The sequence below is a fragment of the Triticum urartu genome, chromosome 6 (assembly GCF_003073215.2).
Source record: "Triticum urartu cultivar G1812 chromosome 6, Tu2.1, whole genome shotgun sequence".
Classification (NCBI taxonomy): Eukaryota; Viridiplantae; Streptophyta; class Magnoliopsida; order Poales; family Poaceae; genus Triticum; species Triticum urartu.
Window position 1 is genome coordinate 471,571,805 of NC_053027.1, and position 72,089 is coordinate 471,643,893.

A 72,089-nucleotide genomic window follows, 5' to 3' on the forward strand; every position below is an offset into this window, starting at 1 on the left:
GATATTAGTTTTGGCCTATTAAGGGCCCGTTTAACATTTCGGCCCTATATTAATTTCGGCCTGTTAAAAGCCCGTCATATAGTTGGGCCTAACTACGACCCGGTTTGCATCCGGCCTGCTCGCAGCCGATATCTGATTGGGCCAAACAAGGACCCAGACAATTTTGGCATGTTAGAAGCCCGTGATTTGATTCGCACAATCATGGACCGGGGTTCATTTCGGGCTGCTGCGTAACTAGTAGGAATTAAGAACAAACCTACTCTATACAGTAAAGAAATTACGACATAGTAACTAAGAATAAACCTACACTACACAATAAAGGATTTAAGGTATATTACATCCACTGGGCATCAAAGTTCGTCACTAGTGATCATAAAGCGCAACGAAGAAGCATATTACAAAAACTGGGCACCATTGCAGCGTAACAAAATAATACTGAACCGAGACCACTTCCAAGACAGTTCAAGAAAGGTTAGCCTTGCGGGGGAACTGCTGCACAAGCTGCTGAGCAAGGCTGTGAGATCGGCCTAGCATGTCGGTCATAGCTTCCAGGTGTAGCTGTTTAGCGATGAGGTTCTCATTGGTGTTCTCCGCAATCTTTCTTAGAGATAGGACTTCAAGTCTAAGTTGAGTTGCAGAATGCCTTTCTGCTAGAACTTGGGACTGAAAAAGTCGAACTGATTCAGACAACGAATTCTGTGAGCTTGTCTGACTGTTAGTCTCAAGTAACTTGAACATTGCATCAAGACAAGACTTTGGGGTTGTCTCGCTATCTTCAAGATGTTTTGCCTTCTTTGCTGCAATATATGTTGGGTTTATCTCACAGCCTTCAGCAGACTTGTGCATGTCATCAGGCATATCACCCTGAAACAAAGCAGAGAGATGACAGGTTTTGCACGTGTATAAACAAAGATGATAACTGTTCTGTCAATTCTATCCAATTTCAAATTAGAAAATAAAGAGTATGTTCAAAATATCAATAGCACAATTTGGCATTGTTCATAATGCGGGGAGCTTCACCACACTACTGGATTACCATGTCAACATAACAAGCATAGATGAAGGGCAAAGAAAATCATTGTATCCATTTTGGATAATGTACATGACATGTTGTTCATATCACCAGCCACATCAGTAAGATAAAACAGGAGATGACAAGGTGCAAACGTGGGCTGCTTCACCACACACTGGATTATAGATCCACAAAAACAAGCATACATATAGGGAGTATTAAGTAATGTGCATGGTATGAATAAGGAATTTGGTTTTACAAGTAAAACTTAGAACTTACGGTTCTCACGAACATGCATTTTGGTAGAAACAACAAACTAAACAGCAGTAAACGATATGGAGTATGAGCAAATTAAACAGCAGTTGAGGATAAAGGCTTTAGAAGGACTGACTTACATTAATAGTTAACACTGGCTTTATAATGCCCTTCTCCATGGCAAGGGAAGGATAACTCAAGAATTTCAGCACAAAATCTTCTTCATAAGCATTGCCTGTACTCTACATTTTGTAGAGAGTAATTATAGATATGATAATACTGGAAGGGATAGAGGATAATGAAGATAAGATGCAGATTGATGCTACATAATCAACTACCAATCCCTGGAAGTACAAGCTTTATAGGACAAAATGTACTGACAAGAGCAATGGGCTACACTTCTGCACTGGCATTGTCTGTGTATTCTACTTGTTGGTAATATTAAATATAGATCTGATCTTTTTTAGTAAATGGTGGGCGAGGGAGATAAGATGCAGAATGCTGCAAAATGAACCAATCCCTCTTCCCATAATACAAGAGTGTTTTGAACACTGGTGTACTGTACAAAACGTTCTTATATTATGGGATGGAGGGAGTAGCTGTTAATGTAAGTACAGTGATAGACCACGTTCAGTCCTTACAAGAGGACTGCAGAGCTAAACCTCTTCAAAAGCATTGGGTTGATTCTAAATTTATGTAAGATTCCATACGGATCTTATAATGTCCACCAAATGGACGATTACGAGGCTAACATGTGCACTGATGCTACATAATCAAACAGCTATGAAAGTAAGTATGGTCATACAGGGCAAGAGGTACTCACAAGAGCAATGTAGTGTGCAGTATAGTTGTGAGATTCTGTGGTCCCTTGAGAACGAATGTTCTTCTGCTAACAGTTTTCATACAAGTGAGACATTAAGGCAAATGCAGAAATGTAGTTCAAATTGTGATGTGATATCATAGACAGTACCTTACGCTGCAGCCGAGACCAATGTGTAACAACATTATTCCAGTCACCGTCGGATAAATGTAGCACCGGAGACTATACAGAAATTTCGTTCAGAGGCTTGCCATCGAAGTGCGCTTGCCTCAGGTAGGAATGATACTTCATCAACGAGTGCTTGAAAAGCGCAACCAACCCTTGCTCGTCATCACAATCCAGTTTGCGCCTCGCCTATTTAAAAGAATGAAATCTTGTGTCTTCTGTCAGCAGAAACATATGCAGTAATGACCATGAATAACATTAGTACATTACTTACGCGTAAGTTGCAGAGCAAGACTGGAAATTGTTCTGTGTCTATGGTATAATCTTTCCATGAAGGAAAGATGCGCACAAAGTTCTTGACAACAACATAAGCTTCGTCTTCTAAACTGGGAAGAAATGGAACAGGGGTCCTATTTGCTGCAATTGGGGCTCTCTCTGGTTCAAAAAGGGATTTGGCAACTGGATTTGGTGTACTCTTTGCTGGAATGGGGGTTTTGCGTCATACAGCTGGTGCTATGTCAACTGGCATAATTTTACTGTTTGCTGTAGTTGGGGTCTGCTGAGTTGGGGCATCAGAAATGACCAGTGTAGTAGGGCTAGAGTCTGCTAGAGTTGGGGTATTTTGTGGGTCAGGTGATATTGCAACTACACCTAATGGGCTATTTGATTTATCAGGTGCCACTACCTTTTCCAAATACTTTGCTTGTGCTCCTCCACGATCAGCAATCGCCCTCTTCCTTTTGAACGTCTGACACGCAAGAACAACATTTGAATGGATAAATATGGTATGATGACAGATGGAATATGTACTGAAAATGGATAGTCAGGGCGTATTCACATACACGATGTGTAAACTAAGCTAATGGCAGTTCAACAAAGTAGAAGCAATGCAAAGCATCAGTTGCAAGATATGTGCGAGCAATGTAACCTTGGAAAGTTAGAGCAAGTACCTTGATGTGTGAATAAGATAGGGCATCTTCCTCTGACTCCTCCACTAGGGAGCTACATTGACTTAGGTCTCCCTCTAGCTCTGAATCACTGTTAGGATCATATTCTGAGCATGAATCTGTAGGTGGAGAGTGTTTGCATTGCATTGCATCCAGACTTGATTTCAGTCCCTTAATGCCAAGTTTGACAGCCATGGCATTGTTTTGCTTTATTCTTTTCATGCGCGCAAGCTCATAATCATTATGATGCTGTTCAGAATCCGAGATTCATGAAAACATAAAAAGTAGTCAGATTATCTATGGAATGCATTGCGGTTTCAACTCGGAGAGTGTCTCCCTATAAACCCCTGCATATGCAAAGTTCACCTCCCCAACCGTGCTGACCAGACCACACACAGAGATACACACCCGAGCGGCGGACATGCATTTTCGAAACTAATTTAGGAACATTTAGCTGACCAATTAAACAACTCTGTTTTAATAATATCAGATTAGTATTTGAACAACTAAGCTTGTTTAGCTTGATGGGTGGAGCAGTGTTATTATGACATGAAGCATGTATTCTGATCGTATAGTGATCATAAAAGGGGGAAACTCTAAGCATATATTTTTTAGCAAAAGAGGGTTTCCCCTCTGATTTCTATTAAAGAAACCACCACAGAACCAACATGATCAATTAAACCCTAAGCATGATCAATTAAACCGTATTATGGCTGTGGCATGGCAGATTTGAAGCTGCAAACCGGAGAAATGATATTTAGCATCCATTGTTTGCTTCGAACTAAGAACTAAATTCTAAGAGCTGAAAAGAAAGTAGAGTAACCAAGTTAAGATCTATTTTCTAGTTGAGATCAAAAATTTGAGGAGATATGAAGTACCACCTCTTTTGCGGCGCTGTGTAGGCATCGGGGGTGCAATGGCTGTCGGTGGCGTTGAAGCAGATCTGCGACAGTAGACGGGTGCATTGGGGGATAAGTCCCGTTGCGGTGGAAGAGAAGGTCGTGTGAACGGCCCTGACAAAGAGGACGACGACGCCGATGAAGCGAGAGGACGCGATGCAAGGCTATTGGTCCGTCACCATGGATGAGAAACGTCCATCTCTAGCAGTGGATGATGCAGTCTTGGTAGGCGCTCCGGCATGGTGGAGGACGGTGGCGATGGATGTGGTGGAGGACGGCGGCGATGGATGGGGTGGCGGACGGAGGCTGGTGTGGGAATGGGGTGTTCTAGCACGGACGGTGTATGAATGGGAAAATGGAGGGAGAGGTACAGGGAACCATGTTTTCGGGACGCGGCTGTCTGAAATATGGGAAAGTTACGAACTTATCCCCCGTTTCAAATTTGGACGTCTCGTCGGTTGGGGATAGGACGGTAATCTCGCATCTCCCAAATATTTGCCGGTAACTATTTCGGGTGAGGAGAGGGTGTTTTCCCGCCCACGGTTGGCGCCCACGGTGTATGAACGGGGCTGACAGGTAGGGCGGTCGTGTCATGTCTGATGGAAGTTACACATCTGCCCCTATTTAAAATATTAGCCTACATCTATTTTGGACGAGGAGAGGGTGTTTCGCCGCCCACCGTGTATGAATGGGGAATGGAGGGAGAAACAGAGGTCTTTCGGACGAGCTTGAATCAAATGAGTTTTGCCGCCCATGTTTGACGCCCACCGTGTCGGAATGGGCTCAGAGGCGGTCGTGTCACGTCTAATTGAAGTTACTAACCTACCCATATTTAGAGCAGTGGAAATCGGGCCGATGGATTGTCCGTGTAATGGGTAGACAGTAATTTCCATCTCCCAAACACTTGGCTTCGGGCAGTCGATGTGGGAGTGGACATTTTGCTGTTTCTTTTGAATTTTGGGACAATAAGCATCCACGTTTACCCTGGCAACTAAATTCGAATCCATTTTGTATTCCTATATGAATCTTTATAAATCATTCTATGTGTTTTTATATATCTTCAAAAGGACGACAAAGATGTATTCCACTGTCATATATGAATATGGTTTACAAATGCCGATACTCAAATTCAGAAACTAGAATCCAGTTTAAGGTGAATTCGAATATTTGGAACACTTCATGTCCAACTCAAATGTCACACGCATCATAATGTGTACTCCCATTTAGATATATACACAAGCGATGTATCAAGATTCAAATACCGAGTCAATCATCCAAGAATGTACGGAACTAACAGACATATAAACACTTATAGAGTATATGGATCAATAATACAACTAACATACATAAGCCACTCTGTTGTACTTTTTTTTGGCTACAACAGCATCCTTTTTTTATCCAGCATCTTGGCCCTTTCCGATGCGTGCCACTTATGGTCCATCTATACTACTATTGCTGAATGCACATTCAGCCCGATTGGCATATTTGTAGGTCTGGCACAGCAATCCAAATGAAATGTCTCCGAGTCTTATCAATTAATACAGACTTGTGCTCAAATAAAATTGCAAACAAAAAAAACAATTATTACATGATTTCTAAAACAAATGGTTTGATTGATTACATGAATAGACAACACAAAGGTTATTCAACTATGGAAAAAACATTTCACCTATGATTTACCAAGTAGGAATTTAATTTCCTTTTTTCCTTCAGGACCTTAACAATCTGGCCGTCTCAGCTTGCTTCGTTTTGAAATCCACCAAATATTTAATGGTTTTCTTGAGTACTGCTTGTGATTGTGCTGTTTGCTTCCTCAACATGCCAACTTCATCTCTAAGTGTAGAAGCCGAATCTCTTTCTACCACTAGTTTAGCCTCTAGAGCATCAGCAGTTGGCAATTCATAATGCACGATTGGGCCGGTGCCACTGTTGTGGGATGATGCAACGTCCATGGGGACCTCACTCTTTGATCTTAGGCTAACCTGTTTTGCCATTAAAGTTCTGATTGGATTCAGAAAAGTTGAAGTTAGCAAAACATCTCAACTGGGAGTTATTACAGCAAACCAGTTAAAGAAACAAGGAATTAAAGAGTTTCAATTGGATGCTGAAAAGTAGTTATTAACATCATTGTAACCCGCTGTTGCAGCATCAAAGCAGTTAAACAAACAAGTAGATATTTAAGTTAAGGCAAACAGGTAATTCTTAACAGTAAGTATCAAACACATAGATAGGCGCAGTCTACAATATGATTAACAGGCTATGCCATTATGTAATCAGTAGCAAACTAAATTAAGCCAAGCAACGTAATTGAACAATTTTGCAATAAGTGGCTAACTAAAATTCCAAGAAGCAGGTAACTGAACTGACGCTAGTTCTTTGTACAGGCACACTGCAACTTCTTTTTCGCTTACAAGGTTGTACGAAGGAGTCCATGGCATCAATTGCTTGGATACGCAGTCCCAATACTTCTTTCTTCCCACACTGCATGGATAAGTCGAATGGTTAATCTGGTAAGATGGTGCATCCTTGATATGTTATATGAGGACGTGTACTCAGACTAGTTGTAGCCAAACACATCACACTGGCTTTTACTGTATATTTCATGCGATTACTTTTGGCATATCGAGATCTAAGCAATCTACAATAGGATGAAAAGACTGGCATCCTTCACATTATTGGCGAACTCAGTTCATAGAAACAAGCAATTCAACCATTCTGTGGGTAAATCAAAACCGCCACTGGAATATTTTTCACTATCCAATCATACACGCAAAAAGGGGCGACGCCACCATAGGGGCTGGTATGGGCGGCCGCCTCAGGTGGCTGGAAAGTGTGCACCTAGTTTGAGTCGTCCAGGTTGGCCCATGCTAGTTTTGTTCGTCCCAACGCACGAGCAGGCAATGTAAAAAATGAAGAAAAATGTTTCAATTTGGATGGGCCAATAACATAAGTGCAAGGCAGGCCCTATAGCAGGCTCGCGGCCCAGACGAGCACCTCCCATATTGATCGACAGCAGGAAAAATCCCAATTCATTCGCTCCAGCCTCCAGTCTGGTTCGCTCCTAACCTAGCCGCCGCTGGACAGACCGACATAGCACTTCCTCGCGCCCTCGTTGGAGGGCGGTCGCCGGGCTTCAAGCGAACGGAAGGACAAGAAGATGAAGATCCAACCCTGGGTGTAGCCTGCGTGGGAGGCAGCGGCGGCAGCACGGGCATGGCATCGAGCTTGCACAAAGGGACAGTCGCAGCTTGCAAGAGTAGCATGCGCAACGAGCAGGTACATCACATCCCTGATTATATCTAATTCAACTCTTCAATTTCTGGCCAATAGTTAAACCTAATGGTGTTGTAAAACTGCTTGTATGTAGGGAATCTATGAGAAAATGAAACCAATTTCTACTTATTTTATAACTCCCCCAATCAATACTGAACTGACTGAATCTGATGTATCTAATCAAGTTTCCGGTGCAAACGTACAAGCTCATGTTGTTCTTGAGCCTACAGTGTCTAATGAACAGACTGCTAATGAAGGATTTGATGCAAACATTTTACATGCTCCTGGTGATGAACATATAGTGTCTAATGAGGGATCTAATGCAAGCATTTTGCAAGCTCATTGAAGGATTTAGTGTCTAATGATGATCTACTATGTTGAGTGAGACAGAGATTTGCAGGCACTGATGACAAGCAAATTATAGTGCATTTTCATAGCTTGAGGAAACATCGAGGACATGTACCAGAAAGTCCCCGTATCATGACAACATAGCATAAATACTTTTCTAATCTGTTGTTTGAAACTATTGGCATACTTGTGCAGGATAGATATATTGATATGCAGTTTGCGCACTGGTTATACGTGCAATTACACTTCGATATTTTCAGCCAGAGAACGAATAATTCAAGCAGGAACAGACCATGTTTGTAGTCCTTGTACACCATGTTGCATTTTGTGTTTTTTGGTGCTTGCATCATTTAGTGTTTATAATCTGAACTACTTTGGATCATTAGCTGGTTTTCAAAGTGCATGTAGCTTCACATTTCTCAAGTTATGTTGATTTCCGGAGTGCAAGTGCCTTCGTATTTTTTAAGTTAAATGTTCGCCCCTGGTAACTTGAATTCGTGGATCAACCACTACACACAAATCATACACGAATGCCAGTACGAATTAAATGAAATGCAGGGACTTACGCTAGCTCGTTGTACAGGCTCACTGTAGCTCTGCTTGCGCTTGGGATGTTCCATGTACAAGTCCATGTTACCACTTGCTTGGATGTGCAGGCCTTGTGCTCCTTGCATCCCCCTCTGCATTTTTGACACGGCGAATGTTTGGTCAAATAAGAGGAATCGACCTTGATGTTGTACCGGAGGACAAATACTTACAAGGTTATACGGGTGTGCAGGATGTGTACCTGATCCCGTAGCTCCATCATGCTTCGCTAAAATATGGATTTGCTTGTTTCAGATGATATCTCCAGAAGAAATAAGAGTTAAGGTCAGAGTTGCATAGGCGTGTAAGCTAAGAGAGCAGTGAAAGGATATCCAAACATCATCGGAACAGTGCACAAGGGAGTGATGTGTGGATACCTAGTTCGGGCCGAAGTTTGGGCCGGCGTTTGGGCATGCTCGCCTAGCTAGAGTGCGGGTCACTTCAGAGCCGTTGAGGGTGATGCGCTGGCGTTGGCTGGCCACGCATGGATGCAGATCTTGAGTGGCAGCGGAGCGCTACGATGCGGTGGATGAGACCGTTGGTGAAGCCCCAACGGCCTCGGGGGGGGGGGGGGGGATGTGCGATGATGTGCTCGGTGAAGTAGCCCCGGTGAGCTGGGAGACGGTGTCAGTGAAGCGCACCTGATGCGGTGGAACTCGGTGTCTGTGAGGCACGTCGGTTGCGGCGGCCGACGTTGTCGGTGGACCACCCGGTGCGGTGGACGAGGGCGTAGATGAGGTAGCTCCGGTGCGATGGTGAAGCACGACCATCGTCTTCGTCATCGCCGTCCAGCACAGAGGTGGGGAACGGTGGGGAAAGAGACGAGACGAGGGGCGATTCGAGGGTTGGCGGCGAATTAGGGATTTGAGCAATCTGGGCGCGGAAGGGGACGGTGGAGAAGAGAGGATTTTCAGGGCTAGAATTGGGGCCGCCAGATATTTCAATCCGAAACATGGAAGCGTGAACTTATATTGTCGTCGTCCTTTTGGGGGGGGGGGCGGAGGGGGGATGGGTGACTGGGTGCTACGCGTTCGTCCGACACACACGACCACCCCGACAGGACTATGCTTCGGTGCCTTAAGGCACCTGCCTTTGTGTCCATGACATATGGGCCCAACAGGTGGCTGGCCCACATGTCAGTGACCCAAAGGCAGTTGCCTTTAAGGCACCGAAGCAGCGTCCACCCCGACATGACCCTGGTTTGCCTGGTGTGCCTACATTTGAGAATGCAAACGGATCTTCTTTCATTTGCAAACGAATCTGTATGTATTACCATGCCCATGTTTTCCTTGCAATAATTAGTCATTCGAAACGAAATACTCCATCCGTTCACTTTTGTAAGTCGTTTCAGACAACTTAAAACAAACTGTTTTGCACATTGTCTGAAATGTCTTCAAGGTCTTATAAAAGTGAATAGAGGGAGTACTATAAATTAATTAATGAGGAGTTATTTGAAAAAGAATCGAAACGGTACCCACGCTAATGTGGATTAAAGTGTGTGTCACATAATTAGTTATTTGAATTAGAGTGTGTGTCATGTAGTTAGTTATTTGAATTAGAGTGTGTGTCACTGTAAGTGCATCTAGTGCCACCCCTAGTTGGTTTTGGAGTATTGACGACAAACCTGGTTGAGGGACTAATGTGTTTGTGAGAATTGCAGGATAACACAGGTAGAAGTCCCTCATTGATTCGGTTTTCCTACCAGAGATGACCCCTAAAAATGTATGAAGACATTGAAGTCAAAGGTGGTATGTGAAGACATTCACATTGAAGACTATGACAAGGGAGGACATCGTGTGAAGACTATGGAGCGCGAAGACTTAGCAGTTTCGTCGTTCTGTGTTTTTCTTTGTTGAGTCATAGGAACCACCGTACTGTTAAGTGGGGTCCAAGAGAACCAGTCAGAATGACTGAAGTGATGCTTAACCAAAATCCTATGTCTTCGAGTGAAGACAACGAGAGCAAATCTTATCCAGAGTTGGATAAGTCAGCTTTGCTTGTCGCCCAAGTAAAGTTGCCGTGTGTGTTTGAAATCTGACTGTTGGAACACGTGTCAGTTCCTTAGTGACCAAGGGTCATTTCGGACAAATCAGGTCGGGTTGCCTAGTGGCTATAAATAGCCCACCCTCTACAACCATAAACGGTTGGCTGCTTAGAGTTAGTGTACGGCTTTTCTCGTTTGAGAGCAACCCACCTCGAAGCCTTTGAGAGAGAATTCCTTGCGAGGATAAAGCCCTAACCACCCAGAGCCAAAGAGTGTTAGGCATCACTGAAGTCTTCCTATCTATGTGATCTGAAGACTTATTACACTTGAGGACTGTGAATCCTCCAGCCGGTTAGGCGTCGCGTTCTGAGCATCCAAGAGTCATTGTGGATCGCCGGTGAACGAAGTCTGTGAAGGTTTGGGAGTCTACCTTGAAGACTTACCAGAGTGATTGGGCGAGGACTGGGTGTCCTTAGCTCAAGGGGAATAAGGTGAAGACGCAGTCTTCTGAGTTGAATCTCAGCCTCCCTAACCAGACGTATAGTTGTCACAGCAACTGGAACTAGTCCAACAAATCATTGTCTTCAACGAGTCACTGGTTTCATCCTTCCCTCTCCTTTACTTACGGTTGGCCCTGGTGAAGTCATTGTATGATTGCATTATCTTTTGTCTTCACTGAGTGACTGCTTGTTCTGATTGGCTTCACACTATCTTCCTATCTGATCTAAACTGCCTAGCTGCTATTAGTCATTGTGCTTTCACTTCATTGAATATTTGACTATGGCTTGCTTAGTGTAGTCTACCTTCTGCTGCATGGTAATAGGTTTATTTCTATCGTTTGTCTTCGAAACTTCCATGTTTTGAAGACTTTCATAAAAATCGCCTATTCACCCCCCCTCTAGTCGATCACTAGCACTTTCAATTGGTATCAGAGCAAGGTACTCCCTTGTTCTGTGTGACTCGGTTTAACCACCTGGAGTTTTAGCTATGTCGACTGCAGGGATAATCAAAGTCTCCGCTGCGTGCCCAGTCTTCGATGGAACTGAATATCCCTACTGGAAGAATAAGATGCGCATGCATCTTGAAGCCATTGATGTCGACCTATGGTATGTCGTCAAGAATGGTGTTCCCAAGGCTGGTGAAGGTGTCACCGCTGCTGATGTCAAGAAGTTCGTTCAACTGGACTCCACTGCCAAGAACATCATCTGTGGTCATCTGACCAAAGGACAGTATGGCCGTGTGAGTGCTTTGGAAACATCTAAGCTAGTCTGGGACTGGCTCTCCAAGGTCAACGAAGGCGTCTCAACCCAGAGAGATCAGAGAATCAATGTCCTTCGCAACCTCTTCAACCGTTTCAAGAGAAATGACAATGAGAATGTCCAGCTCACGTTTGATCAACTCACTGACATCACCAATGAGCTTCAAGCCCTCGGCGCTACTAAGATCACCAAGCATGAAGTCGTCAAGACACTCCTGAGATCACTTGACAGCTCGTTTGACACCCTAGCCCTGATGATTCAAGAACGTCCTGACTTCAAGACACTCGATCCGTCTGACATACTTGAGAGGCTCAACACACATGAGTTTCAGCTTTCTGAGAAAAGAGACATCTACGGTCCCAACTATGGGCGAACTCGTGCCTTGAAGGCAAAAGCTGTCTCCTCATCCGAAGAAGAATCTGATAGCAGTTCTGATGATCCTGAAGACATTGGAAAGGAGCTTGCTATGCTTGTGAAGAAGTTCCAAAAATTCACCAAGAAGAAAGGCTTCAGAAAGTCCTCACGATCAAGCTCAAGGAATGATGAAGCTTCTGCTCATGACTACAAGAAGAGAACATTCCACAAGTGCAAGAAACCTGGCCACTACATCTCTGAGTGTCCGCGGTGGGACAATGAGAACAAGAAGAAAAAGAAGAGCAAGGAGTATGATTCTGATGACAAGAAGAAGAAGAAATACTCAAAGTCTTCTTCCAAGTCTTCTTCAAAGTCTTCATCACACAAGAAGAACTCATCTGGCAAGGCTCGTGCGTTTGTTGGCAAGGAAATGGATTCAGAGGAGGAGTCCGCTTCTGAGGAGGCGGAGGTGGAGTCTGAGGAGGAGTCTGATTCTGGCGTGGCAAGTCTGGCTACAGCCTACGTTGCCAAGTCCATCTTCAACACTGAAGACAATGACTACGTCACCAACGCCGATGCTAATGACAAGGACAACTCCACTCCCACCTACTGCTTCATGGCACGTGGTGCCAAGGTAAACTCACGCGCCACTCACTATCAAACATCAAGTGAAGATGACTCTGATTGTGGTTCCAAACCCAGCTACAAAACACTTGCTAAAATTGCAACTGAACAACAGAAAGCTATGGAACATATTCAAAAACTATTAGACAAAAGCGATGACCTGTTAGACGCTGAAATGACTCGATCTCAGTACTTAATTGAAGACATAAAAAATCTTCATGTTAAGTATGAGGAACTTGAAAGTCGTCATGAAACGCTCTCAACAACTCATGAAAAGCTTTCCTATGATTATCTTCAAAGGAAGCAAGATCTTGAGAAATTGAGAGCGGCTCATGGAGATCTTCAAAAGGAAAATGAGTCACTTCGCGCCAAACAGATCAGTTCCGCTCAGGAAGGATTTGAACCACCATGTCTTAAATGCCTTGAGCATGATAACTCTACTTCTGTTGCTGAATGTTCTATTGCTGCTACTGTTGCAATATCTTCAAATGCTGATGTGGTAACTAACCCCTCTGCTGAGGATGCCACTGCTATTGCTGATGAGAATGCTAGGTTGAAGACATTGCTTGAAACAGGGATGTTCAAAAGTCTCAAAGGGCATCAGACATTATGTGATGTTCTCAAAAGACTGATCCTGAACCGAAACCCTAGGAAAGAGGGTGTTGGGCTCGAAAGGAAAATGAATGCTGATGGCTCTTACTGGAAACCTGAGCAGTACCCCAAAACCACATGGGTTGCTGCAAAGGAACCTTCAGCGGATCCATCCACCCTATCTGGCTTCACTTGTGCTAATCCCATTGTTATTGATGAATCCTTTGATGCAAACTATAAACTGTTTAAGAATCAGAATGGTGAAGTGTTTGCCAGGTATATTGGTACTAACTGCAGGAATGGGCCGCCTATGAAGAAATTCTGGGTGCCGAAGAGATGTTTGGAGAATCTTCCTGTGAATGTCGTCATGACACCACACATGAAGAAGACAAACCCCAAACCACAGGCTTCATACGGTCCAAAGGCTTCATACAGACAGAGGACTCACCTGAGTCGCACTAACGCAAATGTTTTGTAGGGAAACCTCACTCAGGCCTATGAATATGAGCGCGTTTCATCAAACCGCCATGTTCATAAGACCAAGAACTACTCTGCTTATTCTTATGAGTACTATTGTCCACCTGCAAGACTTTTTGCTAGGGCTCCAAAGCCAAAGTTCTCAGATGCTGCACTTAGACTCATTGCTTCGAAGCCACCCTTGAAGATGTGGGTGGCTAAGAAATCTTAACTCTCTTTTTGCAGGGAAAGGTCTCCAGCCGAAAACCAAAACCGTCTGAAGCTATTGCTGGTGACCTTAAACATCTTGCAGGGCGCAAGATCAAATGCCCAAATGGTCTTATTATGTATTTTGTTCCTGAGTCACTTGCTACTTTCCCTATCAGTCCTAACCTTGATCTAAGCTTTCATAATCCACTTGCTCGTCAAATGTTTTTTCTTCACAATTCTCTTCGTGAAGCCTATCCCCCTAACTGCACTGTAGGGTACGACACCAGCTGCTTCAGAATGGATTATTGATAGTGGGTGTACTAATCACATGACTGGCAAGCGAAGTCTTCTTATGGACTCAACCTTACGTCCATCTGACAAAAGTCACATCACATTTGCTGACACTGGTAAAAGCAAGGTATTGGGTCTAGGTAGAGTTGCAATCTCAAGGGATCAACACATGGATAAAGTCATGCTTGTTGAATCCCTTGGTTTCAACTTAATGTCTGTCTCAATGCTTTGCGATTTAAACATGATTGTGATGTTTGGAAAATATCGTTGCCTTGTTCTAATGGAATCTGACAAGTCTCTAGTTTTTGAAGGGTATCGGAAAGATGATTTGTACATGGTAGATTTCTCAGCAAGACCACAACTTGCCGTATGTCTTTTAGCAAAAGCTTCAGAATGCTGGCTCTGGCATCGAAGGCTAGGGCATGCTGGCATGAGGAACCTGCACACTCTTGCAAGAAAGAAGCATGTCATAGGCATCGAGGGCGTCAAGTTCAAGAAGGATCACTTATGCGGTGCCTGTGAAGCAGGAAAGATGACGAGGGCCAAGCATCCCTCGAAGACAATCATGACAATGACTCAACCCTTCGAACTGCTCCAGATGGACCTTTTCGGTCCCACTCATTACTCAACTCTTACTACTACTGCTTGTCTCTATGGTTTTGTCATTGTTGATGATTATTCAAGATATACTTGGGTGCATATAATCCTCTACAAGACTGAAGTGCAGGATGTCTTCAGACGCTTCGCCAATCGAGCCATGAACAACTATGGCGTCAAGATAAAGCACATCAGAAGTGACAACGGCACTGAATTCAAGAACACTGGGCTAGATACATATCTTGATACTTTGGGCATCACTCATGAATTCTCAGCTCCGTACACGCCACAGCAGAATGGCGTCGTCGAACGCAAGAACATAACACTTATTGAGATGGCCCGGACGATGCTTGATGAATACAAGACTCCAAGAAAATTCTGGCCTGAAGCCATTGATACTGCATGCCATATCATCAACCGTGTTTATCTTCATAAGCTTCTCAACAAGACATCCTATGAGCTCCTTACCGGCAAGAAGCCAAATGTCAGTTACTTCAGAGTATTTGGTGCCAGGTGCTGGATCAAGGATCCGCATCACACTTCAAAATTTGCACCGAAAGCACATGAAGGTTTTATGCTTAGATATGGAAAGGATTCACACTCCTACAGAGTCTTCAACCTCTTTCACTATAAAGTGGTTGAAACTGTGGATGTGTGGTTCGATGAGACTAACGGCTCGCAAAGAGAGCACCTGCCAAATGTGCTAGATGAAGTTCCATCCAGTGAATCAATCAAACTTATGGGAACTGGAGAAATCATACCATCTGAAGCTCAGCCTGAAGAGGAACTTATCATCTCCGCACCTGATCAACCTGAAGACAATGCTCAGCCTGAAGACAATCCTTCTAACGATAACAATGATCAGCAAGAGCAAAATCTTCGTCCTGTACATCCTCGTGTTGCAAATGAAGTGCAGATTGAGAGAATAATTGATAGCATCAATGCACCAGGTCCACTCACTCGTTCAAGGGCAACACAGCTAGCAAATTTCTGTGGGCACTTCGCATTCGTCTCAATATCTGAACCCAAGAAAGTTGATGAAGCCTTCATGGAACCTGAATGGATTCAAGCTATGCAAGAAGAGCTTCAACAGTTTGAGCTGAATAATGTATGGGAACTGGTTAAGCGTCCTAATCCTAGTAAGCACAATATAATAGGAACTAAATGGATATATCACAACAAACAAGATGAGCATGGTCAAGTTGTTAGAAACAAAGCTCGTCTCGTTGCTCAAGGATACACTCAAGTTGAAGGGATTGACTTCGATGAAACATTTGCTCCTGTGGCTAGGCTTGAAGCCATACGCATACTGCTGGCCTATGCAAATCATCATAACATTCTTCTGCATCAAATGGATGTGAAGAGCGCTTTTCTCAATGGCAAGATTGAAGAAGTGTATGTTGCACAACCACCTGGCTTTGAAGATCCAAAACATCCTGACATGGTGTACAAGCTCAACAAGGCACTGTATGGCCTCAAACAAGCCCCTCGGGCTTGGTATGACACACTCAAAGACTTCCTGAAGACCAAAGGCTTCAAAGCTGGTTCCCTCGACCCCACTCTCTTCACGAAGACATATGATGGTGAACTGTTTGTGTGCCAAATATATGTGGATGACATTATGTTCGGCTGCACCAATCAGAAATACACTGACGAGTTTGGATACATGATGCAAGAGCAATATCAGATGTCCATGATGGGTGAGCTGAAGTTCTTCATTGGTCTTCAAATACGTCAGCAACACAACGGCATCTTTATATCTCAAGAGAAATACCTCAAAGATTGCCTGAAGAAATTTGGGATGCAAGATTGTAAAGGCTTCACGACGCCAATGCCAGCCAAACATCATCTAGGTCCCGACGACAATGGTAAAGAGTTCGATCAAAAGGTATACCGCTCCATGATTGGTTCTTTGCTTTATTTATGTGCATCTAGGCCAGATATCATGCTTAGTGTTTGCATGTGTGCCCGGTTCCAAGCGGCACCAAAGGAATCGCATCACTTAGCTGTGAAGCGAATTCTCAGATATCTGGCTCACACCCCAACACTAGGATTATGGTATCCAAAGGGCTCAGAGTTTGATCTAGTTGGATTCTCGGATGCTGATTATGCTGGTGACAAGGTGGATCGCAAGTCTACATCAGGCACATGTCATTTTATGGGACGATCACTTGTATGTTGGTCTTCAAAGAAGCAGAACTGTGTATCGCTCTCCACTGCTGAATCTGAATACATTGCTGCTGGATCATGCTGCGCCCAGCTTCTATGGATGAAGCAAACACTCAAAGACTATGGCATTCATCTGATGCAAGTGCCACTCTACTGCGACAACGAAAGCGCCATCAAGATTGCCAACAATCTAGTTCAGCACTCGAAGACAAAGCACATTGAAATTCGTCATCACTTTCTCAGAGATCATGTAATGAAGGAAGATATTGATATCATACACGTCAACACTGAAGAGCAATTGGCAGATATCTTCACCAAGCCCTTGGATGAGAAGAGGTTTTGCAAGTTACAGTGTGAGCTAAATATCTTGGAACCCTCAAATGTCCTGTGATCAGGCACACATCCTAACAGTTAAGCATGTTGATGACATAGATGTGCAACACACGAAGTAAAGTATATCTTCAATCAATGAAGACTTACATTCTGAGTGTGAATACATTAACGTGGAACTTGACTTCAGAGCGGCACGATAATTGTGCGCCATGTCTAGGTTTAATACTTCCTATACGGTGGGTAACGCCACCAGCAAATTCTTCTGTTTGAAGTGTTTTACTCATGGCGTTACATCTGCTATGTCTTCACATTTGGATTGTCTTCAATTTCAACTTGTCTTCATGATTATCTTCACTATGCTGATTTGATTGTCTTCTGATATATACATATTTGTGTTATGTCCTCTATAGCATTCACTTATAGCTATGTCTTCCTTGTTGAATTTTTTTGAACTAAGTGAATGTGATCGGACCCTAATCTCTCTATGCTCTCTATCTCAACCTCTATCTGTCCAAGTCATATGCATTCTAGTGAAACTGTCGAATGTCTTCTCTGCATCCTTGTCAGCAGAAGACACAGAGACAAACATTAATCCATTTTCAATGCTAAATCCTTTCACCTGAAACCCGGAGAAGTGGGAACAACCACTCGACAATCCAGGCATGCATGGGAACGTGGAACAACCTCCGATGTGTTGCATGATAGCCACGTGTCCTTCAGATGTGAATCGCCAGGGGCACCTGTGTAATAACACTGTGCCGTCCCTATCCCTATAAATACATGCCTCACCACAGTCATTATCCTTTCTTCCACTCTCGCACAAAACCCTAGCACCACCGCTAGCTCTCGATGACGCCGGCGACGAAGCGCTTAGCTGCCGCGACTTCACCGACGCCGTCCTCACGCCGGCCGCGGTCTTCGTCCTCTCCGCCGCCGCCGTAGGAGTCCTCCGTTGCCAAGTTAGGGCACGATGGATTGAAATGTTCGGTCTCCTACTCTTCCCATCTAGCAGTTCATCGTGTGGTAAATAAAACTCTCTTTTTACCATCTTGTTGATCCTAAGAGATTCATCCTGTTCACCGAAAGTGGTTTCTGCCTACTCAATGTTAGATCTATCCTGTCTGTATCTCATATAATGCCTAGTATATTCACTTAAGCTTCATAACGAGTTAGATTCCTCACTTGTACCTATTCTTGGATTCGTACAAATCTGGAACCAACCCCAAACACATAAGTGATTGTCTTCGCACTATGAGGTCAATGTCTTCAAACTGATTTACCTTCAAAATCTTCTGAGAATGCATATGACCTCTCCCCTTCCCTCGCATCTCTAGTGCTGTCACAGGTACATGTCCGTGGGAGAATCCCTTGGTTCTCATAGTCTGCATTCGTTTGCAGAATTCTTACAACATCACATTAACTCTCCCGAAGCCAGTTCCTGTTTGACCAGCAAGCGGAAGCCTTTGAAGCCTTTGAACGTGTTGACACCATTCAATTTGAAGTTCATGGCTACAGAGAAATCAGCAAGGAAGGGTGGCAGACAACGTCGAGGGGGAACATCAAGAGATCTGCCTGATGACCTCTCAGAGCTGTACAAGACAGATCTAGAAGAGGATTACAATCAGCGCAAGACACGAATCCAATGGATTCGAAGATATTGGGCCGAACAATGGTTTAAATACAAGTTTGTGACCCAGGAGTATGCTGAGAAGAATGCCATCAAGAGTCCTTGGGGTGACATTCTCTTCCGAAATCTTCAACCCAAGACCAGAGCTGAAGCCGTTGCTCAGGTTTTCTATCCCTGTATGGTTCGTGGACCACAGCCTGACAATGCCGACCCATCATCACTGCTCTGGTGTCGTGACGATTATCTCTTCAAGCGCAACTTCCAGCATGCAAAGGCATCGGCCAAGGACAACAAGAAGTCATTGGGACTAGACTTCAACCCTGGTCCTTCTGCTCCACGGGCTGACGGCACACGCGATGTTGAACCCAATATCATCGGACCTTTCACCTTCATGGTCTTATCACTCACATTTCTGTTCAAGGTGCCAAAGTAGATCATTCTGATGATGATGCCGGCATTGATGAAGCCCCAGCTCCTGCTCCAAAGCCGCAGAAGCCAAAGAAGGCTAGAGCTTCAAAGTCAACTGCTCCTCCAAAAGCTTCACATGTGAAGCCACTGGCTACTGCACCTCCTGAAGACAGTGTGCAGTCTGAAGATCTATCACGTATCTCCAAGAAGACGGAGATGAAAAAGAATACTGATCAGGCATTGACTCCTGCTGCCATTTTGCGAGACGAACACATTGACCTGTCCAGTGATGAAGATCTTGTAGATGACGCTCTTGAGCAACTGATTAAGAGCAAGGAAGAAGCAGAAATCTTCAATTATTTGCCTCTCTTTGACGTGGCAATCATCCACAACTTCATTGATGAGTGGTTTGAAACCCCCAATCTCAGCTTTGACGATCTGCAACTTCCAATTGGCCTCAGCGTCTCTTTCACTGGCGCCATTGCTTCTGAGCTAGCTCTAGCTCAGCGCATCGTTGAACTGAAGCAAAAGATCGACTATGAGAAAGCTCAGTTCAAGAAGCACATGGCAAAGCTTAGCGTGCAAGATGTCAAAAACTTCAAGGTTATGCTGCACGAGCTCAAGGAAGCCTTTCTCAAGAAACAAGAAGAATCCAAAGGTTCTCGTGAGCGCATGAAGAGTCTGGATGACAAGTGCGTGCAAGCCTACAATGAAGCTGAGAAGCGCAAGGCTCTTGGGCGTCCTGGCATCGACCCCAGAATGGCTGCAAAGAAGAAGAAGAAGAAGAAGAAGCCATCGACTGACAAATCTACACCTTCAAGGCAGGAAGGACCCCGCATTGTCTTCCCAAGCAGCATGTCCGGCTCGAAGCCAAAGGTCACGTACACTGCTTCAGACCTGAAGAAGACAAGGGCTGCCGAGGCTGAAGCCAGAAAGAGGAAAAATCCTGACGCTTCTGATGTCGCTCCCTCCAAGAAGAAGCGCAAAACCAAGAAAGATCGGGCTGCTCCCACAGAGCCCCTTGTTGTCGAGCCCATCTCGGTTGCTCGCCCTAACTCTTCATATCAAGAATGATGGATGATAGTTCATGAGCCTGCTTCCACAGAGGCTCCTGAAGCTGAAGACTTTCCAGCAGTTGACCCCACCGCTGTTGAAGACATTGATCACCATGACAATGTTGAAGATGATGTAGTTCTTCCTCAGATCGAGCACAACTTGGTATCATCGCCTGTTCTCACGAATAGCGAACTCATCAGCATTGGTCGTCCTCTTACGCCAATTGCTCAGGATGCATCATGGGCTGATCACCCACAACAACAAGAAACCCCTAGTACTCCCCAACAACAAGTCACCCCACCAGTGCAAGAAGAAGAGGATGACTTTGAGGCCCAGCCAACTCCATCTTCACAGGCGTCGCCAGCGTTACGCAGGCTTCGCAAAGGACCAAGGCCCCAAGTCCCTCTTTCGAGCGTTTCAGAAGGAGAAGTGCACCACCAATCTGTTGCATGTCAGGTGTTCCCCGAAGCCACTCCTACTGTGAACGTCCCCGAGTCTGAAGCTAAAGTTGCTGAAGACAATCCGGCTGCATCAGCCGAAGAGAAACAAGCAGAAGAACGTGTCCCTACTTCCCCCATCACTGAAGAAGCTGTTCCTAAAGTGAATGTGTCAGTGCCCGACCCTCCAGCTCCTCAAGTGGAGGTTGAGAATCCTGAGGCTGCCACCACTAACACCACTGAAGTCAATGACGTGGTCATGGCTGAAGACAGTGTGGAGCCTGCACCTAACACTGTGCCAGAAGCCAATAAAGCCAATGATGCACCTGCAACAGATGTGCATCCTGATGCCTCTATTGATGCCACTACTCCTATTCCGCCACCAAGGCCACATACTATTGAGCAAGCATACAACTATGGTCAGCTCATCACTGTCAAATGGCCTCTTCTTGTTCCTCCACCTGCTGCTGGTCCCCAATTTGACTATCACGTCGAGCGCAGTCCTCAGGTTCAGAAGCCAATGCCAAGGCTGCAGGCTTCCAGGCATTGCATCTGCACCCGGATCATTCAATATCAATGGCTTCAAAGCACACAACACCTTCTTCAATAGCGCCAAGAACCCCTACTCTAAGGCAAGAATATCTTCTGATCAGTTCTGGAGCTATCAGCAGCGCATTTATTACTCATGCATCTTGTACAATCAAGGTCGCATTTTCCCCATATGCGTCTTGACACTGAAGCCATAACTGCTCTGCCCTGTTTGGAAGAAGCGCTGGATTGCTTCAGAGAATCTGGCTTGTTGCAGTTCGTCACTGACAAGGAGCACTGGAACGAAGAATTGTTGCTCCAATTCTATGCCATTCTTCATATTCATGGCTACAATAGGGATCCAAAGACTTGGGTCCTTGAGTGGATGACAGGCAATGTTCATCACGAAGCCAAAGCCTTTGATATCATTGAGCTCACTGGCCTGCCCACTCCAGGAGATCTTTATGAACCTGGTTGTCAGCTTCACAGTGCTGCTATGGAAAGCATTTTTCACAAGCCTGAACCCAACATGAGTCAGATGCTTAGCATGATGAAGCCTTTACCTCCAGATGCTAAATATCCTAAGGAGTTCTTTGTTGAAGACCTTGAGTATCTGCCATGCACTATCTGTCACATCATAAGGCGAACTCTCTAGCCCAACAAAGGACATTCTCCACATGCAAAGCTGGAAGGTGCAATGAAGACTTTGGTCTTCCATATTCTTCACGACAAAAGCTTCAATGCACAAGACTTCTTCATCCGCCAACTTGCTGCATCAGGATCTGATCTCTTTGGCTTGAAGTTTTATGCTTCATGGATTATGCGTCTCATCAAACTACACTCATCTGTCACCTATCAGCCCTCTGCTCGCAATCATCGGATTTTTCTGCCTGACGTCGATATGTCAGTTGAAGCCATCTATCCATAGCCTGCCAAGGAGCCCCTTAGTCTTCAGAATGCTGATAAGCAAAGTTTCTCTCAACACATTGAAGGCGACCTAGCAGTCACTCATGTTTATCCTCTGGCTGGTACTACCCGTGCACCTCATCGTGCCCTCACTGAAGCCACTGAAAGCACCATTGCACAACAGCCCAAGAAGCGATCTCATGTTCTCAATGACCAAGAGCTTCTGGTTGCCCTTCATCAGAAACAGGATAAGCATCATGACTGGCTGAAGCGCCAAATGCAAAGCCTCTTGGTGGACGTAAATAGGATTCACAACCTTGCCACCAAGAATGCCTTTGTCGCCCATGAAACTTGTCGGCGTACATGGAAAGGGCTGACGCTTATGTGTTCTGAAGATGATCTTCAAGATGATGGTTTCTCTGAACGCTTCAAGTTTGACTCAACACCTTCGAGAAGGACCTTGTTGCGGCGTACTCCGTCTCTTGAAGACTCTGAGTTCTCCTCCTCTGCTGCAACAGTGAATGCACGTGTCATCGATGATGAAGACGATGCTACTTCACCACCTTCGGCGCGAATCACCACTGCACCGAGTTCGTCTGCACCGCCAACCAACTCCGACGACCCTGCTGCTTCACCAACTCCTCATGGGAACGAGTAGGTGCTCTATGTCTTCAAACCTTTTGGTCCTTACTGACAAAAGGGGGAGACGCATATGAGTTTGATAGTCTTCAAGCGGGTCCATATGGGCGGTGGTTTTATATTTTGCCTAGTGTTTACAACTCTCGCGTTTTGATACATTTGGTTCTTTGAGTTGTAACACTCAAACTCGATGGTCGTCTGCTACTTATTTGCTTTTTTGTGATGCGATGATAAATTCCGCATGTGCGACGATAAATTCCGCACTTAGATCATTTTGCAGACGTCCATTTTTCATTATGCATGTCATTATCTTCGTTACATCATATCTTGCATAATGAATTGTCATCATAGGTTGAAGAGGATCTCCACAAGTACAACCTGCCATGTGCATTTGCATTCCTAAAGCAAATTACTTATATGCACATCTTCAGGGGGAGCCCTTGCAACTTATGAAGACACTACCCTATCCTTTACAATTTCACATATTTTATTCCCCGTTGAAAATTTCAACCAGTTTGTCAACAATCACCAAAAAGGGGGAGATTGTAAGTGCATCTAGTGCCACCCCTAGTTGGTTTTGGAGTATTGACGACAAACCTGGTTGAGGTACTAATGTGTTTGTGAGAATTGCAGGATAACACAGGTAGAAGTCCCTCATTGATTCGGTTTCCTACCAGAGATGACCCCTAAAAATGTATGGAGACATTGAAGTCAAAGGTGGTATGTGAAGACATTCACATTGAAGACTATGACAAGAGAGGACATCGCGTGAAGACTATGGAGCGTGAAGACTTAACAGTTTCGTCATTCTGTGTTTTTCTTTGTTGAGTCATAGGAACCACCGTACTGTTAAGTGGGGTCCAAGAGAACCAGTCAGAATGACTAAAGTGATGCTTAACCAAAATCCTATGTCTTCGAGTGAAGACAATGAGAGCAAATCTTATCCAGAGTTGGATAAGTCAGCTTTGCTTGTAGCCCAAGTACAGTTGCCGTGTGTGTTTGAAATCTAACCATTGGAACACGTGTCAGTTCCTTAGTGACCAAGGGTCATTTCGGACAAATCAGGTCGGGTTGCCTAGTGGCTATAAATAGCCCACCCCCTACAACCATAAACGGTTGGCTGCTCAGAGTTAGTGTACGGCTTTTGTCATTTGAGAGCAACCCACCTCGAAGCCTTTGAGAGAGAATTCCTTGCGAGGATAAAGCCCTAACCACCTAGAGCCAAAGAGTGTTAGGCATCACTGAAGTCTTCCTATCTGTGTGATCTGAAGACTTATTACACTTGAGGACTGTGAATCCTCCAGCCGGTTAGGCGTCGCGTTCTGAGCATCCAAGAGTCATTGTGGATCGCCGATGAACGAAGTCTGTGAAGGTTTGGGAGTCTACCTTGAAGACTTACCAGAGTGATTGGGCGAGGACTGGGTGTCCTTAGCTCAAGGGGAATAAGGTGAAGACGCAGTCTTCTGAGTTGAATCTCAGCCTCCCTAACCAGACATACAGTTGTCACAGCAACTAGAACTGGTCCAACAAATCATTTTCTTCAACGAGTCACTGGTTTCATCCTTCCCCCTCCTTTACTTACGGTTGGCCCTGGTGAAGTCATTGTATGATTGCATTATCTTTTGTCTTCACTGAGTGACTGCTTGTTCTGATTGGCTTCACACTATCTTCCTATCTGATCTGAACTGCCTAGCTGCTATTAGTCATTGTGCTTTCACTTCATTGAATATTTGACTATGGCTTGCTTAGTGTAGTCTACCTTCCGCTGCATGGTAATAGGTTTATTTCTATCGTTTGTCTTCGAAACTTCCATATTTTGAAGACTTTCATAAAAATCGCCTATTCACCCCCCTCTAGTCGATCACTAGCACTTTCAGTCACGTAGCGATCTCCAATTCTAACGTGGATTTCGCATTTCACTGTATCCACGCTACTTTTTTAATACAAATTCATATGTATATGATGAACACCATGGTAGTGAGAAAACTTTTGGATGGATTCAAACATATGACCTACAAAATAGCACAACAAACTGAGTCAATGTCAACTTTTCGAAACTTAGTATGGCACGAATTCGAAATAATTACCCGTATGCCTAGTCCTCGGTTCAAATCTTACAATGTACACCGAATTGAAACATCGATATTAAGTCTCATACTATGTACATTCAAATGTTGTTTTTAGCCCCCCCCCCCGCCCCGCACAATCGCTCAATCTTCCTCTCCTAACCACCTTAGGAAGCTATCGGTTTCCAACACACGTTCATTCTTTCTCTCCATGTTTCGATCTCTTAGTCTCTCAACTACACAACCCTTTTTTCCACTATGTTACCAAATGTATTTACCTCACACACCCGCCATTGCACCCCATGCCGAGCTCTCTCTCTCCCCCCTCTCCCTCTCACCCTCTCGCGCTAAATACATGCATTGCCTATCTAGCCCCCTAACCTCTCGTGCATGCGCACACACGCACGTTGTATATCTAGGTCACTCCCTTGAGACTGTCTCACTCTTTCTTCCACACGGTGGGCCACACTCGCTCAATCTCACTCTCTTTATCCGAGTCTCATTTAACCTCGTTTTCTTTCACACACAAATGATATATCTCCCTGTTCGGGCCTCGATTGACACACTCTATACTCTCTCACGCAGATTGTCTATCTAGGTCAGTCCATCCAAGCCGACACCACTCTTTCAACCTCATGGTGGGCCACGCTCACTCAATCTCTCTTTCTCTCTCTCTCTCTCTCCGTATGTCTCGATTGACCTCGCTCTTTCTCGGACAAAAACGATATATCACCATGTTGAGCCCAATTCGACCTATTCACATTGTATACTCTCTCACACACATCGTCTATCTAGGTCACTCTCTCCAACCCGTCTCACTCTTTCGATCGCACGGCGACCCTATGTGATCGGTTGACCTTGCTTCCTCTCACGCACAAAATATATCTACACGTCTGTGACTGGATCATCTCTCAAGCTCTATCTTACAACCCTCACCCTTGCCAAAAAGCTCAATCGGACAATATCTCTCCAGAGCATATATATTTGTTCAATGAATGTCGGACCACACTCACTTTGTCTCTCTATCTATATGTCTCTCAATCGACCTCGCTTTCTCACACCATATCTTCCACGCGTTGAAGCTACTACCTCTCCATCCCTTGCAAAGCCGGAGCTATTTACATTGCGAGGGGCACTCCAACCTTGGATTAATTTGTGTACGCATTTATTCCGGTCAGTTTAGATTATATTTTCATAGCATTCAGCCCACAACTACTCCAATCACCGTAGCGGGTAATTAAGCTATGGGGAGCACCTAATATGAGCACCGGGGAGCCGTTGGATCGAAGATGCAGTGGCACACACGAGGCCTGAATGTTTTATTTGCAAAAAAACCTTTGGAGAGTTAGGAAATTGCGCATAATTACAAAGACTACTCGCAAGCCATTGGATCTCACTTCCAACGGTGTAAAAACTTGTATCACCATAGTATCTAAGCTGCGGGGTGGATGTGATATTCTATGCCGTTGTCATTTTTGTTCGTAAACTTGCAAAAAAACATGTAACTCGTGCTGTTACTTGTCTAACCGCGCAAAGTGTTTGTTCAAAAAAACCATCATACACTGAAATATCAGACCAACACACGGGGGTCCCACTTGTCATTAATCAAATTTGGACCTAAAACTAACAAATCTAAAAGACGAGATTCGAACTGGCAACCTAGACTACAAAGCATAAGTCGATAGCCTAAAAAAACGAACGGTTGTTGGCTTTGTCCCATAACTTGATTTTATACAGTACTTGCGTTGAGTAGAGTAGAGGGAGTGCCTCGTCAACACGTGCATGACCGTTATCTCACTTACTGGTGGGTCCCAGGTCTGCGATCTCAATCTCTCTTCTCTCCATCGTCTAACCTTTGCACGGGCACACATGAAGAGCGGCGCTAGCTAGCCGTGGTGTTATTACAACTAAAAAAACTTGGAAAATAGAAGAATCGCCTAGAACAAGAGACGTTGTGGCTGGTCGAGATGGAGCTAACCACATCTATCCTCCGTGCCACGTTTGCATGATGAAGCTGTGTGGCTAGTGGGGTGTTTTCAACCGACTGGCTGGGTCCCGAGGTCGAACCATAGGTACTCTACTACGTCTGATATAATATATTTTTACACACACATTTTTCCTCCGTGCCGAGACGTGGCACACCCTACCGCGCGGTTTCGGGGTCCTCCCGGGTGGTGCACGCATATATTCTTCCTGACATGGGCCGCCCTACCGCGCGTTTTATGGGTCCTCCTCGGTCGTAGCGCCGAAGCAAGTAAATGAGTCGTCAAATCACGAAAGACCACCTTTCCCGCTGAGTACATCAGTGAAGCACGGTGGCTAGCTAGTTGGGCTAGTTCGACCGATTAGCTAGGCCGCCGCCACATTTGTTTTTTCACCCCCTTTTTTATCTACTTGCTGGCAGGTAAATTTAAATATCCACCGCGGTGTTTCTCTGGTGTTTGGGTGCGACAGGATTTTTAATTTTTTGATTGACGGGAGCAGGCACGACATGATTTTTAGTTTTTTGATTGACGGGAGCAGGCGCAGCAGCAATTAGTCATGATGACTCCGCCTGTACCCACTGCTCCCTGATGTGAGAAGTCGTCGACTGGTGTTTTACCATGGTGAAAACCAAAAGATTCCGCGCTCCCTCCGCCTTCCCGCAGATTGCATTGCCTTTCAGCCGTTTTGCCCCCTTTGCTTCATCTCCCCATTGCTTCTACCTGGTGCCATGGCGGTGCAGCAGATCACGGAGTCCGAGGTGAGGCTCCTGACACAGGAGCTCCATGCCAAGGATGCGGAGCTCAGGGCCAAGGACGTGGAGCTCCGTGAGCTCAAGGAGGAGAGGAGTGCCATGCTCCTCCGTTATGTGCGGGAGTTCACGGAGCTTCAAAAGCGGCAGGCGTACACCACAAAGATGCTCGAGGCGTCGGCGGCGTTGCTGCAGAAAGCGGGAGATACGATTGGCCGTCAGGGGAGCCGGCTGGAGCGCGAGCGGGCCGATCGTGACGAGGTCCAGGATCGCCTCAGCCACTTGGTGAACCAAGTTACCACGCACGTGTTGCGGCTGCGCGATGCCTACCGTCGTGCCAGCGCGACGATGCTGGCCGTCGGGCTAAACCCTCTGCATGGGCATGTCCATGTCTCGGCGCAACATGACCGTTGGATCAAACTCAGATGGTGCAGATCAGTCACTGTAGCAAAAAGCGTGTGGGTGTGTTTGGTTGCATTCTCATCTCAATATAGTTGTTTCCTCTTCGTGTATTTTTGTCAACCTACTAGTGTGGACTCATGTACCCTTCATGCACTCTGCCAAACACCCAAAAGTGGGTCGAGAAGGGAACTTTTGCTCCCATCCCGTGCACCCTTCATACACCCTGCCTAACACTATTCGTGCTTCATGTGGTTCATGTTTCATGGAGTACTGTAGCACCGTACTCTCCGTGCGCTGTGGACCTAGTTCTGTTAACATTGATCTCACCGTCCATTCTCGACCGGGCAGTCGAAAAAGTGGTACTATGTTACATATAGGAGTAGTTGACATGCGCACAACATCATTTGTTATCGTCATATCTTACTACACTAGCAACAAGATTGTGTAGTACTGACGTATGAATCACTGGACATGCCTAGTAGTAGGAGCACTGTGTATGTTCAAGTGGCTGCCGTGTTTCGCACTCCTCCGTTGTAAGAGCGGAAACGCTGTAATCATTTTTTCTTCTGAAAAACAGTGGACACGCTCTACCGTGCGGATCCTCCTCCAGCCATGCACTAAATTACTCACTTTCGCCGACGTGTGGGATAGCCAACATCGGGGTCCACCAGCCATGCACTAAATTACTCCATAGTAGAGTGACGGTAGACTACCCCGACCGAAGCGCCGCAGTAATGCCCAATGAGCCGTCAAATCACAAAACCCCCTCCTTTCCAGCAGTAAGTTGGACGGACGAAGCAACCATCATTTCACTCTTCTCTCTCAGCTTTGTCTCTACCCAACCCTCGCTTCTGCCTCATCTTTTTCCTCATTTCTTCAAGAAAACCCCGACCTGCTTCTGCCATTGTTCTTCTCTCCCAAAGAAGGAAAGGTGAGCGCATAAATGGTGTTGATTCTGGCCAAGGCCCGGTCTTGCAACCCCGAGACTGATCCTATAACTCCCTCTCTTTTATTCTTTTGGGTTTGTGATTATGGTTTCTTTTCTTTTATTTCTATTTGACAGTTTCTTGATGGACGCTGGAGCACCGGCCGAAGTTATGTCTATGGCTCCGGCCAAAACTGTCAAGGCTCATGGTACGAAGAAGCGCAAGCACCCCGCCGAGACTACCACAGACAAGCTCAAAGCCATCGCCCTGTCCAAGCCCCCCTCTCCGGGATCCCTCATTAAGCAAGTCCAGGTAATATCTCTTCTTGACGATCTTTTTCTCGATCTTGATCGTGTTTTTTCATCTAACATGCAGTACTAGTACTAGTAGTACAACTTTCTGGGTGATCTTGCATTTGATTTTTGTGTGCCAAATGACGCTTTTAAATTCCTCTTTTGACCAAAACATGCGAGAGGTTGACACTGATTTCTTATAGATTACTTTCAACTAGTACTTTATGAACATCAATGCTACCTTTTAAGAGGGTATATTTGCCTCAGTAAGTTGTGTTATGCATGTAATCCCTCTGCTCTCATGCCTTTGAAGACATGTTCTAGTGTCTTTGTTCACTCATTTCTGTGCGTATATGTAGTCATATATGGAGTATAATATCGAAAATCATCTTATATTTCTGAATGGAGGTAGTAATAAAATATGGTTTCTGTTTGAATTAGAACCAGGTCCGCGGTGTAGATGAAGTTCTCAAAGTCATGCCATGTGAACTGGAAGACCTGATGATGAGTTCTACTACTGAACTATCCAGCTGCTGTGTCCTTGTCGCCACGTGTCCTGAACTAGTGTTTTCTTGTAGCATTGTTGTCAAGCGTGTTCTCGAGGCTGTACTTGACCACAACAATTTCCTGGCTGTGCCTTCGATTACGAAGGGTGTGGTTCTTGAAAAGCTTCCGAACAAATCTGATGCGGCCTGTCTTCATCATCATGTTTATGAGTGGAAAGACCACTTTGTTAGGTTCTCCAAGGTTGACAAGATGGTGATGGTGCATGTAGACATCTCACACGAAGTCCATGGCCTAGTTAGTTATGCGGGGTTCATCCTGTAGGTCGGTGGCAAAAAATAGTCTGCAGAGTTTAGTTAGTGCAACTTTGCTTGTCTGTAGTAAGTACTATTGTTCAGTACTTGATTTGTGTTTGTGAACCCTGTATTGTTTATTAGTATTGCCGCTTTTGGTGTGTGGTCAGTCCTGAGAACGGTCTATGTTAATGTCTGTCCACTCAATTCAGTCTGTATATTTTGAAGTATCCATATCATATTTTTTGTGAGGACGGTCTATCAATTATGGTTACACTCCGATATCTGTATGCATTACAGGGTTTATCGCACCCACCAGGATTTCCAGCCCCATGGATGTTCGGTCCATACGATTTGTCACGACCTTTGGACTGTCCTGCTTGTGGGAGTAGGCGGGGCCCCTGCATGCCACGCATAGTTGAACGATCAATCTTCTGTTTAGTACTTCAACATAGTGATTTCCTGGTAAGGATTCACTCGTGTCACATCAAGTAAATCTTATTGATTTACTGTCTAAATCTTATTGATTTAATGTCATGTTTTCTTTCTTTTCCTGCAATTTTACGATGCAGGTTTTGCCATGTGACATTCATCATAGAATAAACCATTTGGTTTGCTCTATGATGGCTATTTTTGCAGGTTTCACTTCTTATGTCGTGTCAGTAACGAAGGCATTGTCCATCATATTAGTAGAAAAAATTGGATCAGTCTGTTGTCTGAGTACAAGCTGAATCCCTATGATGAACTGCAATTTGGTTTAACAAAAACACCACAATTGGTCCTTCTCGCATTTAAAAGAAATGAAGAAAAAGACTGGATCACGGTCACGGATCCTAGTCAAGTTAGAAAGCTGATCATAGCAGACCAGACACGATCGCCGTTGTCTCGCACAGATCGAGCACCGACAGTTGCTCTAGCACTGACAGCGGCAACAGCTCAGTCTGATCCAGCTGAGGATTGGGCACCGACCGCGTCAGCGGATCAGTCTGATCTACCGGAGGATCGGGCATCGACACCGGCACCAGCTCTACAAGGAGCACCATCTCCGGCAGCAGCAGCGGCTTCGGCACCTGCACCAACACTTGCACTTGCATCTGCTCTGGCCCGTGCAGTTGCACCGGCAACAGACTGGGCTGCAGTTCGCACTTCATATACCAAAGTCCTTACAAAAACCGACATGTCCACCTTCTTGGTAAGCATTGGCCGCCCAAGTGCTTCGTTCTTTTTTCTTTCCATGTTGTTTCACATGATTCACTGTGTTGATCTAACTGTTTGGGTATGTCTTCTTGTTTGCAAATAGAGAATTCCTAGAGCAACAAGGGAGTCGTTCAACAATCCGGGCGACCGCGGCCAAGTTTCTCTTACCATGCGCAGCCTTGGTGTGAATGAACCTGCTCAATATATCGTAAGTACAAAGGATGGTCGCATGATGATTGATGCTAAAGGATGGTCAAGGTTCAAATCTAAATCACATCTTGCGGTAGGGGATGATGTCAAAGTCAAACTTTCTCGGCAAGGAGAGCTGGTCCAAATCAACTTTGAAATTCTTCAGTAGCAGCACGCAACTGCCTAACTGATCTATCCTCCGAGAGATTTTGATGTAATAATCTGGCATGGTGAAACAAGTGTCCTGTGTGTATAAGTAGTACGATAGTATTATTTATCACATGGCATATCGTTGATAGAATTGCAACTCTGATTGCTGGTTAGGAACTGTCATTCGATTTCATTCCAACAGCTGCCATGCTTTATTCAATTTTGTGTATTCGCCTTGCGACAACATCTAAAACCAGCGCCGTATCGATCGCTTGCAATATGAAAAGCGCTGAGGTAGAACACATGGGCCCCCAAACATGTAGGGTCGGCCTGCGGCCCAAAGTCCAGAACCTGGTTTCGAGAAGCACTAGCTTAGTGCAGAAGTGGCGTCCTCCTCCTGCTGTGGGTTGGGCGAAGATGAATGTTGATGCTGCGTTATCTTGCAATGGTGAAAGGGGAGCCCTGGCAGTTGTGAGCCGGGATCATACATGCTTCTTCCTTGGAGCATCGGCACTGGTGTGTGAAAGTGTTACTGATCCAGAGATCCTAGATGCAATGGCATGTTGCGAGGGGCTATCTCTGGCTCTTGACTTAAACCTGCAACAAGTTCAGATTAGCACCGATTGTTCAGCAACAGTCAAGCATATCGGAGAGGCATACTTGGGGCCCAGCAAAGTTATTATGGACGAGATCAAGATGAAGAAGAATATGTTCCAAACCATGGAGATCATACATGAAAAACGCGAGTGTAATGTTGATGCCCATGTGCTCGCAAAAGCTGCTACTTATTTGCCCTGTGGACGCCATCTTTGGCTCACAGGAACCCCCGAAATTATTTGTATACCTATGACTGTTAATCTTCAATAAAGCAACTTTTATCCCTCAAAAAAAACATCTGAGTATTATATTCTCAGCTGAACCCCATAATGCCCGTGTGTTGCAGAGGGAGTATTTTTCTCGGCAAGGTGAGCCTGTGATATAAAAGATTTGTATATTTCTTTACAGAGGGAGTATCTCTCTGTCAAAAAATATATTTATGTGTAACTAGTTACTCCTGTCTTTCTACCTCCTTTCGCTGATATGTGGGGCAACCGGCAACGGGGTCCATGTGCCATATGCACAAATTAGAGTGCACAACTTCACAGTAGACACACTCCGGTCGTAGCACCGCAGTAATGCCCAATGAGTCGTCAAATCACAACCCCCCTTTCCAGCTTTAGCAGTAAGCTGGACGGACGAAGCGGCAATATTTCACTGGGCCTAAATCCCTTTCTCCCTCGTCTGCTTGTTCAGAGAAAACCCCCTCTCAGCGATTGCGTAGGGTTTTCTCATGGAGAACCAGGTACGAATTCTTCATCCATCCCCGATAAACCCAAGTCCCTTGGTCGCAGGTAATCCTAGGATGGCAGCCACCGCCGTTGATGCATTTTTCTTCCTACTGAATCTAGTGTGTTTCATTTGCAGTGCCCAAAGTGCGAGTACCCTACAGGTTTCTGCGCCCTCGGCGAGATGCCACACTTGTTCCTTCTCATCCTAACACAACATTTTGAAATGCGCACAGTATGTTCCTAGAATCCTCTTTTCTATCCGGGAGGGTGGGGTTTTTTTGAACATGTTGTGTTCTCATATTATTTTTCCTGCAGTGTATTATTTGCTCTGCCAGAACACATGTACTCAAGATGCTCGGCCTTGCCATAACTGAATACACTAGTTTAATGGTCACAGTGAAGACAAGCCATGGATATAAGTTCTGAGTTGGGTTCATGAACCAAGAAGATCGCTGCTTTTTTTATGGCCGAACTTGGATAAACTTTCTCAAGTGTTACAGACTGAAAGTTGGTGTGCGAATGTTGATGGAAATAGCAGAACCTGGTCTCATCTTCACTGTGATCTTCCACCCCGACGTCGTTCCAATTGTTCATCCATGTTAGTTTTGTATCTGGTTCTTGCTTGTTGCCTCGATTACTTCTTAATCCACCTATTCTGTCTAACTAATCACAATTTAACTTTAGAAGTAGCAACGAATCTCTCACGAAGATGCTACTTCTAAATAATATTTTCTTATAATTGGTGGCACGTGTAGGTTTTTTCAGAGTAAAGCAGTCTGCTCGTTTGTTACTCTGTAATAACTCGGCTGTTACTAATGGCACTGAAGTTGAATGGATCGACATCCACAAGTTCCTACACTTTATTGACCGTCTTGAGGTCCTTGTGGGGCGTTTCAATGGTTGAAGGCCACGTGGGATATGTGTGCCACTGCTGCACTCGTTGAACAGGTCCAACTGTGTCGAGAAACTTATGGTACGAGCTGTTTTCTGTTATATATGTTGTTCATAAACTATTGCTTATACACAATTTTACAGTTGTGATCTTCTTAAAACAGGAACTGCCGAGTTCTATTGTTCCTATACAGATGCTTGACCATGGTCGGGTCAGACTTGCGCTTGGTCACAACATGATGTTAATGTTGACCTACTCAATTCCCCTTGGAGGTGAAAAGATACTTATTCATGGGTGGTCTCGAATAATGAAGGCTCGTCCATCTTGGAGAATAGGACAGAAGATCATGTTCATGCTTTTCCATGGCTCTAAAGCGAATATCCTGTTTATTGACCACGTTGCGAGATGAAGCCGCTTTCAGAAGGTTGTGGATGCGCGGGGTGGCGCCTAGGCCTTGTCCTGGGGCTTGGCGGCCTCACCCTTGGTTAACTGTAGGAAAAGTAGCACTGTTCGAGGCGTGCTTTGTACGCTTGAACCTGTATAAGTACTCATACTGCTTTCAGCTTTGGTTGTTAAGTGCCCCTGCTGGTTTCAGTTAAGCTTGTTAAGTACTACAGTTTGTCGTGTTTCTTCAGTCCTGTCTTCCTCCAGTCGCCAAAACCAAACCAGCGCCGGCGGGGCCGCCTGCTTCCGCCTCCCACGGCTGGCTGCGCCTCAGCACACGCATCGCCGCCCCACCGTCTCCTAAATCGTTAACGCCGACGTCCTCCGCGCGCTTTGGTGCGCTCGCCGCGGCGCCGCCCTCTCGCATTGTCAACATGGTCAACAAACAACAGGAATCGGCAGAAGTACGTGGAGAGGATGACAGTAGGGGCCCACCATGTCAGCATATGGAAAAAATGCTTCCTCCTAGTGTTTTCCTGACATCTGGGACCCACGACATTGGGAGCGTATATAGTCAATAGACAAGAGAACAGCACAAGATCGGCTGACACCTGGGACGTAGCTACTTGAGCAATATTTTTTTTGTTTGGTATTGTTGAGATGGAGCAGGGTTTGAACTTGGTTGTGGCCCGTCTAGCCCAGGATTATATTTTATGTTCATCATGTGACCAGCCCAGCTTTCTTTGTGAAAATGAGCCCAGTTTATTTTTTCTGAAGAATACCCAATCCAGGCCTACTTATTTTTCTACGCCCTGATGGGCTGCAACTCTTTCAAGACGCCTGCAAATCTTGAAAGTAATATAAAATGGGTTGTAAATATAAAAACAGATGACAAATTGGCAATTACTTTATAATTTCTGAATTTTATTACATTTTCATATTCCTATTTCACTGGGCATTAACCTAATTTAAATATATCTTCAAAGTACTTTAAATCTGGCTGGACATTTCAGTATTAAAAATAGTTTGGAACCCATAGAAATATGCGAAATTGGCCCTGACCAACCAAAAAAAATGGCTGCAATAAATTGCATAAGAAGTTGCCATGAGCTATATATAAATTATTAAAAAAAGAGGGAGTGGTCTGACTTGTGGGCCTATTTAGTTGACGTGTATGCAAGATTTTTTTAGTTATTATATACGTCAACAAACGATTCTAGTAGACGTAACCGTTGGATGTCAATCCAACGGCCGTTATGTTTCTTCAATCTCTGATCTTTTTGCTCCAGCCGCCAAAGCAGCGCCGGCGGGACCGCCTGCTCCCGCCTCCCGTGGCCGGCTGTGCTGCCGCGCAGGCCTCAGTGCCCCCTACTACTCCCACCGATGGCCAGGGCATCCCTATACTCACCCACACCCCATGTTATTCTGCGGTGACGGCAGCCTCACACCATAGCCGAACCGGTGAACGCTCGTACTCCTCTCCGCGTGGGCATCCACTGCCGCGTCTTCCTCGGCTCCGCGTCGTCCCCTTCCTATGCCTCGCCGTCGTCCACCTCCGTGGTGCTCTCGGCGCGACGCAGTCAATGTGGTCAACGACCGACTTTCATCGGAAGAGTACTGTACGTGGAGAGGCTGACAACTGGGTCCACGGCAGCCGCAAGGAAGTGCCTCCTTATTACGCGCAAAATAATTATTCCTCCACCTGACAGCGAGGACCCATCGGACAGGCCACCAGTATTTTGTGAAAAAAAATCGTTTCCCCCTGACTGCTGGGACCCACCGAACGGGCCACCGTATTTCGAGAAAAAACATTCCCCCCGCTGTCAGCTCGGACCCACCAGAAGTGCCTCCTTATTACGCACAAAAAATGAATACTCCCCCGGCTAGCTGGGACCCACCTTGGTGGGAGGCTGACTTGTGGGCCTACTAAGTTGACGGGGACGAAGGGCTTTGTCAACTTAGTCAATATGAACGATTCTAGATCCAGTGACCGTACGATGTCCATCCAACGGCCGTAGTGCTTCTTCAACCTCTGGTCTTCTTGCTCCAGCCGCCCAAAGCAGCGCCGGTTGTGCCGCATGCTCCTGCCTCCCGTGGCCGGCTGTGCTGCCGCGGAGGCCTCACCAGCCCCTACTATTCCCACCGCTGGCCAGGCCCTACGGCGGCGACAGCCTCACACCACAGCCGAACCAGTGAACCCTCATACTCCTCTCTGCGCGGGCTTCCACTGCCGCGTCATCCCTGGCTCCGTGTCGTCCCCTTCCTAGGCCTCGCCGTCGTCCACCGCCGTGGTGCTCTCGGCGCGACGTGGTCAATGTGGTCAACGACCGACTTCCATCGGAAGAGTACTGTGCGTGGAGACGCTGACAGCTGGGTCCACGGCCGCAGCAAGGAAGTGCCTCCTTATTACGTGCAAAATAATTATTCCTCCACCTGACAGCGGGGACCCACCGGACGGGCCACCGTGTTTCGCGAAAAAAACGTTTGCCCCTGACTGCTGGGACCCACCAGCTACATCTTCGCACGCAAGAAAGTGCCTGACAGTCGGGACCCACCTGGTCGAAGCATACGTAGCGTTGTCATTCTGGTCGCGAACGTGTACGTACATATATACTGGTCGATGTAGAGGCGCGCACGTGTCGTAGTAGAGGCGCGCACGTAGCATGTACACGTACGTACAGCAGCCAGGGTGCAAGAAAGAAAATACAGCCACATATGTGTACATACGAGCGGGGTCTCGAACACCTACTCGCGCATACGTATTGCCAGGGCTCGTGTACATGGCTGGGTCGGAACGGAGAAACAGCGTAGTCGTCGTGTTCATGGGGAGGCAACAGAATGCGTCGTGTTCATCGGGAGGGCTTGGACGGAACAGGCGATGGAAACGAGGCCTGACGTACCGCAGAATGGAGAAAACGTCCTTGTGTTCGACTGACCACGTTCGAAACGGGATCCTATTCATCGGGAGGGGTCTGGCGTACCGCGAAACGGAGGAAACAGACCTCCTACGGTCGAAACGGGGGTCCTGTTGATCGGGAGGGGTGTGGCGTACCGCAAAACGGATGAAACGGACTTGTGTTGTAGCGCTATGGTCGAAACGGGGGTCCTGTTCATCGGAAGGGGTGTGGCGTACCGCAAAACGGGACTCCACGGGATACTGTTCATCTCCACCGTCGACCCCCTCCAGCCTCCACGAGCTACTCTTCATCCACCGTCGGCCTCCTCCAGCCTCCACCTGCGACTGTTCATCCACGGGCTCCTATTCATCCAGCCTCCACCGCGCGCTACTCCACCGGCTACTGTTCAATCAGCCCTCTCCACGGGCTCCTGTTCAACCACCCCTCCATGGGCTACTGTTCATCCTGCCCTCCACCGTCTACTGTTCATCCTGCCCTCCACGGGGTGGTCCTGTTCATCCAGCCCTCCACGGAGTCCTGTTCATCCAGCCCCAACCGGCTCGATCGATCGGGGTCCTGTTCATCCAACCCCACCGGGAACTGTTCATCCACCCCTCCCCCCCCCCCCCCCCCCCCCCCCGCAACGCTCACTGTTAATCCAGAGCCAGCATCAATCGGCTTCAGTTAGCAGCAGTAGCGAAGGAATCGCTTGATCGGGTTCAGTTAATAGCCATCGATCGATCGCTCGGGTTCAATAACGCGTAGCCTGCAGTGCAATCGCTCGGGTTCAGTTAGAGCCCAACGCCTCGCTCGGGTTCAGTTAGAGCCAACGCCTCGCACACACGCGCGTACGTGTACGAGAGAAACGCGCATCGCTCGGCCCCCGACCTCCCACCGTAACCGGGAACTCCCTGAAATTTTCCTCGCCCTCACTTCTACCACGGTTTTTTCCGTCATGGACGGCCCAAAGAATGTCATGCAGCTGCGTCTTCGGCCCGCCCAGGACGAAAAACCCATTTTCTGTCATGATTTTTTGTCATAGAAGTAGGAGCCGACCACATCTATGATGATACCGGGTTTTGTCACAATTATCGTCATAGAAGTGTCATATGTATGACAGAAAAAAAATTCGTTCGGCCCAAAATGTCACGAATGTATCTTTTTTTGTAGTGCTGCCCTAAGATCATATCCAGAGGGCCACCATCCAAGGACAATGATTTGCAGGATAAATAACTTTAATCTATTCGAAAACAAGGTATCCAGACCATATATAAAATGTATTTGTTAGATCAAGATCATTAATGAGGCAATTACTCACTTTGTTGTTTGCCTAGGAAACTATATTCCGTTGTTCGGCAAGGATGACCATGTTCTCACCTCTGCCCACCTGGTGGTTCATGTACTGCTCACGGTGTTTTCGTCATGTTCGTATTGGTCATGGATCTACTCTAAGTACCCCTGTCTACGAATGCAGCCAGCTCTGCCCAGGAGTTATGCCTATACTCGGGTGTGTGTCAATCTCCTGGTATATTTGTCTTAATTCATTTGAGCTGCTAACTTACAAGCTTTGTTGTCCATGCTTATGAAATAGGTACCAACTCTGTATGGTCTGTACAGATGGAACCGACGAGGCAGGGTTCATTCTCATTGGTCAAACTGCTCAGCAGTTGATAGGGGCAACTGCTTTGCATGTTGTGCGCAACAACCAACCTGACAATGAGCCTGTCAATAATGTCTATCATGCTGCTTCTCAGATGATCTTTCCGCCGAAACAGTTCAAGTCATTGTGCTCAATGAGATTCAAGTTTGTTGTGCATGTTACCAGTGATAGTTTCAAATCAAGACATCCGACATTTCACGTTCAGCAAATCGAAGATTACATTATTCTGAAGCCACATCTATCGTCTCTTGATGTTGCCATCCCTGGTGTTTACTAATTAGAGGTTAGGGCTGCGGTGATGGCTGACTAGGGGGTAAAAGCCTCTGTACTGATCACAAACATGGGGTTTGGCTCCCTTATTGTGATAGTTTTCTGTAACCGAATATGTATGGACTGAATCATGCCAGCCAGACTTATGCTTCTCTATCTATGTATATATTATTACTCTATATGGTGTTTGGGCTACTGTTCTGTACAAAACCCTAGCTAAGCATTCCCTTGTCACTGGTTACGATTTCTGTTATGCTTGGAGTCTCTTAGATAACATATATTTTGTGCTTGACACTATTTGAGCGATATTTTACCATGAAGTTATGGTATCTCTTAATGTTCATGATTTCTTGGTTTTTTTATAAGCATGACTCATCTTTACTTTGTATGGCAGATGATCTACTGCACAATTGTGTTCACTTTTCTTTTTCAATAGTCAGTTAAATTCACATGATAACCAGAGACAAATGCTGACGGGCTAAATTCAGATACTTCGGCCAGCAACTTGGCCCATTCAGGCGGCCACGGTCTGAACATCTCACATGCCACCGCGCCCTATAAAATATCTCGCTAGGGCATCCCATTTCCACTCTTCAAATAGAATCGATTTGCTCCACCCTTCCACTGTTCTCTGGCGGTGCTTTGCCCTCTTCATCCACCCAAGGTTAGATGCTCAGCTCTCTTCCCTTTCCATTTACATCCAATCGATTGCAACCGATGTATAAGCGTGGCAACGACGGCGCTATGATTTTACAGCAGGATCCGTTCCAGCTCGAGATGAACTCAAACGCCCGGAGGGGGCTCTTCTCCACGATGCCGGTGACCAGCGCGCACAGTTTCCGTTCGGCCTTATCCCCGACGAGTAAGGTAACTCTCTTTGGTTTCGAGCTAGAACTAGGGAATCTATATACCTACTTCTGGCTAGAGCAGTCCTCTCTACAGAACATAATTGATATAGGCTAAAATCATGAATGCCTACCATATTTGTGTAGCATGGATTAGGCATGTCTAGATGCTCTATCATATTGATGTACTTCAGAATTCTACTTCTAATTTCATGCACGGTGTCGTCCGGCTTCCTCATAGTGATGGTGATATGTATCTTCGTTTATATGGCCTCTTCACTGTTTGGTAGTATTTCATGGAATGCCTCATTGGTATATTTAATTAAAATAGACTTCAGTTATTTAAATGTGATAGATGCATTGGCTTTAGGCAGTCCCCCTCTTTTCATGCTCCCAGTACTTCTTGCCCCGTTTGTACGTTCTTTCCATTTAGATGTCCTTTACATAACAGTCCTACATACTACACAATTATCTATGATCTACTAAATGCTATATCTTATATCCTTAAGGTCAGGGACACTGTCAAGGTCAGCGCAAAGATGATGCTGAATGTTGTTCTTGCTGAAATGGGCTTGTCCGAGGCCAAGTTCAAGACCTACACGTGTGAATATGGGCTTGTGGGTGCCACTGTGTATTTCTGGCAATCATCAGAGCCAACTAGAGTTCATGGCAAGCCAGCTACGAATGTTGATGAGGCTATGCAGAGTGCTGCAACTAAATGTCTCGAGCATCTTGCGGGAGCCATGGAGATAGAGTTCGATTGCCCACAAGTAAAGAATATGAAAGTTGAGATGACACGGCTGTCACGCAATATTGATGACAGGGACAGCCAGATCAGGTGCCTAAAGGCAAAGCTAAAGAAGAAGGATGGGCAGGTCAGGGACCTAAGCAGGGGCTGGGGTTCATTTGCTGATGACATATACAATTCTGGAGCTCGTATTGAGAAAACGGCAGTCAACTATCTGCCTTCAGGAGATACTTCAGGTTCTTCTTCTGTTGTGAGTGATGTGGCATGGGATTTCTATGGTATCAGTCAGGAAGCCGAGGACCTCACCCAGATTTCTTTGATGGCGTCTGATGCGGTCCGGACCATAGGCATCTATCCATATGACGCGGAGTCTGACTGCTCTGAGTTTGATGAGTTCCCAGGTTTCTATCCTTCTGATGACGCCGAGGAAAACCGTCGTGGAAGCTTCCTTGATGACGAAGACTTCCTCTTCGACGAGAATGACTGAAACTTCAGGCACAGGAAGAAACGGAGGCCCTTTTGGTTTATCGAGAACCTTCGCTTAATTGTCGAGCTAAGCTTCGGTGCCTCCATGAAAGGGTTGTGAATCAATGCAATATGCACCTGTCCAACCTTAGTGTAGATTATTTGTAATCGGTACTATGCCCCAGTATTTCTAGATGGATGATAGCAGGCAATATATACCTGCATAAGACTACTACCCTTCGCTATTGTAATTGTAATCGGTACTATCTAGATGGATGATAGCAGGCGATGTATATCTGCATAAGACTACTACCCCTTAGCTCTCTGATTTATGAACCTGTCTAGTGTTTAGTTTGGTATTACGTATGTACCTCTTCTACTTCTGCTTGTCACTAAGGTTACTTTTCTGTTTCTCTTGCTGTATTTCTCTTGTGACAATCCAGCTTCCTATTTTATATTACAACACACGTACGTAATGGATACACTTGGGCTCTGCTTCTCTATGTTGATATGAAAGCATGTAACGTGTTTCTTTCGTTTTCAACAGGAGGCAACAATCTAGGCCCATATAGACACAACGAAAGGCCCGTTTCTTTGTCCAGTGCCTTATAAAGGACGAGAAGGGCTGACCTAATATCCTTGGCTCCCTCCACAGAACCTGGCGGTGCAAGAGAAGTGCCTTCTAGCACGAAGCTCCGGGCAGAAAGGAACTCTCCAGGAAAGGTAAAGAGCAAGTTCTTTTCACCTGCGATCTTTGGAGCTTCACTTTGTTTTCAGTTTTCCCACCTCCAGTCCTTTTAATGCCAGCACGTTCCTTCTGCAGCAAATTTCCCTATGGATGGAGACGAGGTCTTCGACCGGGCCTCGCTTGGATCTACATCGTCGGTGAACAAAATAATCCATCCATATGTTCAGGTTAGTCAAACTTCACCGCCTTTTTCCCAGTAGCTTTACTCTCTGCAAATATTCTGGGCGTACTACTCTGATTCCAAAGCATGTAGTGAGATAGATGGATCCAAACTCTGTATATATGTCTTACGCAATAAAAAATGATGCAGATTGGTCCAGCCACTGTAAGGGCGCCAGCCAGAATAATGCTTAGTCTCCTGTTAGAGCGGCTTAACATACCTGACGCCATTTACCGTCGAAGGCCATACTCACATGACACAGTCAGTGTCACAGTGCTCTTCTACACCTCTCCACCGATTAATGGAGTCAGTCCACCACAGATGACAATTACCGGTGTTCGCTCTGCCAATCAGGAAGTGGCAGAAGATTCTGCGGCTGTGGCAGCCATCAGGTACATGGAAAACGCTACAAACACTATCGTGATCGATCTAAACTATGCAGGGTTCAAAAGGATGCAGCAAGACAATGGTTATCTCAGACTCAGACTTAACGAGGCGTTTGAGGCGATAGACAAGCTTTCTAAAGGCTGCTTAATTGCTGTCAGATACATGTGTGCCTTCTCAGATCAGCTTCACAATGTTATCGCGCATGCCTTTCCACCTGCTCGTGCTGTGGACAAAACCACCAATGAAACCCTTATGAACATTGAAGTGGTGGCGAATAATCTGAAGGACAGAAGCCACCATTTAGAGAAAAAACTATACAAGGTTAAAAGACAGGCTCAGGCACGAGAGCATGAGATATTCGCACCGGTACGGCTTACCGTGTATTCCTATTGTTCATCATGCAGGTTGGATTTTACTAATAACAATCGAACCTTCCTTACACAGGTCATTCGCCGGCGATGATCAGGTGGTGCCAAGAACAGCTTGCTTCGACGCTGATGATGTTGCCACTATGTCTTAATTAGCTTCTGTTAGAGGGTTTACCTTTTGCAATAGTGCCTTATGCCTCGTGAAAACTGTTTGATGCCTAAGCCTTTTGTACAAATACCTACCATTGAATGTTATGTTGCATCAAAATGATGCCCAGTTTGAAAAATGTCAGTCCCTGTTAGCCTTGTATGTGATTTACTTGCTCAAAATTCATCTCACCAACGCTTTGTCTGCTTCTCCCGCCCTATCTCACTCAATTATATGCCCTGCTTCTTTTAATCGGGTTGTGGTTTTACTTTGTGCCTGACTCCTGCTGTTTTTAGTCAAGATAAATACTCAACTCCTGCTGTTTTTAGTGAGGATAGATACATGTACAACTAAGCATGCTAAACTTATGCGGCTGGCACTCGTGATTGCTCACATCGTTTGCACCGGGCACCGCGCGCCGGGGCGCGCTCCTGGTCTGCTACTACAAAAGAGAAGGCTGGTCATGGGCATGAGGTAGAAGGCGTCCACCATTACATTGGCCCTGGGTCGAGCGTTGAAGCCACAGGTGCAACACTAATAGCACATCTAGCCCCTTAAGTGTGTTTTAGTGTTGATGACATATTATTGGAGTGACTAACACTCGAACTAAGTGATCCTCTGGTGTTTAGTCTCATATGATGAAAATTATGGAGGTGAGAAACACCTCGATTTAAAAAGGAAAAAGGGGCCGGCATATTGAAAAAAGCCAAAGATCTTTGTTTTATTTAAGTCACAGGAAAGTCACACTATAAGAGAGGTTGAGGTCATGTATAAGTGTGGGGATCATGAACTATATTTTCCATATGAAACCCACACCCAAAAAACATACACAAAAGCCTCTTCATTAACCCCTCCATAAAAATCCTCTTGGCATCTTTCTAGAGATATCCCGGAGCTTCGGGGTCCGTGGTGCTCCGAGAACCTAACCCCTGGACCTCTAGGGGTCCCCTTGGTTGTGGCTAGACACTTCGAGTCATCAGGGTCCCTGGCCCTCATGCCTTTAAGGTTCATCCTGGTTTTGCCTTTGGATAGGCCAGACATCCTCGGTCTCGTGGGACATCAACCACTATCTAAGCCGAGGTTCGGGCTTGCTATTTATTACGGGTTATGTTTATTATTTTCATGATTGGCGGTCTGTTTTCGTCCTTTCTAAAACACATCACACAAGTAGATTTTGGAGAGCATGACAGTGTAGGTGCTTGATGTGAAGGAATCTGTCGAGGTTTGCACCCCTGCAATGTCTTATGGCAGTTCGAATATATGAAATTTCTGAGTACATACGCGAAATTTCAGAGAGCATCACACAAGTAGATTTCGGAGTACATACACGAAATTTCTGAGTATCTATGAGTGTTTGTGTTGCATATAAATAATAGTCGCTCTGTTCACAAATATAAGATATTTTAAATTTCAATATAGACTATATACAGACTAAAATAAATAAACAAGCACATTAAACTGTGTCTATATGCAATCGATTCATAAAAAAGTTAGAACATCTTATAGTGAACGGAGGGAGTAGCTTTTTATTTATCCATCCGATGCATCACAACCTCCACAAGTAAAGTCACTAAACAAACAGATGGTGCATACAAGGTACAGTCACAGTGCTCATAAAGCTCATATCACTTTGCTTTTCACTTCTTAGATCTTCTTCTCTCAAAGTCCCTTTCGTTGTGCACCCGAGCAGTATATACCCAGAAGTCTTTGTTCAGTGTTTCCGTCGTCCGTGTATATCCCCCCCCCCCCCCCCCCCCCCCCCTTCTTCTTGCTTTTTCCTATCTACTACACACATGAACACGACGTAACATGGAGGTGACTACCAACCATCACACACACTTTGCGGCCTTTCCATGCCGCTCACCACTCGATCGATCCACGCAAAAGCCAGCCTCGCACACGTCCCCCCACCCACCGTTCGCCCCCAGCTTTACTGCACCTGCATGAGACTACATCGATCGATCCTCTGGTCCTTCGACACATCGCCGCGTTGCAAAGCGGCTGACGCTTTGGCCGACCTCTTATCGCGGTACCGCTTCACATGCCTCGGCTCGTCCTACGTGCGCGCGCACCACGGGCACACACCACACCAGCTGACTAAGCTCAGGTCAGCTCAGCTCCGCTCGCCACTGCTCTATCGCGCTCTGGACTCACCTGGATGCGACAGGGATGGCGGACACCAGCACCTTCGCGGCGCCCCCGCCCCCGTGGATGCCATCCCCTGCGATGTTCTTCACGCCGCCCGCGCTGCCGGGCTACTACCAGGGCTCCGCGGCGGGCACCGTGCCGGAGGCGCCTCGGGAGGGCGGGGGCTCCATCGGCACGTTCTTTGGCGTGCTCGCGGCCGTCCTGGTGCTCACCGCGGTGTCCTGCGTCTTTGGCCGCGTGTGCCGGGCGCAGGCCGAGGGACCCGACGAGGTGTACGACTGCGCGAGGCTGTCGCGGCGATGGCGCTGGTGGAGCGCGTCTCCCCGGATCGTCAGGCGCGGGGCCAAGCCGCCGCCCGTGGAGGAGGTGCCTGCCGCGCTGCCGCTGCCGGAGCCATGAAGTGTTCGTTAAGCTGCCGGTCATCCGGTTCCTGCTGGCGTGTTCTTGTTCAGTGCAGGCTCCGGTTAGCACAGTAAGTAGTAGTGATCCGTCTTAGACTCTTAGTGTATCTACGCCAGTACGGAGTACATCGTTGTGCTCTCCGTGCCATTGGAGGATTTTCTTGATAGATTTATGTCCTCGTTCCTTTGTACTCGGGTTACTCAAAATAATAATGCACTTCTGATTACCAACATTCCCTTGTTAAACTCATCGCCGGCGGTTCTTTTGCGCTTCATGTGTTGCAACGTTTGCGATCCACGGGTGTCCGAGCCAATCGCGCCGGAATGTTAGGTGTGCATGGATTGGTGGTGACAATAAAGAATGTACTCCACCCACCACATGGATATGGAAGGATTGTCCATGAACTACCACTGCCACTACCACCAACCAAGCCAAATATTACCAATACCATATCTTGCCGATCTTCCATCTTGCTGAAAGCCAATTAGAGCAATCATCACGGCCTTCACTAGTGTCCCTTTCACGGTAGCTTCTTCACGTAGGAAAACCTCCGAAATGGAATGTGTGACTGTCAGTACTCTAGTCTAGCTAAAATAAGCAAAAGGATGGTTGGAGGTGACTTGGCAGCAACTAAAGCAGGGACGCACCCAGGCGAGAGTGACATTTCTATTTCTTTCGGAATCACTAAAAAACTGACGTTGGATTTTTAAGCACTCTCGAGTGAACACGCGAGCTGCCGTCGGATCTATTGCACTGATCTTGAAGCGGGCGCCGGATGACACGTCATCAAAGATAATTGTTTGATGTATATGTTGTTCCTTGCCAATGATTTTTCCCTCCTCATGTTGTCCTCTGGGGGAGACTACGACATATCCTCTTCCCTGCTCCTACTTCCTCTATTCCTAGGTGGTGCTGCGGCGACACACCAGACTCCAGCGAGTCACCCGTGGGATGAGGAGGCATCGGTGTAGAGGATCTGTGACATGGGGGTATTTGACGCGCGGAACGCATTGTGGCGGAGGAATAGAGGAGCCATGGTGGGGGGATTTGTGACTAGAGCTTGAGCGTGAGCCCACAACGGCGACAGAAGAGAGGAGACGTGGCAGGGGGAGCCACGACTAGGGCTCGAGCGCGAGCCCACGGCGGCGGCAGAGGAGAGGAGCTGCATATGGAGGGCGCAACAGCTCTATTGAGTATGTAATATTTGCTTGTATATTTCTTGTACATCAAGGCGGCTTCCTGAGGACGTGGTCATACCTTGTATTTATATACACGTGCATATGTACCCGACGAATATATTCAGAGTTGCACCAAACTACATGGTATCAGTTTCCTTCTCCCGATCCTAACCCTAGTCTTCCGCTCCCTGTCGCCGCCGTCATGCCTTCTGGCAGCCGCTGCATCCCTACTTCCCACCCGATCGCCCGAGCTCTCCTCTTCTCCCGACCGCTCTAAACCTGACCACCCCAGCCGCCCCGATCGCCCGCCACATCCGGCCCTCCCGATCCCAGCCTCCCGCTCGCTTCAACCGATCGTCCCATCCCTCCACCCCTCAAGGTCGCTACAGCCAGTCTTCCCGATCACAACTTAAACCAAACACCCTATTCCTCCACCCCTCCCGATTGCCACCATTCTCTTCAAATCCTAACCCTATCTCTACTTCTTTCACAGCCGCCGCTGAACCCATCTCTTCGTCACTACCTCTCCTAGCTCCTCTAGCCCCCTAGCTCCTACCCACCACAATCTCCATGTCCTCCCATAGCTCCTCCCTCCCCGGCGCCTCCAACCCATCTCTGGCACACACACCTCCCTGGTGGCCCTTGGACGGGAGTGGTCCATGCCTACACTATACTCGTCCCGCGTGCGCCTCTTTCCGGGCTTCTCGGTCCTCGACCGCCAGTGCATCAGGTCTACCTAGTTGCCCCGCAGCCGCAGCAGGGTGCCTACCCCCATGCTGCCGCTTTCACCGATGCAGCCGTCCGGCACCTACTGCATCACTAACATATGGCGCCTCCGGTGCCTTAGGATCCGGTCCTTCTCGCGGCTCTCTATTCTGCTCCATCACCGAAAAACTGCACCGATGGCGGTGATTGGTATATGGACACCGGCGCCACCACCCAGATGTCAGCCCATCCCGGTAACCTCCACACTTCTCGTCCTATCAACACGTCTACTCGCATTACCATCGGTGATGGCTCGTCTCTACTTATTACACATATTGGACATGCATCTTTTCCTTCATCATCAATGTCACTTTCTTTATCTCACATACTTGTCTCGCCTGCACTCATTAAGAATCTAGTTTTCGTTCAATCTTTTACTTGTGAAAATCCTGTCACTGTTGAATTTGACGAGCTTGAGTTTTCTATTAAGGACGCCCATAGCCGGATGGTGCTTCACCGGTGTGACAGCCCCGACGAGCTCTACCCGGTCCACCCATCTTCATCCACCGCCACCACTCTAGTCGTCTCTCCGTCTGTGTGGATCTTTGGCACGCTTGCTTGGCTCATCCCAACTCCACTACGATTCATCATATTCTTCAGACTTTCAGTTTTCCATGTAATAAGTGTTGGGAAACGTTGCATGGAAAACAAAAAAAATTCTACGCACACGCTATGAACTATCCATGGAGATGTATAGCAACGAGGGGGAGAGAGTTTCTACGTACCCTCGTAGACCGTAAGCGGAAGTGTTTCTCAACACGGTTGATGTAGTCGAACTTCTTCGCGCTTCAACCGATCAAGTACCGAACGCACGGCACCTCCGCGTTCTGCACACGTTTAGCTCGGTGACGTCCCTCGCCTTCTTGATCTAGCAAGACGTCGAAGAAGTAGATGAGTTCCGTCAGCATGATGACATGGTGAAGGTGATGGTGAAGTGTGTCGGATTACGGGTTCCGGCAAACCCTTGAGGTTCGAACACTGGGGTGCGCACGAAGATCTCCCTCCCCTAGCTCACGCCCTCGCAACGATCACAAAGCCTAGCTCGCCAAACCCAAGGAACAAGGGACACAAGAGTTTATACTGGTTCGGGCCACTGTTGCGATGTAATACCCTACTCCAGTGTGGTGTGGTGGATTGCCTTGTAGGCTGGGGATGAACAAGTACAAGGGAAGAACGACCTCTTGGGGAGAGGTGTTCTTGAGGTTGATGAGCTTGTGTGTTGGGGATGATCTGAATGATCTGTCCTCTCGATGATCCTCTAGATGAGCCGATCCCTGGCTACGGTGGTGCCTAGCCCTATTTATAGAGGCCCGGGTCCTCTCCCCAAATATTAGGCGGGAAGGGATCCCACAACGACTAATTTGAAGGGGGACAACGAGTACAAGTTATCCTGACAAAAGGTGGTCTTCGCCTGCCAAAGGCTCTGGTGGTGACGTTGCCGTGGGCTCCGTGATGACCTCCATCTTGCCGTCCTGCTGGTCTTGGTCTCGTTGCACCGATATGGAACCCTTTGCCTGACGCCTCGGGACTCCTCGCCTGCGCCTGCCTCTTTAGCACCGAAGAGGAAACTGGCACTCTGCGCCCGCTGGTGCCCGCCTGGCCTTGGTCGTCATGGCTCATGTCATGGGAACCTCACGAGGTGCCCCTTGCCTTGATCTCTCCGCTCCTCGCGAGCCAGCCTAGTGAGGCTGCCCCTGAGGAGGTCTTGTGTCGTCCGGTTTGCGAGGTTTGGCCCCTCGCGAGGGTCTTGAGTGTTGGTTGATGAAGATGGGCCGTACCAGGTCGCTGGTGGAGCCATGCCCTGGGCCACAGGCAGGCAAGTCTGGGTACCCTCGTTCCCAGGACGCCGACAGTAGCCCCCGGGCCCAAGGCTCGCTCGTGCTTGGCTTCGCGGCGAAGCCAAGGGGCAAGTGCGGAGTGCCACGGGCCCTAACAGCATGTGGCCTTGATTGACGCGTGGCGACTGACGGGACATGGGCGCTTTCGCTTCCCCACGCTGCCTCGGCAACTGCCCGACTTGAGGAGTCCCTGTTGCATGCAGAAAAAGATCATTATTACCTTAGATCGTGGAGGCCGGCGGTTGGCCTCCTCCTGGCTATAAATGGGAAGGAGGGCGGAGCCCCCGTCTCCCATCTCTTCCTCCACTCCTCCTGCTTCTCATTCTTCCTTGATTTGCTGCTGTGTCGCGTCACCCACGGTGCCGATACGGAGGTTCTCCGCCGCCGAGAAGGGGAAAGCCCCCCGCGAAGAGCTTGGGCCTCTCCCGCCGAAGAAGAGGTTGGCTCGCTCGCGCGATGCCGCCGTAAGGCCGGAGGTGACGAGGCCTTGGTACGAACGGCCTCCCCCGGGCTATCCACTGCCTTTGTACGCCTAGGCAGAGGGCTCCGGAGGAGGTAGCAGGGATCGACGACCCCCGCGCCACGGCCGCGGTGTCCGTGCAATGGCGGCACGCGCTGCCTCCCCGCGAACCCACGCCGAGGGCTCCTCGCGCGAACTCGTGTTGTGGGCGGCGATGCCACCGAGCACATGGATCCGGTTCCCGCTGTTCTTCACCGAAGTGATGCCGCCGAGGGGGCCGCTGGAGCTGTGGCTGCAGCACGCGGGGTGCGACACCCCGGCGATGGGGGCGGAGGTTGAGGTCGTCTCCCCAGGCAAGGTCTTCATGACCCGCGGATGGGGCGAGGTCGCCCGCGTCTGCCGTGCGGAGGGGGCGCTCGCCATCCATTTCGAGTACGATGGCGCCTCCATGCTGTTCTTCAAGGTCTTCAACGAGGAGGGCAATCGCCTGGATTGCTGTCCTGGAGTGGGCCACCAGGATGGTGTGGTGGCGGGCGCTCAGCCCGTCCTTGGTCCTGCTGACAGCTCCTCCAGCAGCAGCGGTGGCTCCTGGTGGTCCAGCGACTCTCCCTAGCCCGACGAGACTCTGGAGACGAGCGACGACAGCTACATGCCCCCGAGCTCGCGCCGTGCCCGGAGTGCAGCAACGACGTCTGCCCGCCGCCATCGTTGATCTGGATGGGGTTAGCGCCGGCCCCTCGTGGCCCATTGTTGATGATGGCGTCGGCGGTGATGTCTGTAAATAGGGCTCATAGAAACCTTCTTCTTTTGTTCCCTGCAAGGAGTCCAGATGAACCCCGTGGGGGCGTGTAAAGGGTCTGTAGTGTCTTTTGTTAATATTTCCCTTATTATGAAGAACTATGTCTTCGTGTCTTGCTTCGGCTCGGTCCCCCCTTTCCATCCTCGCGGTAGCCTAGTGCTCTACGCCAACAGGTCCCGGTCTCCAGGCAGGCTGCAGCCGTCGCTGATATGCCAGGTCGCGATGTCATGGTCAAGGCTAGGAGGTGAGCGGCCCGAGGTCCAGTAAGAGCTCCTGAGACGCGATGCTCAAGAGGTCCCCTTTAGCATGCAAACAAGTACTTGAAGGTAGGAAAGGAAGGCGGCGTTGTCGTAGCAAGGTTGCAAGAGAGGGGAATCCTGTGTAGCAGCGCTTGGCTGATCCGGGTGTGAGACTTATCTTAGCGGTCCAAAGTCGATTCCTTGTGTCGCTCCAACTTCGTGTGTCAACTGGGTCGAACTCGCGCGGGTCTCCCCCTCCATTCACGCCCTTCTATGTGCTCTGCGTTCTTGGGTCCTGTCCCTCGAGCGAGCTCAGCCACCGCTGGTATGCCAGGTCGCGATGCCATGGTCAAGGCCGAGGGTGAGGGCTGGAGAGCCAGTAAGAGTTCGTGAGTCGCGATGCTCAGGATCCCCCCTTTAACGCACAAGCAAATTGTGTGAAAGAAAAGGGGGAGCCTACGGTACCGCCCGCCATCAGCCTCCAGAGGTTCCTGCAGGTTAGTGCGAAGGAGGAATATGGGCTGCAACCGCGCTTGCCAGTCTGCCACTGGTCGTTCCGCAAGAAGGTGAAGGCACTAAGTGCTTTGTGAGGTGACATGCGCGGGGCGTGCCATGAGCCAGAGCTCGACTGCTCAGATTTGTCAGCGTTGCAGGGACGGACCCGAGCACAAGCATCGTGCCAGCGTGAGTAGCGCCCATGGCGGGATGAGCGGGGGCCGATGGGCAGCGCGGGTGTCCGCGATGGGCAATAGACGAGTAGGTGATAATCAAAGAGGCAGGTTAGCTCAGATAGATGCAAGAACGATAGATGCCATCGGGATGGACCCGAGCGGCCTAGGGATGATGCAGCCCGAGGGGCGCCCCCAGCAGGGTAAGCTAGAGATGCAAAAGGATACACGTCGCAGGGATATACCCATGCAACTTGGGGATAATGCAGCCCGAGGGGCGCCCCCAACTGAATGAACTGAAAAGGAGTCACCTGATAACGCCACCGGAGTGGGGTTGGAGTAGCCGATGATGCATGCCGACAAGTCGTTCCTCACGAGCCGCTAGGGCCCTGAGATTCAGGAGGCTCCGGGGGCTCGAGTGGTTCCTTGACGACCGTCGCCATCTCCGCCAGGACAGCGTGATGCCTGGCCTCCTGAGCCACCAGAATGCTTCACAGGTGGCGTTGGCAGGTGACGGTCGTGTTCCGCAAGCCCAATGGCATGCGAACGTAGCTGTGAGGTGGGCCCTCGCACCGACCAACGCACGAAGGCCTGAGATGCGGCCCTGTTGAGCCCTGGAATGTTGATGCAGATGCACAGCCCACCGTCCTTGCCTGGATGGGGGGCCACGCCAGGTGGTGGGTGACGGTCGCCACATATGGCCCTTGCCTCTTGAAGCTCCTGGGTCGCCTTGACGATGAACTCTTGAGCGCCGGGCGCTCCTCGCCGAGCGCCCTCCTGAGTGAAACGTGTGGCGAAGCACGCCTCCACATGGTGTCCGAGCGCCTCCCTCGTGATGTTGGCTAGGTACGAGGCCCTCCAGAAGAGAGCCCTCGAGCCTTGCCCGAGGAGGCGCCGGGCACGCCTTCCTATGCGAGGGAGGGAGGCGCCCCAGCTGTGGGCGCAGGTCCTGAGGTCGTGCCGCTGGAGACGCTGCCCTCCTGAGGCTCCGGGAGGAGTAGCTACTTCTTCTTATTGGGGATGGCCTCAGGAGGGTACATGATGCCTTCGTTGTCAGGGTCTTCGATCGCGGCAGCTTGGAAGGCGTGCTCAAGGGAGCACACCGCATCTCTTTCTTCGCAGGGGACCGTGATGATGCCTCCGCTTCCTGTCATCTTGAGGACGTTGTATGGCAGACGGATGTGGGCGACGTCGAAGTCGATGAGCTCAGTGCGATAGTTGTTGCGCTGGCCGAAGGTGACAGGGAGGCGGACCTGCCCTATCGGGGTGGTGGAGCCGTCGGTCACTCCTGAGAAAGGCTTGGTAGGCTGTAGCTGGTCGTATGGCACTTGGAGGCTGTCGAATGTCTCGACGGACAGGACATTGAGCCCTGCGCTGCCGTCGATATGGGTCTTGGTGACTTGGAAGTTGCTGATGACATGTGAACAAAGCATCGGAAGGACGCAGACAGTCTCCGCACACTTGAGCTGGTCCACCAAGCTGAAGGTGATGGCGCACTTGGACCACCTGAGTGGGCACGTGGCCTCGAGCCTGGGGAGAGCCGCGTTCACCTCACGAGCAAACTGCTTGAAGATACGCTAGGAGGCTGGGGCCTGAGCACCGCCCAGGATGCAGGCAATAACACGCGGCTCCTGGAAGCCCCCAACCCCCTCGTCCTGGTGGTGGTCATCGTTCCTCCTTGGTGGTGGCGGCAGCGGAGAGAGGCCAGCATTGCCCTGAGGACGGTTCTCATGAGGCTGGTCCCTCCAGGCGCCCTCACGAGGCTGGTCTTGCCAGTGGTCCTCGCGAGGCCAGTCGCGCCACTCCTGATGGGGTCGCGGTCGTCCCAGGGTCCCCCGCTTCGTCCTCCTCCTCGGCCGTAGCCCCGGTCGTTGCGCTCGGGGCGCCGACCGAAGCGTCCATCTCGAATGGCTCTGAGCTCTTGGCAGTCGTTAGTGTTGTGGCTGTGTACGTTGTGGAAGGCGCAGAATGGACGACTGCTTTTAGACGACTCGGGGTGGTCCCGACCGTGCTTTGAATCCGGCCCCGTCGCAAGCACGGCTACTCCATTGCACTTCACGTCCTTGGCCTTGGCTTTCTTTTCTTCAGGGTCAGCAGCAGGGAGCTCGAGGAGGGAGAGGCGCCCCTCCTCAGCTCTTGCGCACTTGGTCGCCATGTTGAACATCTCCAGGGCCGAGCATAGCTCTTCGTGGATCGCGAGCTTATCCTTCATCTTGACATCGCAGACGCTATCGAAGAACACGGAGATGATGGCCTCGTCTGTCAGCTTGGGGATCTTGAGGAGGACGTTGTTGAAGCGCTGGATATACTTTTCAGGGATTCCCCTAGTTGCTGCTTGATGCACCGCAGGTCACCTGCGGCTGGCAGGTGGTCGCGAGTGCCCTGGAAGTTGGCGACGAAACGCTCGTGCATCTCTCTCCAGGAGGAGATCGATCCCGCGGGTAGGTTCAGGAGCCACGAGCGAGCACCATCCTTGAGAGTCATGGGAAACCAGTTCACCATGACTTTTTCATCGCTGTTAGCCACCTCGATGCTTAGCTCGTAGAGCTATAGGAACTCCGCAGGGTCGGGGGTGCCATCGTAGCACGGAGGCAGATCCAGCTTGAACTTGCCTGGCCAAACGACGGTCCGCAGCTCGGGAGTGAAGGCTCGGCAGCATGCTGTGGTCACCGGAGCCCTTCGTGGTGGTGGAATCTGGTCTTGGCACCCACGCACAGCCACGACAGGCGGCACACGGTCTTGACGTGGTGGCGCGGGGAGTGCGGGAGCGTTTTCTTGTGGTCGAGGGACCTCCTGGCAGCTTCTTTCTTCATGCGCGGGCACACGGCATGGCGGATCATGCCGCGGGACCACGCGTCTTGGGTTGAGGACACCATCTTGGTGCGGAGGAGGCGGGGGCGCTCCGTGAGCCGTGTGTCTCAACGCGAGGGCACCGTCTTGATGCAGGGGCGGCGGAGGTGCTCCGTGAGCTACACCCCCTGCGGCTGGAGGCGGGCGAGGTAGCGAGAGGGATGGTGCAGGAGAGCCCCCAGCGGCACTGACGAGCTCGGCGATGCGGTCCATCCAGTCTTCGTAGAGGTCGTCGACCGGGCGGTAACGCAGGAGCTCACGTGCCATGAGCAACGCAGCCTGCGCGTCCGTGGGCGCACGACGAGCGTGGGGCGACGAGCCGGCTGGAGTCAGCGACGGGGTACCGGTGCGACCGTCCCGCCACACAGAGGGGCGCAGTGATGATGCTTTCTGCTCGTTCGCTGCCGGGCCGGTGGCGGCGTTGGCAGCAGGTGATGGAGAGCGGCGGGGATGTCCGCCAACGGGCGCCATCTGGGCAACACGAGTGGCAAGGGCGGCGCGGCGCTCAGCACGGGCTCGGCGAGCGTCTGACATGGATGCGATGGAGCTATGGAACGTGGATCGATGGAGGGAAAGCTTCAATGCACCCCTATCTGGCACGCCAAATGTCGGATTACGGGTTTCGGCAAACCCTTGCGGTTCAAACACTGGGGTGCGCACGAAGATCTCCCTCCCCTAGGTCACGCCCTTACAACGATCGCAAAGCCTAGCTCGCCCAACCCAAGGAACAAGGGACACAAGAGTTTATACTCGTTCCGGCCACCGTTGCGGTGTAATACCCTACTCCGGTGTGGTGTGGTGGATTGCCTTGTAGGGCTAGGGATGAACAAGTACAAGGGAAGAACGACCTCCTGAGGAGAGGTTGTCGGCGTTCTGGGAACGGGGGTCCCCAGACTTGCCTGCCTGCGGCCCACGGCATGGCTTTGCTAGTAGGCCCCAACAACCCATCTTCATCAACAAGGCATTCAAGACCCTCGCGAGGGGCCAAGCCTCGCGAGGTGGACGACACAAGACCTCCTCAGGAGCGGCCTCACCAGGATGGCTCGCGAGGGGCAGAGAGTTCAAGGCACGACAAACCTCGCGAGGTTCTAGTGACGTGAGCCATGACGACCAAGGCCAGGCAGGCACCAGCGCACGCAGCGTCCTTGTTGCCTCTTTGGTGCTAAGGGGGCAAGCGCAGGCGCGGAGTACCGAGGCATCAAGCAAAGGTTTCCATATTGGTGCAATGAGACCAAGACCAGCAGGACAGCAAGACGGAGGTCACCATGGAGCCCAAGACGGCGTCATCACCAGAGCCTTTTGCAGGCAAAGACCACTTTTGTCAGGATAAACTGTACTAGCTGTCCCCTTTCAAATTGGTTGTTGTTGGCTCCCTTCCCGCTCAATATTTGGGGAGAGGATTAGGGCCTCTATAAATAGGACTAGCCACCACCATAGCTAGAGATAGACCGAATGGTAGACGCACAGAGAGAGAAAGAACGGAGCACACACAAGTTCGCCAAGCACAACAACACCTCAACCTCAGGAGGTTGTTCTTCCCTTTGTACTGTTCATTCTCAGCCCAAGAGGCAATCCACCACCACCACCACACCGGAGTAGGGTATTACACCACAACGGTGGCCCGAGCCAGTATAAATCTCGTGTCCTTTGTGGTGCGAGTTCGTCAAATTAGTCTGTAAGATCTTAGCCGAGCTAGGACGTGGATTGATAGGGGGAGATCTTCGCGCGCACCCCAGTGTTCGAACCTTAAGGGTTTTTCCGGAACCCATGATCCAACATTTGGCGCGCCAGGTAGGGGTGCGCCGAAGCTTCCCTTCTGTCGCTCTGCATCACGTTGCCTCATCGTCTCCATGGCGGACGCACGTCGCGCCCGCGCTGAGCGCCGGGCCGCCCTCGCCACCCGCGTTGCTCAGACGGCCCCCGTCGGCGGGCCACCCCGTCGCTCTCCGTCGCCTGCCGCCAATGTCGCCACCGGCCCGGCGGGGAACGAGCAGCAAGCATCCTTGCTGCACCCCTCGGTGCGACCGGACGGCCGCACCGCCACTCCATCACTGGCTCCCGCTGGTTCATCGTCTCATGCTCGTCGCGTTCCCACGGACGCACGGGCCGCACTCCTCATGGCGCATGAGCTCCTGAGCTACCGCCCAGTCGACGACCTCTAGGACTGGCTTGACCACATCGCCGAGCTTGTCCGTGGTGCAGGAGGCTCCCCTGCGCCGTCCCACTCTCTGCCTCGTCCTCCGTCGGCCACAGGCGACATGGCTCATGAAGCACCTCCACCAGCTCATCACCAAGACAGCGCCCTAGCGCCAAGGCGCGCAGCTCCACGGCGCGACCCACCGCGTCCGGCGCTCGTGCGTGAAGAAAGAAGCTGTCAAGAAGTCCCTCGACCGCAAGCGAACGCTCCGCCACTCCTCGCACCGCTGCACCAGGATCGTTTACTGTGGCAAGGCCCCGCGCCGCTTTCCGTAGTGGCGCGCGGGCGCCAAGACCAAGTTCCACCTCCAAGGCGGGCCCCGGTGACCATGGCCGGCTGTCGCGCCTTCACCCCCGAGCTGCGTAGCGTTGCCTGGCCGAGCAAGTTCAAGCCAGATCTGCCTCCTTGCTACGAAGGCACCCCTGCCCCCGCAGAGTTCCTGTAGCTCTACGGGCTGAGCATCGGGGCAACCAACGGCGACGAGAAAGTCATGGCGAACTGGTTTCCCATGGCTCTCAAGGGTGGCGCCCGCTCCTGGCTTCTGAACCTGCCTCCAGGCTCAATTTCCTCCTGGGATGAGATGCGCAACCACTTCATCGCCAACTTCCAGGGCACTCGCGACCGCCCCCCGGTCGCGGGTGACCTGTGCCACATAAAGCAACAACCAGGAGAGACCCTGCAGAAGTACATCCAGCGCTTCAACAACGCGTGAACCAAGATCCCCAAGGTGGTTCTCCGACGGCGTCCGCGACGTCAAGATGAAGGAGGAGCTCGCCATCCACGAGGAGCTGTGTACGACCTTGGAGATGTTCAACATCGTGACCAAGTGTGCAAGAGCTGAGGAGGGGCGCCTCTCCCTCCTCGAACTCCCTATTGCGGACCCAGAAGGGAAGAAGACCAAGGCCAAAGACGTGAAACGCAAAGGAGTGGCTGTGCTCGCGGCGGAGCCAGACACCAAGCGCGGCCGACAACTTCCTGAGTCATCCAAGAGCAGCCGACCGTTCTGCGCCTTCCATAACCTGCATACCCACAACACCAGCGACTGTCAAGAACTCAGAGCCATCCGAGACGGACGCTTCGGTCGACGCCCCGAGAACAGCGACCGGGGCTACAACCAAGGAGGAGGACATGGTGGCGGACGCTGGGATGACCGTGGCCCGCGCTAGGAGTGGCACGACCGGCCTCGTGAGGACCGCTGGAAGGATCAACGTCGTGAGGGCGCCTGGAGGGACCAGCCTCGTGAGGACCGTCCTCAAGGCAACGCTGGCCTTCCTCCACTACCGCCACCACCCAGAAGGAATGACGACCACCATCAAGACAAGGGGGCTGGGGGCTTCCAGGAGCCACGCGCTATCGCCTGCATCTTGGGCGGAGCTCAAGCCCAGCCTCGCAGTATCTTCAAACAGTTTGCTCGTGAAGTGAATGCAGTCCTCCCCAAGCTCGAGGCCACACGCCCGCTCAGATGGTCCAGGTGCCCCATCACGTTCAGTTCGGCAGATCAGCTCAAGTTCGCGGCTACTGCAGGCGTCCTCCCAATGCTTTGTTCACCAGTCATCAGCAACGTGCAAGTTACCAAGACCCTCATCGACGGCGGCGCAGGGCTCAATGTCTGTCCGTCGACACGTTCGACAACCTCCAAGTGCCATATGACCAGCTTCAACCTACCAAGCCTTTCTCAGGAGTGACCAACGGCTCTACTACCCCGATCGGGCAGGTCCGCCTCCCCGTTACCTTCGGAGAACGCAACAACTACTGCACCGAACTCATCGATTTCGACATCGCCCACATCCGCCTGCCATACAACGCCATCCTCGGGTATCCAGCCCTGGCCAAGTTCCTGGCGCTGACCCATCACGGCTACAATGTCCTCAAGATGCCGGGAAGCGGCAGAATCATCACAGTCCCATGCGAGGAAAGAGACGCGGTGTGCTCCCTCAAGCGTGCCTTCCAAGTTGCGGCAATCGACGACCCCGACAGCCAGGACGAGCGCCCTCCTGAGGCTACCCCCAAGAAGAAGAAGCAGTTGCACCATGTAGGGCCTCAGGCAAGCCGCGCCTCGTCAGGATTGGAGCCCACGCCTGGGGCGCCTCCCTCCATCGCATAGGAAGGTGCGCCTAGCGCCCCTCTCGGGCAGGGCTCGGAGGCTCTCTTCTGGAGGGCCTCAGACTTTGCCAACATCACGAGGGAGGCACTCGGGCACCACTTGGAGGCGTGCTTTGTGGCACGTTTCCCTTAGGAGAACACAGGGCAAGGAGTTCCCACCGTTCAGGAGTTCATCACCAAGACCACTCAGGACGATGCGCGGCGACCGCCGCTCACCAGGAGCAGCTCCCCATCCAGGCGAGGATGTCGGGTTGCGCGTCTGCATCGACGTCCCAGGGCTCAACCGGGCCGCCTCTCAGGAGCTTTTCTGGCCTTCGCGCGTGGGACGCTGCGAGGGCCCACCTCACAGCTACATTCGCATGCCTTTTGGCCTGCCGAGCGTGGCGACCGCCTATCAACGCAACCTGCGGAGCATCCTCGCAGCTCAGGAGGCCAGGCACCACGCTGTGCTGGTGGAGATGAAGACGGTCCTCAAGGAACCCCCTGGACCCCCAGAGCCTCCCGAGGCTCAGGGCCCCTGTGGCTCATGAGGAGCAGCCCCTTCGCCGCATACCTTCAGCTGCCCCAACTCTCCTTCATTAACAGAACTAGGTGACATTTTCCAAATTCTTTCAGCTGGGAGCGCCCCCAGGGCTGCGTGGGTCCGTCCTTGTGGCATGTATCTTTCCTTTTTATGTCTTTACCTAACCTTGTTGGGGGCGCCCCTCGGGCTGCATCATCCCCCCCCAAGCCGCTCGGGCCTGACCAGTGGCATGCATCTTCCCTGCATTTACCTAAGCTAGGTTGCCTTTCATGCTTGATCTATCTATGACTATCACCTGCTTGATTGTCGCTCACCATGGGAGCCGCGCGCCGGTCGTCTTTCTTCAGGACCCTTCGCGTTGTCTAACCACCTCGTAGGACCAAGACAACAAACAAGAACCAAGACCAGGCGCAAACCGCCTTGAGGTAGGGCCTCGTGAGTTCCCCGCTGACTCACGAGTGTCCAGACACACCTCGTCTAGCCCTGCCGTGCAAGCCACGTGTCAGGGAAGGGCTGTACATGCCCCGGGGGCTCTCCGCAATAGGGAGTCCCCTCTCACGCGCTAGAAGAAAACCAGCAATCACCACGGCAACCGGTGCCCTTCCTCACGCTAACTTGCAAGGACTTCCTGAGGGCCACAGCAGGCGGTACCGCAGACTCTCCCTCTTATCTCATGCGATTCGCTTGCACGTTAAAAGGGGGGCTCCTGAGCATCGCGCCTTAGGAGCTCTTGCTGGCTCTCCAGCCCTCACCCCCTGGCCTTGACCATGGCACGTGACCTGGCATACCAGCGGCGGCTGAGCTTGCTCGAGGGCCGGGACCTGAGGACGCAGAGCACCAGGAAGAACATGGAGAGGAGGGGGAGACCCGCACGGGCCTGGCCAAGCTACACTATAATGGCCGACGTACGAGTTCGGCACGACTCAAGGAGCCGACCCCGGACAGCCAAGAGAAGCTCTCGCTCTGGATCCACCAGTCGCTACGGCACGAGACCCTCTGTCGGGGGGTTGTCACGGCAGATGTCCTAGAGAAAGGACCTAGTCGTGGAGCCATCGCGACGGGTTAGCTTGAAGGGGTTAAAGCGGACACAAGGACGCAAGGGGAATTTATACTAGTTCGGCCCCTTCAATGAAGGTAAAAGCCTACGTCTAGTTGTGATGGAATTGATGGGTGTTTCGATGACTAGGGAGCAAACCAGCTTCGCCTATGTCTCGAGTTGCCGTCCCCCTCTTGAACCGCCGCCGGGTCGCCCCCTTATATACACGGGTGACGCCTGTCGGTTCAGAGAGTCCCAACACCGGTTCATACTCGTATCCGGGTTGGTCTCTCCTTGTTCCTAACTTATAGTACAAGTATATGTACAAACGCCGGTATACGGCTACAGGTTTTAAGCCGACTACGGGCCCTACGCCTTTACCTGCCTCTTTGGGCTTTAACACCTTTGAACTACTGATGAAGTTAATCCGGCCCAGGTAGGCCGGTTTACGCCCAGTAGTAATATCCCCAACATTAGGCCCTAGATTGATTTGAACAGGTTCATGTCAATCCTTAGCAAAAAATCTTCGTCTTCAACATCTTCTTGTAGTTGTTGAACCGCTGTGATGTCATCTTCTCTGTTTGCTGTAAACCGGCGTGACATCATCTATCATAAAGAAAAACATCCATGATATCTTCTTGTTTAATAGATTCGCAATGACCGAGGTGACAGATCCACTTCCAAAATCTGCGGTCCCTTGATTCACGCGCCTGACACATGTCCTTTGCCTTATAAATAGGTCTGAAGGGTCATTTCCTTTCTCCCCTTCGTGCCCTTCCTCTTCGTCTTCTTCGCGTCGCCAGTTTCAGAGCTCCGCCGCCGCCGTCGTCTTCTACATCATCTTTGGCCGCTGCATCAACCTGAACGCACCAGAAAACCGCAGCGACCTTCCGCGTCTTCCTCAGCTCTGGTAGGTCTTCTGCTTTTCTCAACATAGATTTGATCTAGGGCTTCGTGTTCTTGCGGTGTTCATCACCTGTTCATACTCATGTACTAGCTCCTGGATGCACATGTGAACCCTTGCTTTGTGTAGCGGTAACTTTTAGTATCCGCCGTTAGTTTCCTGCCCAAAACCGTAGATCTCACATATACTTCTGCCCATTGATTCAATACTGTTCTGCTTTGATCTTCTACTATTTTTCTTATTTTCTGAACTTGCTTCAGATCCAACGCCGTAACAAGACCTTGTGAAACCTGTTTCTGCATACTTAACCATCCGCAATCTCAATTGCTTCAATGTTTAGATCAGGCGGTTTAACCTGATAGAAAATTTTCCAAACCGGTATATGCCATTAGTCCCCTTGTTGAACCGCCATATGTTGTTGCTTCATAAAACTCCGGTTTAGATAGATCTGCTTCCGGTTTAACGTTGCACATATCAATGTACCTTGTAGATTTCATCATGGCCAAGCAAGTGTATGAGTGCAACTGGGTCCCTTCTCGCGTCACAGAGGATCAACTAGACGATTTAGTCCTGATTGGCGCCTTGGGCAGCAAAGACACCATCCATTGGAGGGCTCCTGGCAAAGAATGCCCCCCCCCCACACCTCGAGAAGGAGAGGTTGTTGTCTTCGTAGACCACTTAGCCTGGGGTTTTAAACCGCCCGGTTCTAAATTTTACCGGGATGTTCTAGCTGATTTCCAACTCCATCCGCAAGACACTGGCCCCAACTCTGTTACAAATATGTGCCACTTCCAAGTGCTCTGTGAGGTGTTCTTTCAAGAGGAGCCCACAGTGGAATTATTCAGAGATCTTTTCCATCTAAACCGCCGTACTGAGTTTACTGATGGCTCTAATACGGAGTTGGGTGGCATGGCGATTCAAAAAAGGAAAGAGGTCACATACCCTCACGCCAAGCTGCACAGTCACCCCAAGGAGTGGAATCAGACATGGTTCTACTGCAAAGACACCTCCCCTGCTGGTGAGAATCCCTTGCCTGGTTTTCGTCCGGAGCGGCTCAGCAATACCCATCCTTTTCCTCAACGATTGACTGCCCAGGAGAGAAGCAAATATGCTCCCCAGCTGTCAAAGCTCAGAGCCTTTATGGCCAACGGTTTAACAGGGGTTGACCTTGCTCGCTGTTGGATATCATGGAGCATACTGCCCCTTAGTCAGTGCTCTGGTTTGATGTGCGAATATACTGATAGTGTGGATGACCCACTGCGACATTCAAGACTCCAGCTGTCCGGTGAAGAAATCACGGAGGCTGTGCGTAAGATACTGAATGAACCGGAGCACATCTGCGCTAGAACCGGCCTGCTTCCCTTCTGCACCACCAACAAACCGCCAACTGTAAGACTTTGATTTTTCTCTTTGCTGAATCTGTTATCGATATGTCTGGCCATTGTTTCTAATATCAGTGTCTGCATAATCAGGGTGATGATCCGTTTTGGAGCAAAAAGCTGCCGCGGGAGAAACCAGAGAAAACAGATAAACCGGAAAGAGCAACCCGGCAAAAAACTAAAGTTGTGAAGAAGACTGCCCACCGGAAAAGAACCACTGCATCTTCTAATCCGGCCCCTGATGACGAGGTGGATAATCCGGACTTTGAGGTAGATCTTGACTCACTTGGTTTATTTTTCATGCATCTTATTGATGATGATATTTGTCAGGATGATGCCGAAGCCAGCCATGCGGATGTTGCAGAGGTAATTATTCTCTCTTCCGATTCAGAAACTTTGCCTTCACAAAAAATCCGTCAGGCAAACCGGAAAGTTAAATTTTCTCATCCTCTTGCTTATTTGGATCCTAAACTTCTTATGAAGACTCAACAACACGAAGCTCGCCGCACCACCCGGCACAGCGGCCAGGTAGCTACCTCTACCGGTTTACCGAACAGTCCGGTTCGGAAACGTCATTCCGAGGTCTCTAATTCGCTTGTCAGTACTTGTCCTAAAGCGGGCTGCTTTCGTCAACCTCTTAATCCGTCTGACTCCGATTATCAGGCTATTTCCCACTCATCTTCTGGCGAGTCGTCGGCTACTCAGCTCCCACCGCTCAAAACGGTGCTTGGGTAAGCTATATTTATTGTGATGTTTGCAGTATATTGCCTTAGAACATATGCTGTATTTAATTTTGTTATTTTTCTCAGGGCCAAACCTAGGCCGAGCAAGAAGGCCCGCCTGGATAGAGCGGCCGAAGAAGATGTCATTCTTGAACCAGGCACAACACCCAATCTTGAAGCGGCTATTCCTGAGGATATTCCCAATGATCCACCACAGCCAGATGATGATCTTACTGCTGAGGAAAGACCTACTGATACCTCAGGTCCTATCCATCAGCCCACAGGTTCCCTCCGGGTTGAAAGCTCCACCGGTCTCGCGAAACCTACTGACAAGCCAACAGCTCCAGTGCAAACCGGCGGTACCAATGATGATGAAGTTGTCATTACTGGCACTGGCCATACTAAGCCAAGCAACCCTGTCGCTTTATCCAAACATTCTGCCAAGGAGGAATTAGCTGCTTTTGGCAAAGGCAAGTGGAATGCTGATCTGACGGCTTACGCTGCTCTGAACGCCCGAGATATCCATTCCGACTATCTGAACCGGCTGTATACCGGCCGTGACTATGAAGTCGGTCTGGTTAATATGATGAAGGATAAATATGAGGTAACTTCCATATGCTCCTTCTTGCTTGTATGCTTTCATTCTTGTTGACTCTCCTAGCCCCTAAGGGACGATTTTAAATATTCTTTCAAACCAGGACTTAATAATATGAATCTTGATGCTTTGAAATTTGCTGATGTAGTCCCCAAGGGCCGGTTCAACTTAGCGTAGTTAAACCGGTACTTTAAGTAAATGAAACTGCCGCATCAGAATACATATGATCAAATAGCCATTAGCCCCCAAGTGCCAAGTTGAATACTTGTATTGAGCTTGGGACTTTGTAAACAATTGAAAGATGAAGATCAAATATGCATTAGCCCCCAAGTGCCAAGTTGAATACTTGTATTGAGCTTGGGACTTTGTAAATCATTGAAAGATGAAGATCGAATATGCATTAGCCCCCAAGTGTTAAGCACATAACTTGTTATGTGGTTGGCACTTGAATCCTTCTACCGATTTGTTGAAACATATATCTGTCTGCCTGCAGGCGGAGCTGAAGGCGAAAGAAAACCAAGTCGTCGATCTTCAAGAAAACTTGAAAACCCAACAAGCTGAAACCTCCAAAGTAAAAGAGGAATTGGCCAGTGCCTTAAGCGCCATGGAACAACTTAAGGAGAACTTCAAGAAGAAACGGGCGGATTGGGTCACTGAAAAGTCCGCTTTGACCAAACGAGCAGAGGATGCCGAGGCTGCATTAAAACCAGTGACAGATGAACTGACCAGCATAAAGCGGCACGTTCATGCCATGACCACTGCTATCTTTGGTAAGCCATCTTGCCTTCTGAATTGGTTCTGCCTTCTTTACAGGGTCGCCGGTTTATTAACCCTTTATGGTATTTCAGGGACACGCATTGGTCACTTGGGGTCAGATGTGCGGAGGAAACTGAAGCCGCCTATACCTTAGTTGAACAATTGTACACTGGTGCCCAGCGGATCATCTGCACCGCATCTCATAACAAACCGGCGCCCAATTTGATTCAAGATACTCTGATGAAACTGTCAGTGCTTCCTGCCCGGGTTGAAGAGCTGAAGAAATCTGCTGCTCGAACCGGTGCAATCAATGCTTTAATCCGGGCAAAAGCCTGGGTGCCGGATTTTGATCCTATTGAAGCGGCTCAGGGTTATCCCAGCTTGAAGGAAGACGGGTCAGAATTTGGTGAAGCGGATTTGCGAGCCATAAACCGGGAGGTACGTCCGCTAGCTTGTCAACTGGCTGAGGAGGCAGATTTGTCTCATTATCAAGCCAAATATGACAGCCAGAACAAGCGAATAGCTGCACCAATCCATGAATCGGAAAACCTGATCCCTCCAATCCGTAAGCATACTTACGCTCCCGATATTGATCCGTCTTCGCTAATCCATGATGAAGCTGTTTTTCAAGCATTAATGGGAATCGACTGGACAACTGTGGATTTCCAGCCACCGGGTAAAGAAACGGAAGCTGAAGCGGCGCAGGATGACCCACAACCATCAGGCCAGGCTGGTGGCCAATCTTAAACCGGAAGCCGGTTTTAAAACTGTCTCTCCTTTGTGAAAAACAATTATGTTATTATGGGCACCATGTTGCCTTGTAATAGGCTAGCTGATACCTTTGACGTTAATATGCCTTCGTGCATAACGTGTCCTTCCTGTGGTAATGAACTTTCCAAAATACTTTCTGCCACCGTTGAGTGTGAAGTTGGCTTGGCCAACCTTGAAGCGGAGTTTTGTAAACCCACACTGTTGGAGGAAATAACGACTCATGTACATATGTATAATCAAATATGAAATATATCATACCTGTGACATTGAATCACATCGTTGGTTTTACCAACTTTTTGTAGTAAGGGTGATAACCCAAAATTTGAGTACTGATAATTCCTTCCATATTGTGCCGGTTTATAATAAAACCGTGCCGGGTTGTGATAAACACCGTGTTACTCCGTAAGAGGATGTTAACAACAAGGAAAAAACCGGGCAAATAGTCTCCGGATTAACGTGAACTGTGTTCCATCAATTGATTGGTTAAAAAACTTTGTTGGTTTAAAGAACACAATAAAAAGCAAAAAAAAACCCTTCAAAGAAAAGTATGAAGCAAAAGCAACGACAAAAACGTTTGCAAAAAAAGATTTATTTAAGGTGATCAAATGGCGTAACCATGGTCAAACACGACCAAGCTCCCGTTAGGTGTAACTATGGTTCTAGTTAGCCAGGTCCCCAAGTGATTCTTGTGGCATTTATGCCGACCAAATGGCGTGGTCATGGTTCGGGTTCGACCAAGCCCCCAAGTGATTCTGTGGCCTTAGGCCGATCAAGAGGCGTGACTGGTTCAGACGTGACCAAGTCCCCAAGTGATCTGGTGGCTTTCGCCTATCAAGAGGCATGGTATTGGTTCGGACACGACCAATCCTCCAAGTGATATAACACGATGCTTTTAGCAAAGCGAACTCAAGGGGTAAACCGGAGGCCGCTTTAGAGCAACTCCGTGTAACCTCACATGATGTAAAAGAACAGATACCCCGCTTTAGCTGAGGTTCTGGTTTATTATCATAATATATACATTGTCATAATATGTACATAAGTATGGCCAATGGCTCAGGTATAGTAAGGCCGAAGATGAGCTATATTCCATGGCCAGCTAGTCTCCTCCTCTGATGTACGTGAGTCCTTATGCTCTCGAATATCAATCATATAGTACGACCCGTTGTGCAGATTCTTGCTGACCACGAAAGGACCCTCCCAAGGTGGGGATAGCTTATGCATACCAGTCTGATCTTGGATGAGCGGAAGCACCAAATCTCCTTCCTGAAAGGCTCTGGTTCTGACTCGGCGACTATGATAACGACGAAGATCCTGCTAATAAATCGCCGATCGGGCGGCTGCGATGTCACGCTCTTCATCCAACCGGTCCAAGGCATCTTGCCGTGTTGTCTCGTTGTCCGCTTCAATATAAGCCGTGACACAAGGTGAATCATGACGGATATCACTGGGGAGAACCGCATCTGCTCCATAAACCATGAAGAACGGTGTGTATCCTGTTGATCTGTTGGGTGTTGTATTGATGCTCCATAACACAGATGGTAATTCTTCTACCCAACAACCCGGCGTTCTCTGCAAAGGAACCATGAGCCGGGGCTTGATGCCTCTCAAGATCTCTTGATTAGCTCTTTCTGCTTGACCATTGGACTGTGGATGTGCCACCGATGAAACGTCGAGCCGGATGTGCTCCCGTTCGCAGAACTCCTTCATAGCACCTTTGGACAAATTGGTACCGTTATCTGTGATAATACTGTGCGGAAATCCAAACCAGAAAATCACCTTTTTGATGAACTGAACCGCCGTGGCCGCATCACATTTGCTAACAGGTTCTGCCTCCACCCACTTTGTAAACTTGTCCACCGCCACCAGGAGGTGGGTCTTCTTATCTTTGGACCTTTTGAAAGGCCCAACCATATCCAGCCCCCAAGTCGCAAACGGCCAAGTAATTGGAATCATCCTTAATTCTTGAGCCGGTACATGAGCACGTCTTAAAAACCTTTGGCAACCATCACATCGTCTGACCAGATCCTTCGCATCAGCATGAGTAGTTAACCAATAGAAACCATGGCGAAACGCTTTAGCCACCAGAGACTTTGAACCGGCGTGGTGACCACAATCTCCTTCGTGGATCTCACGCAAAATTTCACGGCCTTCTTCAGGAGACACGCAACGTTGAAAAGCTCCTGACACACTGCAATGATGCAACTCACCGTTGATGATAGCCATGGACTTGGATCGCCAGATTATCTGCCGGGCCAGAATCTCATCTTCTGGCAACTCGCCCCGGTTCTTGTACGCCAGGTAAGGAAGCGTCCAATCCGGAATAATATGAAGAACTGCCACCAATTGAGCCTCCGGATCAGGAATAGCCAAATCCTCTTCACCAGGGATCTTCACCGACGGATTGTGCAGCACATCCAGAAAAACATTGGGCGGGACCGGTTTGCGCTGAGAGCCCAGCCGGCTTAAAGCGTCCGCCGCTTCATTTTTCCGCCGGTCCACGTGGTCCACCTGATAACCTCGGAAATAACCTGCAACAATATCCACCTCCCGACGATATGCTGCCATGAGTGGGTCCTTGGAATCCCAAGTGCCAGACACTTGCTGAGCCACAAGGTCCGAGTCACCGAAGCACTTAACTCGACTTAGATTCATCTCTTTAGCCATCTGGAGACCATGGAGCAAGGCTTCATACTCAGCTGCATTGTTAGTACAAGGGAACATTAAACAGAGAACATAACAAAACTTATCACCTTGTGGGGAAGTTAATACGACTCCAGCCCCCAAGCCTTCCAACTACCTGGATCCGTCAAAATGGATGGTCCAATACGTATGATCCGGCTTTTCTTCAGGTGCTTGCATTTCCGTCCAATCATTAATGAAATCAACAAGTGCTTGAGACTTAACCGCTGTTCGGGGCACATACTTCAAACCGTACGGTCCCAGCTCTATAGCCCACTTTGCAATCCGGCCAGTTGCTTCCCGGTTCTGGATGATATCCCCCAAAGGAGCAGAACTGACCACTGTAATTGGGTGCCCTTGGAAGTATTGCTTAAGCTCCCGACTTGCCATAAAAACTCCGTACACCAGCTTCTGCCAATGCGGATACCTTTGCTTGGACTCAATGAGTACCTCGCTGATATAATAGACCGGACGTTGAACCGGATGCTCCTTACCTGTCTCCTTTCGCTCCACCACCATAGCCACGCTGACCGCACGAGCAGTAGCAGCAACATATAGCAGTAACGGCTCCTTGTCAATGGGAGCGACGAGCACAGGCGGATTGGCCAATTGCCGCTTTAAGTCCTCAAATGCTTCATCCGCAGCAGAACTCCAGATGAACTGATCCGTCTTCTTTAACATCTGATATAAAGGGATCGCCTTCTCCCCAAGGCGGCTGATAAACCGGCTTAACGCGGCAATCCGGCCTGCCAGGCGTTGAACATCATTGATACACTTCGGTTTAGCCAGGGAGGTGATAGCTGTGATCTTCTCCGGATTAGCCTCAATTCCCCTGTTGGACACCAGAAAACCCAATAACTTGCCCGTCGGTACACCAAAGACACACTTGTCCGGATTGAGCATCATCTTGTACGTCCTTAGGTTATCAAAGGTTTCCTTCAAATCGTCAAACAGAGTCTCCTTCTCCCTGGATTTAACTATGATATCATCCACGTAAGCATGTACATTACGGCCAATCTGCTTGTGAAGACAATTTTGTACACACCGTTGATAAGTTGCCTGGGCACTTTTGAGCCCAAAAGGCATAGACACATAGCAGAAGGCTCCAAAGGGAGTTATGAATGTCGTCTTCTCCTGGTCCTTAACTGCCATCTTGATCTGATGATAGCCAGAATATGCGTCCAAAAAACTTAAACGCTCACAACCCGTCGTAGCATCAATGATTTGATCAATACAGGGGAGGGCAAAAGGATCTGCTGGACAAGCCTTATTAAGATCTGTGTAATCTACACACATGCGCCAGGTGCCATTTTTCTTAAGGACCAACACCGGATTGGCAAGCCACTCAGGGTGAAAAACTTCAATAATAAAGCCAGCTGCTAAGAGCCTGGCTACCTCTTCTCCAATTGCCTTGCGTCTTTCTTCGTTAAACCGGCGGAGGAACTGTTTCACCAGTTTATATTTAGGATCCACATTAAGTATGTGCTCAGCGAGTTGCCTCGGTACACCTGGCATGTCAGAGGGTTTCCATGCAAAAATGTCCCGATTCTCACGGATGAACTTGATGAGCGCGCTTTCCTATTTTGGATCCAAGTTGGCACTGATGTTGAACTGCTTGGACGAATCACCAGGTACGAAGTCAACCAGCTTAGTTTCTGCTGCCGATTTGAACTTCAGGGCCGAATTGTGCTCCGTAGTTGGCTTCAACGGAGTCATGTCCGCCGGATCAACATTGTCTTTATAGTATTTCAACTCCTCGGTGGCACAAACCGACTCTGCATAAGCCGCATCTCCTTCCTCGCATTCCAAAGCGATTTTGCGGCTTCCGTGAACCATTATTGTCCCCTTGTGACCCGGCATCTTGAGCTGCAAATACACATAACAGGGCCGAGCCATAAACTTGGCGTATGCCGGACGCCCAAACAGGGCATGATATGGACTTTGGATTTTCACCACTTCAAACGTTAATGTCTCCGACCTGGAATCATGATCATCCCCAAAGGGCACTTCAAGAGCTATCTTACCAACGGGATATGCTGATCTGCCAGGCACTACACCATGGAATACTGTATTGGACGGTTGGAGATTCTTATCTGTTAGTCCCATACGACGGAAGGTCTCATAGTATAGGATGTTAATGCTGCTTCCTCCATCCATGAGCACCTTGGTGAACTTGTAACCTCCCACCTGAGGCGCCACCACCAGAGCCAACTGACCCGGATTATCGACCTGGAGTGGGTGATCCTCTCTGCTCCATATGATTGGCTATTCAGACCAACGTAGATAACGGGGTGTGGCCGGTTCAACAGAGTTGACTGCCCGCCTCTGAACCTTCCGGTCTCGCTTGTCCAAGCTAGTGGTAAAGACATGGTACTGCCCACTACTCAACTGCTTTGGGTTGCTTTGGTAACCTGACTGTTGCTGCTGTTGGTTGTAACCGCCCTGGTTGTTCTGACTATTTTGACCATTATGCCCGCCCGGATTACCATTAAATCCTGAACCGGAACTTCCTCCACCGTAACCCGGCCCGGATCCTGAGCCGCCGCCAGATCCATGATCATACCGAAAATTATTAGAATTCTTGAACTCCTTCATAATAAAACAATCCTTCCAAAGGTGGTTTGCGGGCTCCTCCTTCGTCCCATGTTTTGGACAGGGCTGGTTTAGCAAATAGTTCAGGCGGTTTGGGTTGGGGTTGGGCGCTCCACTATGATTTTTTGGCCTGCCCTTGCGCCGCTGGCCATTGTCCTGTACATTGGTATTAGCCACAAAATCCATGTTGCCATCCGCTTTATGCTTGCCTCCTCCGCCATTGCCTACCCAGTGATGCTGCTGACCTTTGGAGCTGCTGTTCTTCTTCCCCTTGCCTGTCTTGTCATCATCAGACTCGGGATCCTTGGTACTATTAGAATCAACATATTTTACCAAAGCGGCCATGAGGGTTCCCATGTCGGTGCAATGACGCTTCATATGTCCCAATTTCAACTTCAGGGGCCCAAACCGGCAGTTGCCTTCTAGGGTTAATACTGCGGTGTCAGCGTTGATGCGGTCTGAGGAGTGCAACACTTGTGAAACCCGGCGCACCCAATGAGTCATTGACTCTCCTTCCTCCTGGACGCATGCAGCTAAGTCCACTATCGACATAGGCTGTTTACAGGTATCCTTGAAATTGTTGATAAACCGGGCTCATAATTGGGCCCACGAGCTGATAGAATTAGCGGGCAAGCTTTTTATCCAAGTACGGGCCGTTCCTTCAAGCATCATGGTGAAGTATTTTGCACACGCCGTGTCATCCACATCAAGCATCTCCATGGCCATCTCATAGCTCTCTACCCATGTCTCTGGTGGTTGATCCGCCGTATAATTTGGTACCTTGCGTGGGCCTTTGAAATCCTTGGGCAGGCGCATGTTGCGTAAAGCGGGGACGAGGCAAGGCACCCCCAAAGAACTAGAAGTAACACCAGGTTCGATCGAAATGGTTGGACGAACCGGCGTGAGCTGCCGAGCCTGATGTTGTGCGGCTAACTCGGCCTCCCTGCGCGCTCGGGCCCGGTTCACCACTTCCTGAGCGTCATCAGCACCACCCGTCGGGTTGTTACCACGGGGTGCTCCACGTCGTTCATTACTCGACACTGCTGGTTCATCCATATGTCTGCTATAACTCCGGCTTGGACGGGGGGTCGAGTGGATCCGGTCGCGGCTGTACGAGTACGCTTCCTGTTGGGCCAAAGCTGTCCTCAGAAGTTCCTTGACCCGTCGCGTCTCTACTGCCTGTGGCGAGTCACCTTCAATTGGAATGGCCTCCAGCCGTGCAGCAGCGGCAACAAGGTTGTCCATTGGGTTGGAATAATGACCCGGAGGTGTTAAAGCATCCCGAGGTATAACGGTGTTTTGACGAGGCGGGTCCATCTGACGGGGCTGAACCGGCGCACCGGTCCCAGGGGCTTCTGCCTGGTTCCCCTCCAGCGGATTGTTGGCTCTTGGTCCTGGAGTGTTGAAAAGGTCCCTGGCCTCGAAAACCGGAGGTAAGCGGGATTGGTGCTTCCTCCTCATGACTTCATGCGACGCGCTCTGGTCCAACATAAGCATGTAGGCCTGTGCATCTAAAGCGGCCCGCTCTGCGGCCATCCTGGTGTCCTTAGCCGCCAGATCCGTTTTGGCCCGGGTGATTTGTTCCTTTACCTTTGCAATCTCCATGTTGTGAGCGTCCTGATCTGGCGGATTAACTTCTGCCATAAGCACAGCCAACG

General features: G+C 49.1%; 2 protein-coding genes across 2 annotated transcripts; both read left to right on the forward strand.

Moving 5' to 3' along the window:
- Positions 1–39,627: 39,627 nt before the first annotated feature.
- LOC125514313 lies at positions 39,628–41,409 on the forward strand. Its single transcript, XM_048679627.1, has 2 exons — positions 39,628–39,825; positions 40,313–41,409. Exons 1-2 carry the CDS (start codon positions 39,628–39,630, stop codon positions 41,036–41,038), a joined length of 924 nt encoding a protein of 307 aa, XP_048535584.1. The 3' UTR covers positions 41,039–41,409.
- A 139-nt stretch (positions 41,410–41,548) lies between these two features.
- On the forward strand, positions 41,549–44,551 carry LOC125514314. Its single transcript, XM_048679628.1, has 3 exons — positions 41,549–41,931; positions 42,075–42,677; positions 42,756–44,551. Exons 1-3 carry the CDS (start codon positions 41,851–41,853, stop codon positions 42,771–42,773), a joined length of 702 nt encoding a protein of 233 aa, XP_048535585.1. The 5' UTR covers positions 41,549–41,850; the 3' UTR covers positions 42,774–44,551.
- The last annotated feature ends 27,538 nt before the right edge of the window (positions 44,552–72,089 follow it).

Coding starts and splice junctions, on each gene's coding strand:
- LOC125514313 (XM_048679627.1), top strand. CDS start 39,628: ATGCTCAGCTCTCTTCCCTTTCCATTTACATCCAATCGATTGCAACCG. Junction 39,826..40,312: donor CCTTATCCCCGACGAGTAAG/GTAACTCTCTTT, acceptor TATATCCTTAAG/GTCAGGGACACTGTCAAGGT.
- LOC125514314 (XM_048679628.1), top strand. CDS start 41,851: ATGGATGGAGACGAGGTCTTCGACCGGGCCTCGCTTGGATCTACATCG. Junction 41,932..42,074: donor TAATCCATCCATATGTTCAG/GTTAGTCAAACT, acceptor AAAATGATGCAG/ATTGGTCCAGCCACTGTAAG.